The following is a 72,089-nucleotide window of genomic DNA, read 5'->3' as shown; positions in this document are numbered from 1 at the left end:
GCATAGATACATGACCTGAGCAGACAGTACCACACATAATGGGCTTAGATACGTTGGCTCTGTAGACAGTACCACACATAATGGGCCTATATACATGCCCTCAGCAGACAGTACCACACATAATGGGCTTAGATACATGACCTGAGCAGACAGTACCACACATGATGGGCATAGATACATGACCTGAGCAGACAGTACCACACATAATGGGCTTAGATACGTTGGCTCTGTAGACAGTACCACACATAATGGGCTTAGATACATGACCTCAGCAGACAGTACACGCATAATGGGCCTAGATACATGACCTCCGCAGACAGTACACACATAATGGGCCTAGATACATGACCTGAGCAGACAGTACACACATAATGGGCCTAGATGCATTGGCTCTGTAGTGTGGTGGGTCCTCGTCCAGTAACACCTTCTCATCAGTCAGTATTACACATTGTAGATGCATCACTTTTCCTCCTCTCTGGGGATGGGTCATTATTTCAGGTGCGTCGCCCCCTCAGGTACCGGTCAATGAAATCAATGATGTGGGTGAGATTATCTATCACCAATCGCATAATGAATCTGTGACCATTTCATCCTGGCGCTGGAGCTCATCCATCTTACCTGACACTGAGCAGCAGACGCCCTCATCTATCACAGACCCTGAGCTCCTGCCATGGGGTCCCTGGTACTGATGTGACTGCAGGGCCCATGCTGCCAGCCTCAGAGTAGCCTGCACACTGTCATACTTATTTCCGTGCCCATCATGAAACATTTGAACAGCGCCGTCCTCTAGGAAATGGCCAAACTTCGATTTGCACCACACTGCAACTTTGTCCAAAGTAAACAGGAAGTTACAAGCAAGCAGCCAATCAGCATCGGCGGCATGTGACTTCTTCTTCCTGTGGTGGGATGAGCAGACGAATTAGGTGGCACAGGTCATGGGCAATACATGGGCACATTTACCCATAAAGCAACACAAATCATCAGTACAACGGACCCAGAGGATTGAGGCCCGATATAACTAATTCCTCACTACATTATACTTGAGAATACACATAAATACCCTACACTCACATACACTCATATGTAATATAGCTGCTTCTTAGTCGCCCTGGCTGTGCATGTCGGGTCATTGTCGTGGAGGAAGACCCTTACTGAGGGAACAATCTCACAATACACAGCCCCATCCATCCGCTCTCTAACCCCCCCAAGGACCAAGTCCGTTTTTTAAAATCTGCCCTGTGTCCCTATTAGTGTTTATAATCTTCAAATAATTTAACATATCCAGGTAATTATGAGATTGTTACCTCGTCACACATTGTACTTTTAATTAGTGGAAAAATATTGGATGACATTTTTTGCATTTTACTTATGAAAAAAAATGGAAATGTATCAAAAGTTTTGAAAAGTTCTAAGGGGGACATTAATCATAGTCTGTTAGACTGTTTTGAGAGTCTTTTAGCGCTAAAATCTGGCGCATCTCGTTAATTTGGCGCACGGCAGAGTTCGGCACTTAGTGGTTTTGAGTCCCTGCGCCTTATCTGACATAGTGGGGCAGATTTACTTACCCGGTCCGTTCGCGATCCAGCGGCGCGTTCTCTGCGGTGGATTCGGGTCCGGCCGGGATTCACTAAGGTAGTTCCCCCGATGTCCACCAGGTGGCGCTGCTGTGCTGTTCCGCACTGGAATACACCGAGCCGGACCAAGTGAAGGTAAGCGCATCCCAAGCGACACTTTTTTTGTTATAAATGCGGCGGTTTTTCCGAATCCGTCGGGTTTTCGCTCGGCCACGGCCCCCGATTTCCATCGACTGCATGCCAGCGCCGATGCGCCAAAATTCAATCGTGTGCACCAAAATCCCGGGGCAATACAGGGAAAATTGGCGCAAATCGGAAATATCCGGGTAACAAGTCGGGAAAACGCGAATTGGGCCCTTAGTAAATGACCCCCAGTGAGTGCGTCCTATACAGATGTTTGCATGGGATCTATCACAAAATTGCGCCTAAAAAGGCGCAAAAAAAGGCGCATAATTGCACCTACTCTGAGCAGGTGCACTTCCAAAAATCTTTCCTTTTCATTACTAAAAACATACATTTTAGGTTCCAAAATGAAGAATTCCCTCTATGCAACATGGAAAATACTTCGGAGCAGTTTTAAAATGTAAAATTTCTCCAGTAACGACTTCATCATTGTCTATGGGATCATCTCTGGGAGTGATTATTGTCTATGGGATCATCTCTGGGAGTGATTATTGTCTATGGGATCATCTCTGGGAGTGATTATTGTCTATAGGATCATCTGGGAGTGATTATTGTCTATGGGATCATCTCTGGGAGTGATCATTGTCTATGGGATCATCTCTGGGAGTGATTATAGTCTATGGGATCATCTCTGGGAGTGATTATTGTCTTATTGTACAGATCTGAGAATATTATCAGTCTCCATTTCATGTAAATTACAATAAAAAGGGAAAAGACTCATTTCAGCAAGAATTATTATTTTTTTTTACATCTCTGTAACTTTTAGCCCCTGCAGTTACATCACAATGATAGTTTATGTGCAGAGATGAAGCCCTGATCGTTCTGTCACCTTCTCTCAGTCTCCTTTCATTATTGCTCACAAATGAGATCTAACAATTGCGCCAAATTTGGCGCTGATTTAGGCGCAAATGAATGGGACATGCGACAATTCCAAAGAGCATTTACTAAGCCAGAACTAGATCCATCATAGAGCAGGTCTCCTCTGCAACTGCTGCTTACTTACAGGAAGTGCCTGTGTCTGTAATGCTCACTGCCCCCTTCCCCTAAGACTGCACTATTAAAGGAAATCTACCACTATGAAATATCACCATATCCCACAGGGTGCTCCGGGGCTCTGTCTGCTTATAATTATGCATGCCTCCCCGGTGCTGTGTAATCCCGGACCCTCCAATCCTGCAGTTCCCGAGAGTCAGTGGCGTCACATGGCTCTATGGACCTCTCACGTATGCGCACTCATCTCCCCCATTACCAAGCACCGTGAGATGCCGAAAAGCACGATAGGGGTGATGAGCACATGCGCGAGAGATATGCTTGGTTTAAATAGTTAATTTCCTTTAACGGTTAAAAAAAAAAAAAAATAACAATAAAGACATAATTTACCTTTCCCACCCTGGAGATCCCACAGCTTCTAGTGGAGGACACATCCTAGAGAGTATGCAGGCAGAGAAATCTTTGTCTGTAATCCATTGTATGTGCATCTTTAAGACACACATATAATTGATTCTTAATCTCCCTCATGGACCTGTCACCCATAATCTGGCAGATGCATGCGTCCCCCAACCCAACCACCAGTCCTGGTCACGGTTCTCAGTAATAATAATAATAATAATTCCTTTATTTATATAGCACCTACAGATTACGCAGCGCTGCACAGAGTTTGCCAAATCGGTCCTCATAATCTCACAATCTAATCAACCTACCAGTACCATGTTTTGGAGTGTGGGAGGAAACCGGAGGACCCAGAGGAAACCCACACAAACATACCTATAAAGAGACTGTGGTAACATGGTCATGACTGCATAGATACCGGTCATATAAAACAATGTAGTTTTATGTATTATTTCCATCTAATACTATTGTACTATAAAGTCACTGCTGAGCCACCGATGTGTTTCCTCCTGCGGTAACAGTGTAACACTAACTGATATAACAACTATTCAGCCCAATATACCTTGACATCACAATATTATCCTCCCTTTGCATCAGACTGATGTAATCTCAATGAGAGGACAAGACAGTATCAGCTCTTCTACCTATCTGTGGCTTCATTCATATCAACAAGTCTAATTGTAGTCAAAGCTTTAATGTATCAGATGTTCTTCACATGATTGAGAAGATCAGCCTGGACCATAACAGATTCCCCCAAAGTCCTTCCTATTATTAGTAGGGCTCTCTGGAGTCTTTGGTGGTGGGCAAAATGTCCTGGAGGGTCTACACCTCAATCAATGTCTTACTGTATTACTTCTATTGACTCCTCCATATCCATCAAGAACCTTCAATATATTATGGAAACCACCCACATGTAACGATGTGAGGATATTCCCTTGATACTGGAGACATCTGAAGGTGTAGAGTGGAGATCCTTTATCCCTCGAAGCAAAATCCATAATACAAAATCCATCAATACACCAAGGATGTAAAATATCTAGATAGACAATTCCACCATTGATAGTCACCTCATCCTAAGCTAAAAGACCTCAGTCACTGTTGTATGAGGTTCATATTGGGTTACGGGCTGTGGTCTTGAAGGTGGACCTTGCCACAACTAGAGTATGTAAAGGGTGAATAGCATAGACACCAACCGTGCCAGCCACCAATTCCACACAGCAAACCAATGTCTGGAGTTCTGTGGAGAGTTGAAGTACATGGACTTAGCTATAGAAGGCTCACACATAGGACTTGGGACCTGATGCCCGGAGGTTCTCCTAGGACAGTGGTGGCGAACCTATGGCGCTGGTGCCAGAGATGGCACTCGGAGGCATCTCTGTGAGCACACGGGCTGTCTCCCAGGAACAGAGTTTGCCAGACATGGCATCTTCCAGGCAGTCCAAGTAGTGCCCTGCTATTTGGTCCTCTCCGAAGAGAGAAAAGGTGTGGACAGGGTCAGATTGGAGCTCCAAAATTCTGGTAGCAATAAGGTTGTTACTGCCTAAATTGGCGTGTTGGCACTTTGGGAAAAGCTCGTGTTTTTTGGGTCTCATTTTGGGCACTCGATCTCTAAAAGGTTCGCCATCCCTGTCCTAGGACATATGGGACAGTAGGTGGAGAATCCATCTACAGATTTTGATTGAGAAATTCAAGTACCATCTCTGATGGTCAAGGTTTAAGACTGGAGAACTTCTTGGAAATGCATTTTGAGGTGGGTCCAAGTTAGTTTGAGTTTCAGGCTGGAAGAAATAAACCATCGATGAAGTCTTGGCTGCCAGATGTATGACATCTAAAGATGTAACGCAATACATTGGCTATGCAATTATGCTAAAAGTCAACTGCACAAGGTCTTGACTACCTCGTTGAAGATGTCAAAGTTCTTGTAAGTACCAATCAACCTTCCTCATAGACAGAATTACAGAAAACACGATGAAGACCCCGTAGATGATCACGATGATCCTGATAAGGTTTTGTCATATAAAGTTCAAGAGTCTAATGTGTTCATTTCACTAATTGAGATGTTTCAAGACATTGACCAGAGGGTCATCTCACCTCCATGTTCCTTTTAGCCTTCTGTCCTATAGAACCTCATCCATAATTTCTCCTCCTAGAATAAGGCCTTGCAACACTGATACCTAATTATACTTAACGAGAGCGGCCATCAGACAGTTAACATCATATTCCACCCCATACTCCCGTAACAATGTCTAATGAGCGTCAATCATCACCTCAATGTTCTTGAAGATCACACGGCTTAAATGCCATGCACTAATGTAATACAATGACTGGTCGTAATATTCGAGAGGAGTCACATTGTCAAAATTCTAAACCCATTAGGGTAATTAGGCTGAAGCAGGAACCTGCTTAACTAATGAGCTGACCTCACATGAAGGGTCTAGCATCCAAGGAAATTAAGTTATTAGGCTGGGTGACATCTTAAGTGGCGAATATGTAAATGTTAAATTAAGGATCAAAATGAATATAAGCTTCTAAATCTTAACCTCCGCATGTCTAAACATCACCAGAAGTTGGTATCTTTGGTGGAGGCGTGGTATACCTGCCGTAGAGGAGAAAATGGGCGCTCAGAAGGTATAGAGCCCAAGCTACAAACCAATTATTCTTCTATCCCAAGATTTGTCCCCCATAAGACTGTGTCAAGATGGTCATACAGTTGTGTGGATGCATCTACCCAAACCAATGGTCTCCAACAACCATTGTCAAGCAACTAAGCCACGATATTGTACATTGGCACCACTGATGTTTGGTGCTCCTGACCAACCTAATCCCTGGGGAGACCTTATAGGTGTAAAAATCATAGTGCCCCATGGCATATGGCATGGTGATACAAGGCCCTACTAATCTGATAGGTCACCTGGACTACCCCTTTAAATCTTACGAGTTATTCTATATCACATATAGAAACATTACTAATGAAGATCATCTTGTCTTTCATTGTCAAATGTTATATGTCACAGCAATGGATTGTAAGAAGTTTAATTTTATCATCCAATGGGAACAGTGACTTCCACATTATGCGCCCTTGACGATCCTGCAGAAGACACCCCCCATTAATCGCCCAAGGAACTACACTGATAAGAGGTTATTCTGATTATTTAAAATTTTTTATCCATAAGATCTGAGTGGTGGTCTGACCACAGGGAACCTCCCAATTCCCAAGATACTTGAGTTGAACCCCAATTCCTAAGATAATTAACCCCTTCAATTACTTAAAACAAATGAAATACCCCTTTAATTTATAGGCTACAACTCTTACCCTATGTCAATACCAGGATCCATAAACATCACAGCAGTATCTACAGGTGCCACCATTCATGGGCACACGACTTTGATGTAGACATCTTTCCAGTCGCAGTTGAAAGAATCTAAAATATAAAATGAGACAATCTGCATTTCTTCATGCGTCTTGTGATTAGGACGGTTATTGGAGCGAGTCATGTCCTGCCGAGGTTCCTCCTCCTCCCGGGACTTTATAAAGGCTTTGTAGCTGGACAGAACCTTTCTTAAGAAGACATGTACTCAGAGGTGAACTGAAGACTGAACCCTCTTTGATGCAGGTAAGAAAAAGGGGATGCAAGACATAAAAAGAAGATCTTAAAAGGGTTGTCCACTTCCAAAAACCCATTTCCATGCAACCGATTAGTTCATTAGTCTCTAGTCTTAGTCTTAGTTTCTAGTCTGTTGAGGGACCTCATCTCTTGCAGAACCTCCACAAGGAGCTTCTCTTGCTTTGGAGGACTTGATCTGTAATTCTTATTTTTTCCAGTGGGGGCACTGCAGGGAAGCTGAAAACCAGGTTTGTCCACCTATTATAAACGACTGCTGGAGGTCCGAAGCCACGGACTCTTTGTGATGAGTCCATAGTCATGGGATAAGGGAATCGGATGGTCCAAAGCAGAGAACTACTTTAAGAAACTAGTCTGCGCTCAACATTTTTATGAATACAGTAAATAGAAATTAGTGAGGAGACTCTATTCATGTGAGCTTAACCTGATACATCTATGGTTTCTATGGTGTCTCAAATTATCCTTTAAAAGGGGTTTTCTTTCTTAAAATTTAGGTGGGTTTGATCTATTCTCCACAGGTGATAGCTGTAGCATCGGAAACAGAGGTCAGTGCTGATGTAAGTTACTGCTCCTGTGTTATGGAGTTTTGCTCGACTGGCAAGAAGCCAATCCAGTGCCAGTAATATCGGCAGACCTGGCTACTGAGGGGGGGGGGTGATGCCGTTGGCATAAAGGAGACTGTGGCTGTAAGGGGTTAATCTGTGGCAAGTATGAAATGTATGCAGGGTAAAAGTGAGTCTCAAAAGATGGCTGTGCAGCATGTTTGAAGATCTGAGCTCTGGCTGGAAGAAGCTATCATGATGATTCGGGTCAAATGGAGAAGACTGGGTATATTGTTAACTACTATCAATCAAAGACATCACTTGTGTGTTCAGTTGAGTTCTGTAAGTATCTCTTCATCTGGTGTATGTTGGTAAAAATTCATTATGATATGGCGGTAGTATTTACATGTAGAGGTATGCTATCACTATTCATTGAGGAACCAATTATTGTGAATAGAAGGCATTGGATGGGCCTGTAACTATGGCCAATTCCCACAGCTACAAAAAAAACAACCACTTTCTCTCCAGCATAAAATAATGTTCCCAGGTGCTCTGCTGAGACTGAATGCTGTGGGAGGGGAGAAGGGGCTGCATGGGTAAGGGATCAGATTTTTGTGTTATGTCTAGAGGTGAATTCACAATTCTGCACCCCGATTGCATTGTTTTCTTGCATTTCATGATGGTTCAGTATCTGCACTTCTAAATTACTGTTTTTATCCTTTAGGTAGGATTATGGGCTGCATTATGGGAGCGCAAATGTTATCGAAAGATAAGTTAAAGATAAGTAAAGCAAGGTTTCTTCAAAGTTCAGAACTATATACCATAGATGAAATAAACTTATAATTCTGCACTTTCACCTTTATGATGTTTGTAGTTTCTTATTTTGTTTTTATCAGTAATTTTTTTTCTTCTTTGGAGGAGACCTCTAGGCTCTTCTTCATTCTGTGGATCAGACTCGATGGTAAAGATGAGGAGGTTTATTAATCTCTGCTATGTCTGGGCTTATGTACAGGTAAGGAAGGTGCCTTCGCTTCCATCAGAGCACACCTTAGTTGTTGCTTCTACTTACAGTATTTAAGATTTGTATCTGAGGGAACATTTCTGGTGTCGGGTCTGTGCTCTTCAAAATGTTTCAGTTAAATTTTGGGTCTGAATTCATTTAAATGGATTATTTATTTTAGGATCCACAATATTAATACTGGAATCTGGTCTGGAACCTGAAGTTATTTTGGGATCTAGTCTGGGTGTGGGGTCTCAATCTGTTTAAAGATTGGTCTGAGGTCTTGGTTTATTTGTGGTCTCAAAAAACTTTTAGGGCTCATCCTGGGTCTGAATGCAATAAGGGGACTGATAAGGCGGCTCAATTTTTTTTAGGATTGTTAAATCTGAATTATTTTAGGCAACAGGTTTGGGTATGGGGGTGAAAATTTATTTAGTGTTTGGTCTGAGGTCTTTATTCAGGGGGTCTAAAAGAACTTTCGGGTCTCATCTAGGATCTGAATCCGTTAATTGGCCTGGTCTGTATTATTTAGACTCTAGGAGTATACATTAAACATTTAGGTCTCGTTTAGGTAATGCATTTTGGAGTTGGGTGTCTCAATTCATTTCGTGGTCTGAGATCTGGAATTATTTAGGGTTCTGGTCTGAATTATTTTAAGTGTGGAATGGGGTCTAATTAAAGTCTAGAAGGTCTGAAAGAACTTTTCAATCTCATCTATGGTCTAAATCCATTGAGGGGTCTGGACTGTATTAATTTAGTGTATAGGAGGAATCTGCATTAAGGATGGAGGTCTCAATCTATTTTGGGGTCTGATCAGGTCTCTCATTTTATTAAGGGGTCTGGTCTGAGATCTGAATTCATTTAGGGTTCTGGTCTGAATTATTTAAGGCCTGCAATGGGTTCTATTTTAATACTGGATTCTGAAGTTATTTTGGGCTCTAATCTGGGTTTAGGATTTGGTCTGAGGTCGTAATTTATTTGGATTCTGGACTCTGGTCTGAAAGAACTTCTAGGTCTCAACTAGGGTCTGAATCCATTTAAGTGTCTAGTCTGATTTTATTTTAGGGTCTAGAACAAAATCTGAATTAAAAAGGAAGGTTTATTTTAGAGTCTAATCTGGCATCTGAAGATCTGAATTCAATGAGGGTTCTGGTCTGGAATGGGGTCTTGGCTTGGAATCGGGTCTTCCTTAAGACTGGAGTCTGTTCTGTGGTCTGAATTTATTTTTTGTCTCATCTGGGATTTCAATTAATTTAATTTGCTTGGTTTGGGTTCTTGATTTATTGAGAGGTCCGGTCTGAGGTCTACAAAAAAATTCAGAGGTTTGTTTAGAAGTTTTCATTATTTTCAGTCTGGGTTGGTGACTCCATTCACATGGTTTATACCAGTGAGCCCCCAACCCAATTTCTACATTGACAATTTAAAACTGAGCTATGAAGCTCCGCGGCTTCTAGTTCCTGTCCTGACCTGAAGATTTGTAGGGGATGATCTGCTAATTTTGAGTTTCATCCTCATCGTAGAATTATATGTTCCATCCAGTCCCAGAGCGGACTCCTTCACCCGCCCCATCAAATTAATAAAAACCTGCAATAATGGGAGAATCGTCCTCCCCACCCAAAGACAATGGGATTAATTGATGCACAATCAGATCCTATTAGGAGGTTTATTGGCTTTGAATAAAACATCTTGGCTTCTATTTACTGAAGAAAGAAAACATTGTGCGATTATTATTATTTACGGAGGAGGTAGACGGTAGGGTACACGCGACCCCGGGGCAGGACGGAAGCCGCCATACATTGCCCTGGGGTTACACACCATCCAGGGGTTCACTACAGAAGCTACATTTACTACGGGCCCGATTCGCGTTTTCCCGACGTGTTACCCGAATATTTCCGATTTGCGCCGATTTTCCCTGTATTGCCCCGGGATTTTGGCGCACGCGATCAGATTGTGGCACATTGGCACTGGCATGCACGCGTCAAAAATCGGGGGGCGTGGCCGAACGAAAACCCGACGGATTCGGAAAAACCGCCGCATTAAAAAAAAAAAATCTGTCGCGGAGCTTGCACTTACCTTCACCCGGAATAGGATCGTGAACTCCAGTGCGTTCCAATGCTTTTCAGCGCAGCGCCACCTGGTGGACGGCGGAGGAACTGCCTTAATGAATCCCGGCCGGACCCGAATCCACTGCAGAGAACGCGCTGCTGGATCGCGAATGGACCGGGTAAGTAAATCTGCCTCATTTTGTCATTCTGACAGTTTTTATGGGGTCTTGTTTTCATCACCTTGAGTCTATGGTAAACAAGGGTCTGGTTTGTTTTTTTAGGTGACCGATTATGGGGACACCAGATTTATTTTGCTTTTTAATCACTTTTAAAGACTATTTAAAATAAATACATGCTCACTGATAAAACTTTTTCCATACAGGAGTTTCGAGAGGGCTTGTTTTGTGCAGGCGAGCTGTAGTTTTTAATAGCACTATTGGGGGCAGATGACTTTTATGATGGTAAGGGTCCCTAAAAAAGTTCTATAAAAATTTGTAATGATGAAAAATGTTTTATCCTGTGAACTAACCATAAACGAATGAAATATTTCAGGGACTGGATTTGGATCTGTATTTACTATGGAGTCTCGTTTGGGGTCTGATAGATGAATAATAGTTCCATTAGGAAAATTTGGCTAAAAATTCTATGGTATACTCCATAAATGACCTTCTATGATGTTCTATATGAGGAGACAGTAAATATTTTATGCAAATGTCATAGTCTGGATCTCTCTGACCCCTGTCCTTCAGCTAGAAATAGCAGCCAATAGTTTGGAGGTGATGGAGAAGTAGAACTGATTTCCCAGCAATATGTAGACAGATACATAAATAGATACATAGATAATTGATAGATACACAGTGGTGGGCTCATACTCTGGATCTATCAGGGAGCTGCCGGGCTATTCCTCACCAGGTCCTGCACTATAACCCATACTGACTACTTCATGCCTTGTACAATCCCTGATAAATCTGCCCCAGTGTGTATAGAGCTGTAATGTCCCAACACTGTTTTATACCCGATCTTTTGTGATGTGCTGCCTCTTCTTGGATTGTTTAGAGGTCCTGCTGCCCGGAGCTCAGGGGCTTTGCACCCCCTCTGCATGTGTGAGCTGGATGATACTGAGCCGCACTGGAATTCTTATACCAGATAGATAGGGCCACAATTATCTGGGCCTGAAATCTGGTGAACAAGCCCTGGAATAGGCACAATTCCTGGCGCACAGTCAGATATTGAGGCTATTTCCCCCATAATGCCACCACCATGCCATGTGGGTGTGGAGGGATGTGATGGGTGGCACAGACAGCAGTGGAGGTACTGCTCTGTGTATAGTGCACATTCAAGTGTAGGGCAGTGCACAGTACTATGCCAGGTCAGACCTGATGTAGAAATGCCCCACCGGGCAGAAGGGAGCCCCACATCACAGACCGGAGCCTCCGGAAGGATCTGATGGATGCTGGGGGGCATCCTCATACACTGGCACACTTATCACCAGTGTATGATAAATGTGCCCCATAGATTCAACAGATAGATGATAGATAGGAGATAGATAGGAGATAGATAGATAGATAGATAGATATGAGATAGATAGATAGATAGATATGAGATAGATAGATATGACATAGATAGATAGATAGATATGAGATAGATAGATAGGAGATAGATAGATAGATAGATAGATAGATAGATAGATAGATAGATAGATATGAGATAGATAGATAGATAGATAGATAGGAGATAGATAGATAGATAGATAGATAGATAGATAGATAGATAGGAGATATATAGATATGAGATAGATATGAGATAGATAGAGAGATAGATATGAGATAGATAGATAGATAGATAGTAGATAGATAGATAGATAGATAGATAGATAGATATGACATAGATAGATAGATAGGAGATAGATAGATAGATTTGAGATAGATAGATAGGAGATAGATAGATATGAGATAGATAGATAGATAGATAGATAGATAGATAGGAGATAGATAGATAGATTTGAGATAGATAGATATGAGATAGATATATAGATAGATAGATAGATAGATAGATATGAGATAGATAGATAGATAGATAGATAGATAGATAGATAGATATGAGATAGATAGATAGATAGATAGATATGAGATAGATAGATAGATAGGAGATAGATAGATAGATTTGAGATAGATAGATAGATAGATAGATAGATAGATAGATAGATAGATAGATAGATAGATAGATAGATAGATATGAGATAGATAGACAGATAGATACATAGGAGATAGATAGATATGAGATAGATAGATAGATATATAGATAGATAGGAGATAGATAGATAGATATGAGATAGATAGATAGATAGATAGATAGATAGATAGATAGATATGAGATTGAAGGAAATAGATGGATAGACATGAGATAGATACATGATTGATAGATAGATATCTCATATCTATCTATCTATCTATCTATCTATCTATCTATCTATCTAAATAAAGTAAAAAGCGGGCAGCACTCCATGGTTCAAAATTTCAAAACAAAAGGTGAACTTTATTGAACAAGTGCCACTTGTTCAATAAAGTTCACCTTTTGTTTTGAAATTTGAACCATGGAGTGCTGCCCGCTTTTTACTTTATTTATCTACAAGAGGATCAAGCCAGAACCTTTGGGGGCGCTGCACCCCTCCTTACTAGGAGTCCATAAGATTGTGCTGACTTGGATTTTACTTCTTCTATCTATCTATCTATCTATCTATCTATCTCCTATCTATCTATCTATCTATCTATCTACCTATCTATCTATCATCTATCTATCTCCTATCTATCTATCTATCTATCTATCTATCTATCTATCTATCTATCTATCTATCTATCTCCTATCTATCTATCTATCTCATATCTATCTATCTCATATCTATCTATCTATCTATCTCATATCTATCTATCTATCTATCTCCTATCTATCTATCTCATATCTATCCTCCTCCCCCACGGTGTGTAGCTTATCCTCCTGCCCCTGCAGTGTATAGCTTGTCCTTTTCCCTTGCGGTGTGTAGCTTGTCTCACCCCCCCGTGGTGTGTATCTTATCCTCCTCCTCCACGAAATGTCGCTTATCCTCCTCCCCCTGTGGTGTGTAGCTTCTTCTCATCCCTTGCGGTGTGTAGCTTCTTCTCCTCCCCTGCACCGTGTAGCTTATCCTCCTCCCCCGGTGTGTAGCTTATCCTCCTCCCCCGCGGTGTGTAGTTTATACCCCGCCTCCGCGGTGTGTAGTTTATCCTATTTTCCCCCCAGCGTGTAGTTTATCTCCCTCCCCCGCGGTGTAGCTTCTTCCCCGCCTCCGCGGTGTGTAGTTTATCCTCCTCCCCCGCAATGTGTAGTTTATCCCCCTCGTCCGTGATGTGTAACTTATCCCCCTCCCCCGCAGTGTGTAACTTATCCCCCTCCCCTGCAGTGTGTAGCTTATCCTCCTCCCCCGCAGTGTGTAACTTATCCCTCTCACCTGCAGTGTGTAGCTTATCCCCATCCCTCGCGGTGTGTAGCTTATCCTCCTCCCCCGCAGTGTGTAGCTTATCCCCATCCCTCGCGGTGTGTAGGTTATGCTCCTCCCCTGCAGTGTGTAGCTTCTTTTCCTCCCCCTGATGTGTAGTTTATCACCCTCCCCCCGCGGTGTGTAGCTTCTTCCCCGCCCCCGCGGTGTGTAGTTTATCCTCTTCTCCCCCCCCCCCCCCCCCCCCCGGTGTGTAGATTATCCCCCTCCCCCGCGGTGCTATGTGATATAATAAGACAGGACGCAGCCGCAGTCTCAGGACAGTGCAATAAAAGACTTTATTCTCTATGTACAATGATCTGTGGCCCTGTGTCTGGTCACATTCTCAGATAAGGTCCGGTGCAGGCACCGGGGGTGTCATACACTGAGCACAGGATAGGGGGCGCTGTCATTAGAACTGGTGCTTGCTCTGCTGTTGTCTGTTGGCCATGTGCATGAGTCTGAGGAGGAGGTCGCCGGCCGAGCCGTCCATCTGGGTCATGTTCTGCTCCGAGGAGCCGGGTCTCCTCTCACTGTCCTCATCCAGGCAGCTGGGGTCCACGATGCAACTGTCTGCAGGGGCGACACAGATAGCATAGAGGTTATGTCTCCACTCACATCCAGAGCTGCTTCCAAATTTACATTTATCTCCACGTTACGTCCACTGCTACGTCATCCGAAAAAACCCAGCTCTGCTATGTCATTTGATAAACACATCAATGCTACTTCATCTAACAAACCCAGCTCTGCTATGTCATCTGACATGCTCTGCTCTAATAATCATCTGACAAACCCAGCTCTGCTACGTCATCTGACAAACCCAGCTCTGCTATGTTAATTGACAAGCACATCAATACTAATTCATCTGACAAAACCAGCACTACTACATCATCTGACATGCTCAGCTCTAATAATCATCTGAGAAACCCAGCTCTGCTACGTCATCAGACAAACCCAGCTCTGCTATGTCATCTCACACATTCATTCATCATAGAACAAATCTTCTGGATGGGTCCAATCTGAAATTCTCGGCTCTGCTACATAGGACAAACATTTCTAATAATTACAAAGTCAACTTTTTTTTTACAAAGTCAGCTCTGCTGCTACCAACATACAAAGTGCCAGATGTATCAGTGTTCTGCATTGTTGCCCCAGAATTATCACAAGCTACAACCATCTGTGATAAGTGTATTTCCTGCCTCTTATTAATCACTTTACTTTAACACAGTTTAGGCGCAGTTTAGGCGCAATGTTAGATTCGGGCACTTACATGTGATCCTGCTACAAGCTCCTCTCTGCTTCTCCCACAGCCCAGAATGAGATAACACTCACAGCAGCACCCAGGTGTGTGACACCCAGCACCCAGTGACCTCCTCAGCAGCACCCAGGTGTGTGACACCCAGTGACCTCCTCAGCAGCACCCAGGTGTGTGACACCCTGCACCCAGTGACCTCCTCAGCAGGGGCTTCTCCTGGAGTGGATCCCCCAGTGCTGGTCTCCTGCTGCACCCCTGTAATTCTGCACAGTATCCTCCTCAGACACCAGTGTGGTCATCCTGCTACACGGGGGACACTTCTCTGTCCTGTCTGCAACTTCCCAAACACTTCTCTTCTATCTGCTGCACGGGACACTTCTCTGTCCTGTCTGCAGCTCCCACTCACTTCTCTTCTATCTGCTACATGGGACACTTCTCTGTCCTGTCTGCAGCTCCCAGTCACTTCTCTTCTATCTGCTACACGGGGACACTTCTCTGTACTATTTGCAAAATCCTACAAACTTCTCTTCTATCTGCTACATGGGACACTTCTCTGTCCTGTCTGCAGCTCCCAAACACTTCTCTTCTATCCTGCTACACGGGACACTTCTCTGTCCTGTCTGCAGCTCCCAAACACTTCTCTTCTATCCTGCTACATGGGGACACTTCTCTGTCCTGTCTGCAGCTCCCACTCACTTCTCTTCTATCCTGCTACATGGGGACACTTCTCTGTCCTGTCTGCAGCTCCCAAACACTTCTCTTCTATCTGCTGCACGGGACACTTCTCTGTCCTGTCTGCAGCTCCCAAACACTTCTCTTCTATCCTGCTACACGGGACACTTCTCTGTCCTGTCTGCAGCTCCCAAACACGTCTCTTCTATCCTGCTACATGGGGACACTTCTCTGTCCTGTCTGCAGCTCCCACTCACTTCTCTTCTATCCTGCTACATGGGGACACTTCTCTGTCCTGTCTGCAGCTCCCACTCACTTCTCTTCTATCCTGCTACATGGGGACACTTCTCTGTCCTGTCTGCAGCTCCCAAACACTTCTCTTCTATCTGCTACACGGGGACACTTCTCTGTACTATTTGCAAAATCCTACAAACTTCTCTTCTATCTGCTACATGGGACACTTCTCTGTCCTGACTGCAGCTCCCACACACTTCTCTTCTATACTGCTACACTGGAACACTTCTCTGTCCTGTCTGCAGCTCCTACACACTTCTCTTCTATCCTGCTACACGGGAACACTTCTCTGTCCTGTCTGCAGCTCCCACTCACTTCTCTTCTATCCTGCTACATGGGGACACTTCTCTGTCCTGTCTGCAGCTCCCAAACACTTCTCTTCTATCCTGCTACATGGGGACACTTCTCTGTCCTGTCTGCAGCTCCCACTCACTTCTCTTCTATCCTGCTACATGGGGACACTTCTCTGTCCTGTCTGCAGCTCCCAAACACTTCTCTTCTATCTGCTACATGGGGGCACTTCTCTGTCCTGTCTGCAGCTCCCAGTCACTTCTCTTCTATCTGCTACATGGGACACTTCTCTGTACTATTTGCAAAATCCTACAAACTTCTCTTCTATTTGCTACATGGGACACTTCTCTGTCCTGTCTGCAGCTCCCAAACACGTCTCTTCTATCCTGCTACACGCAAAATCCTACACAGTTCACCTCTATCCTGCTCTGAGCTGAGGCATTTGCAGACTGTTTGCAAAAAGAAGGTAACTACTGGCGTGAAGGTGGCGGATTGGGGAAAATAATCGCAAAAGCTAGCAATAAGCTGGCGGTGCGCAGAGGTCCTGATAAATATCCCCCTGTGTATCTATCTGTTACTATCTGTGTATCTACCTGTTACTATCTGTGTATCTACCTGTTACTATCTGTGTATCTATCTGTTACTATCTCTGTGTATCTATCTGTTACTATCTGTGTTTATATCTGTTACTATCTGTGTATCTACCTGTTACTATCTGTGTATCTATCTGTTACTATCTGTGTATATATCTGTTACTATCTGTGTATCTATCTGTTACTATCTCTGTGCATCTATCTGTTACTATCTCTGTGCATCTATCTGTTACTATCTGTGTATCTATCTGTTACTATCTGTGTATCTACCTGTTACTATCTGTGTATCTATCTGTGTATCTACCTGTTACTATCTGTGTATCTATCTGTTACTATCTGTGTATCTACCTGTTACTATCTGTGTATCTGTTACTATCTGTGTATCTACCTGTTACTTTCTGTGTATCTACCTGTTACTATCTGTGTATCTATCTGTTACTATCTGTGTATCTATCTGTTACTATCTGTGTATCTACCTGTTACTATATGTGTATGTATCTGTTACTTTCTGTGTATCTATCTGTTACTATCTGTGTATCTATCTGTTACTATCTCTGTGTGTCTATCTGTTACTATCTGTGTATCTACCTGTTACTATCTGTGTATCTATCTGTTACTATCTGTGTATCTATCTGTTACTATCTGTGTATCTACCTGTTACTATATGTGTATGTATCTGTTACTTTCTGTGTATCTATCTGTTACTATCTGTGTATCTATCTGTTACTATCTGTGTATCTATCTGTTACTATCTCTGTGTATCTATCTGTTACTATCTGTGTATCTACCTGTTACTATCTGTGTATCTATCTGTTACTATCTGTGTATGTATCTGTTACTATCTGTGTATCTACCTGTTACTATATGTGTATCTATCTGTTACTATCTGTGTATCTACCTGTTACTATCTGTGTATCTATCTGTTACTATATGTGTATGTATCTGTTACTTTCTGTGTATCTATCTGTTACTATCGGTGTATCTATCTGTTACTATTTCTGTGTATCTATCTGTTACTATCTCTGTGTATCTACCTGTTACTATCTGTGTATCTACCTGTTACTATCTGTGTATCTACCTGTTACTATCTGTGTATCTATCTGTTACTATCTCTGTGTATCTATCTGTTACTATCTCTGTGTATCTATCTGTTACTATCTCTGTGTATCTATCTGTTACTATCTGTGTATCTATCTGTTACTATCTCTGTGTATCTATCTGTTACTATCTGTGTATCTATCTGTTACTATCTCTGTGTATCTATCTGTTACTATCTCTGTGTATCTATCTGTTACTATCTGTGTATCTGTTACTATCTGTGTATCTATCTGTGTATCTATCTGTTACTATCTCTGTGTATCTATCTGTTACTATCTGTGTATCTATCTGTTACTATCTGTGTATCTACCTGTTACTATCTGTGTATCTGTTACTATCTGTGTATCTGTTACTATCTGTGTATCTATCTGTTATTATCTGTGTATCTGTTACTATCTGTGTATCTGTTACTATCTGTGTATCTGTTACTATCTGTGTATCTATCTGTTACTATCTCTGTGTATCTATCTGTTACTATCTCTGTGTATCTATCTGTTACTATCTGTGTATCTGTTACTATCTGTGTATCTGTTACTATCTGTGTATCTACCTGTTACTATCTGTGTATCTATCTGTTACTATCTGTGTATCTGTTACTATCTGTGTATCTGTTACTATCTGTGTATCTATCTGTTACTATCTCTGTGTATCTACCTGTTACTATCTGTGTATCTACCTGTTACTATCTGTGTATCTATCTGTTACTATCTGTGTATCTATCTGTTACTATCTGTGTATCTATCTGTTACTATCTCTGTGTATCTATCTGTTACTATCTGTGTATCTGTTACTATCTGTGTATCTATATGTTACTATCTGTGTATCTACCTGTTACTTTCTGTTACTATCTGTGTATCTATCTGCCTCCTGATAGATCCGGTGAGCATTGGGAGGGGGGGGGGGGGTTAACATATGTCTATCCGACATACTCAGCACTGCTACACCAGACAAACAGGTAATGAGCCCCCCAGGACTAATCTCTCTTACCACTACATTACATGGACATCCCAGTATAGGTAATGGGCAGCGGTCACATGACCACTTACCATCCCACTAGATGGCCAGTAATAGCCTGAGTAGCCCCCATCACCCATTTTATGGTCCCAATTTCCGATTAGAAGCAGCAGAGTTCAGGAAGTTGTAAATATCACACAGTCTATAATACACTGAGGAAATGTACTACAGAGACCTGGGGGAGGACACAGGAGGACTGCTAGATCTGATGGGAGTAGTAGTAGTTATATTGCAATAGGGGGTCAAGGAGATTGGGGTAGAATGTATGTTATTAGTAGTGATAGTAGTGTTACTAGTAGTGATAGTAGTGTTACTAGTAGTGATAATAGTGTTACTACTAATGATAGTAGTGTTACTTGTAGTGGTAGTAGTGTTACTAGTAGTGATAGTAGTGTTACTTGTAGTGGATAATAGTGTTACTAGTAGTAGTAATAGTAGTGTTAGTAGTGATAGTAGTGTTACTAGTAATGATAGTAGTGTTAATAGTAATGATAGTAGTGTTACTAGTAATGATTGTAGTGTTACTTGTAGTGATAGTAGTGTTACTTGTAGTGGTAGTAGTGTTACTTGTAGTGTTAGTAGTGTTAGTAGTAATGATTGTAGTGTTACTAGTAGTGGTAGTAGTGTTACTTGTAGTGGTAGTAGTGTTACTTGTAGTGTTAGTAGTGTTACTAGTAATGATTGTAGTGTTACTAGTAGTGGTAGTAGTGTTACTAGTAGTGATAGTAGTGTTACTAGTAATGATAGCAGTGTTACTTGTAGTGGTAGTAGTGATATTAGTGTTACTAGTAGTGGTAGTGGTGTTACTAGTAATGATAGTAGTGTTACTAGTAGTGGATAATAGTGTTACTAGTAGTAATAGTAGTGTTACTAGTGATAGTAGTGTTATTAGTAGTGGTAGTGGTGTTACTAGTAATGATAGCAGTGTTACTTGTAGTGATAGTAGTGTTAATAGTAATGATTGTAGTGTTACTTGTAGTGATAGTAGTGTTACTAGTGATAGCAGTGTTACTTGTAGTGGTAGTAGTGTTACTAGTAATGACAGTAGTGTAACTAGTGGTAGAAGTGTTACTTGTAGTGGTAGTAGTGTTACTAGTAATGATAGCAGTGTTACTTGTAGTGATAGTAGTGTTAATAGTAATGATTGTAGTGTTACTTGTAGTGATAGTAGTGTTACTAGTAATGATTGTAGTGTTACTTGTAGTAGTAGTAGTGTTACTTGTAGTGGTAGTAGTGTTACTAGTAATGATTGTAGTGTTACTAGTAGTGGTAGTAGTGTTACTAGTAGTGATAGTAGTGTTACTAGTAATGATAGCAGTGTTACTTGTAGTGATAGTAGTGTTAATAGTAATGATTGTAGTGTTACTTGTAGTGATAGTAGTGTTACTTGTAGTGGTAGTAGTGTTACTTGTAGTGTTAGTAGTGTTAGTAGTAATGATTGTAGTGTTACTAGTAGTGGTAGTAGTGTTACTTGTAGTGGTAGTAGTGTTAATTGTAGTGTTAGTAGTGTTACTAGTAATGATTGTAGTGTTACTTGTAGTGGTAGTAGTGTTACTTGTAGTGGTAGTAGTGTTACTTGTAGTGTTAGTAGTGTTACTAGTAATGATTGTAGTGTTACTTGTAGTGGTAGTAGTGTTACTTGTAGTGGTAGTAGTGTTACGTGTAGTGTTAGTAGTGTTACTAGTAATGATTGTAGTGTTACTAGTAGTGGTAGTAGTGTTACTTGTAGTGGTAGTAGTGTTACTTGTAGTGTTAGTAGTGTTACTAGTAATGATTGTAGTGTTACTAGTAGTGGTAGTAGTGTTACTAGTAGTGATAGTAGTGTTACTAGTAATGATAGCAGTGTTACTTGTAGTGGTAGTAGTGATATTAGTGTTACTAGTAGTGGTAGTGGTGTTACTAGTAATGATAGCAGTGTTACTTGTAGTGATAGTAGTGTTAATAGTAATGATTGTAGTGTTACTTGTAGTGATAGTAGTGTTACTTGTAGTGGTAGTAGTGTTAATTGTAGTGTTAGTAGTGTTACTAGTAATGATTGTAGTGTTACTTGTAGTGATAGTAGTGTTACTTGTAGTGGTAGTAGTGTTACTTGTAGTGTTAGTAGTGTTACTAGTAATGATTGTAGTGTTACTAGTAGTGGTAGTAGTGTTACTTGTAGTGGTAGTAGTGTTAATTGTAGTGTTAGTAGTGTTACTAGTAATGATTGTAGTGTTACTTGTAGTGGTAGTAGTGTTACTTGTAGTGGTAGTAGTGTTACTTGTAGTGTTAGTAGTGTTACTAGTAATGATTGTAGTGTTACTAGTAGTGGTAGTAGTGTTACTTGTAGTGGTAGTAGTGTTACTTGTAGTGTTAGTAGTGTTACTAGTAATGATTGTAGTGTTACTAGTAGTGGTAGTAGTGTTACTAGTAGTGATAGTAGTGTTACTAGTAATGATAGCAGTGTTACTTGTAGTGGTAGTAGTGATATTAGTGTTACTAGTAGTGGTAGTGGTGTTACTAGTAATGATAGCAGTGTTACTTGTAGTGATAGTAGTGTTAATAGTAATGATTGTAGTGTTACTTGTAGTGATAGTAGTGTTACTAGTAATGATAGTAGTGTTACTTGTAGTGGTAGTAGTGTTACTTGTAGTGGTAGTAGTGTTACTAGTAATGATAGTAGTGTTACTTGTAGTGGTAGTAGTGTTACTTGTAGTGGTAGTAGTGTTACTAGTAATGATAGCAGTGTTACTTGTAGTGATAGTAGTGTTAATAGTAATGATTGTAGTGTTACTTGTAGTGATAGTAGTGTTACTAGTAATGATAGCAGTGTTACTTGTAGTGGTAGTAGTGTTACTTGTAGTGGTAGTAGTGTTACTTCTAGTGGTAGTAGTGTTACTAGTAATGATTGTAGTGTTACTTGTAGTGGTAGTAGTGTTAGTAGTGGTATTAGTGTTACTAGTAGTGGATAATAGTGTTACTAGTAGTAGTAATAGTAGTGTTACTAGTGATAGTAGTGTTACTAGTAGTGGTAGTAGTGTTACTAGTAATGATAGCAGTGTTACTTGTAGTGGTAGTGGTGTTTCTAGTAGTGATAGTAGTGTTACTAGTAATGATAGTAGTGTTACTTGTAGTGGTAGTAGTGTTACTAGTAGTAATAGTAGTGGTAGTAGTAGTAATAGTAGCCTAGAACTTCAATTATAAATTATACAATTTTGACTTCCATACAAATTCAACTTAAGAACAAACCTCTGGACCCTATCTTGTACGTAACCCGGGGACTGCCTGTAGTAACATTTGTAACGATTGTGGTAGCATGTGTAATGAAAGTAGAAGTAGTAGCAGTACTAGTGGTAGTATCAGTAACTGTAATAGTAGTGGCAGTAGATGTTAGTGTAATAGTAGCAGTAACGGTAGTAGTCATAGAGGTAGCATAGGCTTTGGTCATAATAATGGCAGCAGTGATAGCAGTAGTAGTGGTTGTGGGAGTGTTAGCTAATGTCATAGTGTTAGTAGTGAAGGTGCTAGTAACGGTGTAATAGAATTAGTAATAATAGTGATAATACCAGTTGTGGTCATTGGAGTAATGGCATTAGAAGTAGTAGTTGCTTATAAAAATGTATTGTATTTATTATTACTATCAATAGTAGATCTAATACTAGAAGTGTGGAGAGAGTAATGTTATCGTTATTAGTATGTTTACTATTAATAGTAGCATCAACACTGGTCCACAGTGCAGTGTTTACTATGTGAAGTGTCCTGTGTACTATGTGCTGTGTGTACTATGTGCTGTGTGTACTATGTACAGTGTCCTGTGTACTATGTGCAGTGTGTACTATGTGCTGTGTGTACTATGTGCAGTGTCCTGTGTACTATGTGCAGTGTGTACTATGTACAGTGTCCTGTGTACTATGTGCAGTGTGTACTATGTGCAGTGTTTACTATGTGAAGTGTCCTGTGTACTATGTGCAGTGTGTACTATGTGCTGTGTGTACTATGTACAGTGTCCTGTGTACTATGTGCAGTGTGTACTATGTGCTGTGTGTACTATGTGCTGTGTGTACTATGTGCAGTGTGTACTATGTGATGTGTGTACTATGTGCAGTGAGTACTATGTGCAGTGTCCTGTGTACTATGTGCAGTGTGTACTATGTGCTGTGTGTACTATATGCGGTGTGTACTATGTGAAGTGCGTACTATATGCTGTGTTTACTATGTGCTGTGTCCTGTGTACTATGTGCAGTGTCCTGTGTACTATGTGCACTGTGTACTATGTGCGGTGTGTACTATGTGCAGTGTGTACTATGTGCTGTGTGTACTATGTGCTGTGTGTACTATGTGCAGTGAGTACTATGTGCAGTGTCCTGTATACTATGTGCAGTGTGTACTATGTGCAGTGTGTACTATGTGCAGTGTGTACTATGCGCTGTGTGTACTATGTGCAGTGTGTACTATGTGCAGTGTGTACTATGTGCTGTGTGTACTATGTGGAGTGTGTACTATATGCGGTGTGTACTATGTGGAGTGTGTACTATATGCTGTGTTTACTATGTGCTGTGTCTTGTGTACTATGTGCAGTGTCCTGTGTACTATGTGCACTGTGTACTATGTGCGGTGTGTACTATGTGCAGTGTGTACTATGTGCAGGGGTCTGTGTACTATGTGCGGGGTCATGTGTACTATGTGCAGTGTACTATGTGCAGAGTCCTGTGTACTATGTGCGGGGTCCTGTGTACTATGTGCAGTGTCCTGTGTACTATGTGCAGTGTGTACTATGTGCGGTGTGTACTATGTGCTGTGTGTACTATGTGCAGTGTGTACTATATGCGGCGTGTACTATGTGCAGTGTCCTGTGTACTATGTGCAGTGTGTACTATGTGCTGTGTGTAATATGTGCAGTGTGTACTATGTGCTGTGTGTAATATGTGCTGTGTGTACACTGTTCTGTGTGTACTATGTACTGTGTGTAATATGTGCTGTGTGTACTATGTGCAGTGTGTACACTGTTCTGTGTGTACTATGAGCTGTGTGTACTATGTGCTGTGTGTACTATGTGCAGTGTGTACTATGTGCTGTGTGTAATATGTGCTGTGTGTATTATGTGCAGTGTGTATACTGTTCTGTGTGTACTATGAGCTGTGTGTACTATGTGCAGTGTGTACACTGTTCTGTGTGTACTATGTGCTGTGTGTACTATGTGCTGTGTGTACTATATGCAGTGTGTACACTGTTCTGTGTGTACTATGAGCTGTGTGTACTATGTGCAGTGTGTACTATGTGCTGTGTGTACTATGTGCAGTGTGTACTATGTGCAGTGTCCTGTGTACTATGTGCAGTGTGTACTATGTGCAGTGTCCTGTGTACTATGTGCTGTGTGTACTATGTGCAGTGTGTACTATGTGCTGTGTGTACTATGTGCTGTGTGTACTATGTGCTGTGTGTACTATGTGCAGTGTGTACTATGTGCTGTGTGTACTATGTGCTGTGTGTACTATGTGCTGTGTGTACTATATGCAGTGTGTACTATGTGCAATGTCCTGTGTAGTGTCCACGGGGCACCAGATTCAGGATTTCCGACGCACGTTCTTCATGAATCTGGTGCCCCCTGCACTGCCGCGACCTGTGAAAGCAGTTTCCACTGCAAAGTCCAACAGAAAACTGACTCAAAGCCCTTAGTAAATGTGCCCAACATACTTATAATAAGCTGAAATACGTGTATCAAGGTATCCGTATCAGTACTGTAAGTAGATGTAGTATTTATAGCATTTTAGGGGTAGTATTTTTTATGAGAGTGTAAATATATTATAACACGTACAGTATATGTATACGGGAGGGGGATTTATCACCTTTTACACCTGAATACTGGGCACAGTTGTAAGCCAGACAGGACCTGTGCCAATAAACGGGTGCTGGGGGCGTATGATAGATCCACCCCAGAGTTATAATACTAACAGAATGATTAGTTTTAATAACCCCAGTAGCAGCAGTAGTAGTAGAAGTAGTAGCATTACCAGTGGTAGTAGTAGTATTACCAGTGGTAGTAGAAGTGATAGTAGCATTACCAGTGGTAGAAGTAGTAACAGCAGTAGTATTACCAGTGGTAGTAGTAGTATTACCAGTGGTAGTAGAAGTAGTAGCATTACAAGTGGTAGAAGTAGTAGCAGCAGTAGTATTACCAGTGGTAGTAGTAGTATTACCAGTGGTAGTAGAAGTAGTAGTATTACCAGTGGTAGTAGTACTAGAAGTATTACCAGTGGTAGTAGTAGTAGAAGTAGTAGTATTACCAGTGGTAGTGGTAGAAGTAGTAGTATTATCAGTGGTAGTAGTAGAAGTAGTAGTATTACCAGTGGTAGTAGAAGTAGTAGTAGTATTATCAGTAATAGTAGTAGTATTACTAGTGGTAGTAGTAGTATTACCAGTGGTAGTAGTTGTAGTAGTAGTATTATCAGTAATAGTAGTAGTAGTATTACTAGTGGTAGTAGTAGTATTACCAGTAGTAGTAGTATTACCAGTGGTAGTATACTGCATAAGTAGAGGCATTGCGCTTTCTAGTAGTAAATAAAATTTTATAAAAGGTCTAGTATATTAGGAGGAATATGAAAGTATAAGTAATAGTAGTAGCAATGCAGTGAGTATTTCAAAAATGGTATTGACTTGTCACCATTATAACTAGTCATAGTATATTGTTACTATCATATGGTCTGTATGATTTTAGTTGCAGTTTTAGCGGTATAATGAATTAGTAGTGGTCGATATGTACAGTAGTATTAGAAGTATTATGTTTGCAAATAGTAACTGGCATTACAAATGTCCTGGTAGTTGGAGTTATCAAATGTTTTATTGTAATATTGATCAATCAATTGTGCAGTGCTAGTTGTAGTTATATTATATTTTATGAGTAATACAGGGAATTGAGCAGCAGTGATAGTAATATTAGTATTAGGTTTAGTAATAGTAGTAATATTAGTATTAGGATTAGAAATAGTAGTAATATTAGTATAAGTAATAGTAGCAGTTGTAAAAGTAGTAGTAATGCTAAGAGGAGACAGATCATTAGTAGTAGAATCAATGTTACTATATAGAACTATTTTAGGAGTCTATAGGAAGTAATATTCATTAGTAACAGTGATTAGTATCTGCGAGGGGTATATCACTGTACTAGGAGTATGTGTAGACAGCATTAGTGGTTGTAGCCTGTTAAGAGGATTGATAGTGTTATTTTGAGTACTAGTAATAGTAGCAGTAGTAGTGTTGTTGTCATGTTTGTGTTAGATTTTGGATACATGATATGATTACTGTATGATATGATGAGGTAGGTGAGTATCAGTGAGTATCAGTATGGGCTGCAGGTATAATACTACCATATGAGCTCCATGACTGATCCCAATGTTCTTCTTTGTCTCCCCCTCAGATGGGCGACTTACCGTCACTGCAGCATATCCCCGGTGCAGCACATCGGCCTCCACTGCTGCAGGGTTTCCCGCCGGCCTCACAGGGGGAAGGTAAGTAGTTCTCCTCCACACAGCGCAGAGTTTCAGGGGTCCCGACATAACATCCTACATCTTCTCCACAGCAAATGTTTGGACCGAAGCAGTTCCCTCTATTCCCCGGGCCGCAGGGTATACACTGCAAGACACCAGGGCACAGGATCATACACCAGTCATGTCTGCTGTTATTTCCATCAGTTATTGGGAGTTATACCACTAGGAGGCGCCATAAAGTTATAGGGGCACCATTATCTGTGGCAGGTATAGTATGGCTATAGTACTGGGGTCACGGGTACTTATCAATGTGATATAATGGTATTAGTTATGTGTACAGTATAGCAGTATTACTTATCTATGTGATATGACGGTATTAGTTGTGTGTACAGTATAGCAGTATTACTCATCTACATGCTGTAATGGTATTAGTTATGTGTATAGTATAGCAGTATTACTTATCTATGTGATATAACGGTATTAGTTGTGTGTACAGTATAGCAGTATTACTTATCTATGTGATATAATGGTATTAGTTATGTGTACAGTATAGCAGTATTACTTATCTATGTGATATGACGGTATTAGTTATGTGTATAGTATAGCAGTATTACTTATCAATGTGATATAACGGTATTAGTTGTGTGTACAGTATAGCAGTATTACATATCTATGTGATATGACGGTATTAGTTATGTGTATAGTATAGCAGTATTTACTTATCTATGTGATATGATGATATAAGTTATGTGTACAGTATAGCAGTATTACTTATCTATGTGATATGACGGTATTAGTTATGTGTATAGTATAGCAGTATTACTTATCAATGTGATATAATGGTATTAGTTATGTGTACAGTATAGCAGTATTACTTGTCTATGTGATATAATGGTATTAGTTATGTGTACAGTACAGCAGTATTACTTATCTATGTGAGATAATGGTATTAGTTATGTGTACAGTATAGCAGTATTACTTATCTATGTGATATAATGGTATTAGTTGTGTATATAGTATAGCAGTATTACTTATCAATGTGATATAATGGTATTAGTTATGTGTACAGTATAGCAGTATTACTTATCTATGTGATATAATGGTATTAGTTATGTGTACAGTACAGCAGTATTACTTATCTATGTGATATAATGGTATTAGTTGTGTATATAGTATAGCAGTATTACTTATCAATGTGATATAATGGTATTAGTTATGTGTACAGTATAGCAGTATTACTTATCTATGTGATGTGACGGTATTAGTTGTGTGTACAGTATAGCAGTATTACTTATCTATGTGATATAACGGTATTAGTTGTGTGTACAGTATAGCAGTATTACTTATCTATGTGATATAATGGTATTAGTTATGTGTACAGTATAGCAGTATTACTTATCTATGTGATATGACGGTATTAGTTATGTGTATAGTATAGCAGTATTACTTATCAATGTGATATAACGGTATTAGTTGTGTGTACAGTATAGCAGTATTACATATCTATGTGATATAACGGTATTAGTTATGTGTATAGTATAGCAGTATTTACTTATCTATGTGATATGATGATATAAGTTATGTGTACAGTATAGCAGTATTACTTATCTATGTGATATGACGGTATTAGTTATGTGTATAATATAGCAGTATTACTTATCAATGTGATATAATGGTATTAGTTATGTGTACAGTATAGCAGTATTACTTATCTATGTGATATAATGGTATTAGTTATGTGTACAGTACAGCAGTATTACTTATCTATGTGATATAATGGTATTAGTTATGTGTACAGTATAGCAGTATTACTTATCTATGTGATATAATGGTATTAGTTATGTGTACAGTATAGCAGTATTACTTATCTATGTGATATAATGGTATTAGTTGTGTGTACAGTATAGCAGTATTACATATCTATGTGATATAACGGTATTAGTTATGTGTACAGTATAGCAGTATTACTTATCTATGTGATATAATGGTATTAGTTATGTGTACAGTATAGCAGTATTACTTATCAATGTGATATAACGGTATTAGTTGTGTGTACAGTATAGCAGTATTACATATCTATGTGATATAACGGTATTAGTTATGTGTATAGTATAGCAGTATTTACTTATCTATGTGATATGATGATATAAGTTATGTGTACAGTATAGCAGTATTACTTATCTATGTGATATGACGGTATTAGTTATGTGTATAATATAGCAGTATTACTTATCAATGTGATATAATGGTATTAGTTATGTGTACAGTATAGCAGTATTACTTATCTATGTGATATAATGGTATTAGTTATGTGTACAGTATAGCAGTATTACTTATCTATGTGATATAATGGTATTAGTTGTGTATATAGTATAGCAGTATTACTTATCAATGTGATATAATGGTATTAGTTATGTGTACAGTATAGCAGTATTACTTATCTATGTGATATAATGGTATTAGTTATGTGTACAGTACAGCAGTATTACTTATCTATGTGATATAATGGTATTAGTTATGTGTACAGTACAGCAGTATTACTTATCTATGTGATATAATGGTATTAGTTGTGTATATAGTATAGCAGTATTACTTATCAATGTGATATAATGGTATTAGTTATGTGTACAGTATAGCAGTATTACTTATCTATGTGATGTGACGGTATTAGTTGTGTGTACAGTATAGCAGTATTACTTATCTATGTGATATAACGGTATTAGTTGTGTGTACAGTATAGCAGTATTACTTATCTATGTGATATGACGGTATTAGTTGTGTGTACAGTATAGCAGTATTACATATCTATGTGATATAACGGTATTAGTTATGTGTATAGTATAGCAGTATTTACTTATCTATGTGATATGATGATATAAGTTATGTGTACAGTATAGCAGTATTACTTATCTATGTGATATAATGGTATTAGTTATGTGTACAGTATAGCAGTATTACTTATCTATGTGATATGACGGTATTAGTTGTGTGTACAGTATAGCAGTATTACTTATCTATGTGATATGACGGTATTAGTTATGTGTATAGTATAGCAGTATTACTTATCAATGTGATATAATGGTATTAGTTATGTGTACAGTATAGCAGTATTACTTATCTATGTGATATGACGGTATTAGTTATGTGTATAGTATAGCAGTATTACTTATCAATGTGATATAACGGTATTAGTTGTGTGTACAGTATAGCAGTATTACATATCTATGTGATATAACGGTATTAGTTATGTGTATAGTATAGCAGTATTACTTATCTATGTGATATAATGGTATTAGTTATGTGTACAGTATAGCAGTATTACTTATCTATGTGATATGACGGTATTAGTTATGTGTACAGTATAGCAGTATTACTTATCTATGTGATATGACGGTATTAGTTGTGTGTACAGTATAGCAGTATTACATATCTATGTGATATAACGGTATTAGTTATGTGTATAGTATAGCAGTATTTACTTATCTATGTGATATGATGATATAAGTTATGTGTACAGTATAGCAGTATTACTTATCTATGTGATATAATGGTATTAGTTATGTGTACAGTATAGCAGTATTACTTATCTATGTGATATGACGGTATTAGTTGTGTGTACAGTATAGCAGTATTACTTATCAATGTGATATAACGGTATTAGTTGTGTGTACAGTATAGCAGTATTACTTATCTATGTGATATGACGGTATTAGTTATGTGTATAGTATAGCAGTATTACTTATCAATGTGATATAACGGTATTAGTTGTGTGTACAGTATAGCAGTATTACTTATCTATGTGATATAACGGTATTAGTTATGTGTATAGTATAGCAGTATTACTTATCTATGTGATATGATGATATAAGTTATGTGTACAGTATAGCAGTATTACTTATCTATGTGATATAACGGTATTAGTTGTGTGTACAGTATAGCAGTATTACTTATCTATGTGATATGACAGTATTAGTTATGTGTCCAGTATAGCAGTATTACTTATCTATGTGATATGACAGTATTAGTTATGTGTACAGTATAGTAGTATTACTTATCTATGCGATATAACAGTATTAGTTATATGTACAGTATAGCAGTATTACTCATCTACATGCTGTAATGGTATTAGTTATGTGTACAGTATAGCAGTATTACTTATCTATGTGATATAACGGTATTAGTTATGTGTACAGTACAGCAGTATTACTTATCTATGTGATATGATGATATAAGTTATGTGTACAGTATAGCAGTATTACTTATCTATGTGATATAATGGTATTAGTTATGTGTACAGTATAGCAGTATTACTTATCAATGTAATATAACGGTATTAGTTGTGTGTACAGTATAGCAGTATTACTTATCTATGTGATATAATGGTATTAGTTATGTGTACAGTATAGCAGTATTACTTATCAATGTGATATAACGGTATTAGTTGTGTGTACAGTATAGCAGTATTACTTATCTATGTGATATGACGGTATAAGTTATGCGTAGAATATGGCAGTGTTATTTATGTTTCTATATTGAGGTATTATTAGTGTGCACAGTCCTGCAGTGCTATATATGTGCACTGTATAAAGGCACTGCCTACCTGCATGATATGGCAGCTATATATATGATGTCTATATGGTGCTGTACACTGTATGGCAGTATTGTATGTCTAGTGTAAATGTAGTAATAGTAGTGTGTACAGTACGGCAGTGTTATTCATGCTGTCTGTACAGTGGAATTCGTTGCATGTGTACAATATGACAGTATTAATTCTGTACGTCTTATAATGACACTAGTTATGTGCATACTATGTCACTGTTACTTGTGTGCACAGTATGGCAGTAGTATACTAGTTATCTGTGCAGTATGGTGATATTATTTATGAGCGTCACATTGCAGTTTGAACCATTCTTAGTAAATCTACCCCAATATGTCAGTATTATTTATATCCATTATACAATAGGATTGATGATGTGCAACTTATTGTAATGCCATTCACTGTGTTTAACTGCAAACCTATGGAAAACCGCACACAGCAAACACAGCTCTGCTACATCTATAACTGCAATGACAAGTCACAATTATGAGACCAGCAATGTAGCAGAGCTGTCCAGGGTCCTGAAACACTACTACCGCTATGGGGATGTAGCAGTGATCAATGGATTTACACACAATGAACCGTCCATGGTCCCTGGTGCTGAAGATCTCAGAGCAACTCAGCTAAAGTCTCCGTAAGTGCAGATGTAGCAGAGCTGACTCTGTCATCATCATTAAGTGTGTTGTGTGTAGCAGGTGGAGTTCTCTGAACAAATACATATTGTGATATTCTGGTATATTGTGATAATCGAACAAACTCAGCTCTGCTACATCCATAGCAATGTGACTTATTGGGATTTGCATAGGACTTCATCCAGGGAGTTACTTTAGGTCAGTAAAAGAAATCAGACAAAACATATGCACATGGAGACTATCTCCATCTATATACATTTATAGGACTACAGATATTGCTTAGGGCTGTGGATATTACATAGGACTGGCCTTAATTACATGGGACTACACATATTACATAGGACTGCCCATAATTACACGGAAGTGCAGATATATAATTACACAGGACTGCATATATTACATAGGACTGCAAAAAACTACATAGGACTGCAGATATTACATAGAACTGCCTATATTTACATAGGACTGCAGATATTACATAAAACTGCCTATATTTACATAGGACTGCAGATATTAAATAGAACTGCCTATATTTACATAGGACTTCGGGTATTACATAAAACTGCATATATTTACATAGGACTGCAGATATTACATAAAACTGCCTATATTTACATAGGACTGCAGATATTAAATAGAACTGCCTATATTTACATAGGACTTCGGGTATTACATAGAACTGCAGATATTACATAGAACTGCCTATATTTACATAGGACTGCAGATATTACATAGAACTAAAGCTATTAAATAGAACTGCCTATATTTACATAGGACTGCAGATATTACATAAAGCTGCCTATATTTACATAGGACTGCAGATAATAAACAGAACTGCCTATATTTACATAGGACTTCGGGTATTACATAGAACTGAAGATATTACATAGAACTGCCTATATTTACATAGGACTGCAGATATTACATAGAACTAAAGATATTAAATAGAACTGCCTATATTTACATAGGACTGCAGATATTAAATAGAACTGCCTATATTTACATAGAACTGCCTATATTTACATCGGACTGCGGATATTACATTGAACTGCCTATATTTACATAGGACTGCAGATATTACATAGAACTACAGATATTATACAGGACTGCACATAATTACATAGGACTGCACCCCGTGCACACACCATTCAGCTCTACTACATCTGTGCACCGTAACCAATACTGTACTCTACACTCAATCCCATAAGACATTACAATGTAGCAGAGCTGAGAGTGTGAGTTTACAACATGCTGTGAATTAGATCCATTCATACTTATATTTACATGGGACTGCAGGTAAGTCTATTACACTCGTCCAACTATTGAAGTCATAACCACATATAACAGGACTATACGTATCTCATGGGTGAAGAAGTAGCAATGCTGAGTTGGATATCACAAGGATGGAAACTTTAGATTTACATAGGACTGCAGGTAAGCATTCATAGTTATGGTAGTACAGCTCCATCTGTCCCATCTGTCAGACTAGCATGTAGGTGTATGTCCCAGTCCCCCCCCATTACCTGGCGCACTTGTGTGTCGGGGTAGGACCTCTTGCCCCCCCTGGGGCAGTTCTGGATGTAGCATGCTGAGGACAGGGCGAGGAGGCAGAGGAGGCAGGCGGGGGCGGCGGTGTCAGGCATCTCTGTGCTGGATCTCTGGCTGCTTCCTCTCCGCTGCCGCTTCCCCTATTTATACTCCTTCATTTATTCTTAATGTCGACGTAATTGTTTGTGTCCTATTGTTGTGCTGCCTGCGCCCAGCAAACAAGGAGGGACAAGCAATTATCAGAGGGATCATCCATCACTGCTCACCCCAAATACCTGCACCCCCGGCCGCACACAGCCCAGGGGGCCCAGGAGACAGCAACTCACAGATAGAGAAACTTATAGCGATTTATAATACATAGATATACTGATTATAGATAAACTTATAGGTAGATAGAGAGATAAACTGATCATTGTCAGATTTTCTACATTATTTAGCAATGCTAACGTGTATTTGTCATAAGAATTCTTTGAATTTAAAGGAAATAGATATGAGATACAACGACAAACAGATAGATAGATAGATATGAGATAGATAGATAGATAGATAGATATGAGATAGATAGATAGATAGATAGATAGATAGATAGATAGATAGATAGATAGATATGAGATAGATAGATAGATAGATAGATAGATATATATGAGATAGATAGATAGATAGATAGATAGATAGATATGAGATAGATAGATATGAGATAGATAGATAGATAGATAGATAGATAGATAGGAGATAGATAGATAGGGGATAGATAGATAGATAGATAGATAGATAGATAGATAGATATGAGATAGATATATAGATAGGAGATATATAGATAGATAGATAGATATGAGATAGATAGATAGATATGAGATAGATAGATAGAAGGATAGATATGAGATAGATAGATAGATAGATAGATAGATAGATAGATAGATATGAGATAGATAGATAGATAGATAGATAGATAGATATGAGATAGATAGACAGACAGATAGATAGATAGATAGATAGATAGATAGATAGATAGATAGGAGATAGATAGATAGATATGAGATAGATAGATAGATAGATAGATAGGAGATAGATAGATAGATAGATAGATATGAGATAGATAGATAGATATGAGATAGATAGATATGAGATAGATAGATAGATAGATATGAGATAGATAGATAGATATGAGATAGATAGATAGATAGATAGATAGATATGAGATAGATAGATATGAGATAGATAGATAGATAGATATGAGATAGATAGATAGATAGATATGAGATAGATAGATAGATAGATAGATATGAGATAGATAGATGGATAGATATGAGATAGATATGATAGATATGATATATAGATAGATAGATAGATAGATAGATAGATAGATAGATAGGAGATAGATAGATAGATAGATAGATAGATAGATATGAGATAGATAGATAGATAGATAGATAGATAGATAGATGGATAGATAGATAGGAGATAGATAGATAGGAGATAGATAGATAGATAGATAGATAGATAGATAGATAGATAGATAGATACAATGATAGATTCTTCACTCTTCTATAGATACAATGACAGATATAGATAGTTTCTAAATTCTTTGGATTTCTCCTTGCTAATAAAGCTTGTTTGAATTGATTTGATAGAAATGACATAATTACATAAGAGATCGGGTTCTGTCACATTGGTGTTGATGTTCGGCTTCTATTGCATTTTCCTCTGTTTTGTCTCCATGTCCTCAAAAAAAAGCTGAAAGTGTAACATTTCTTTTCAAACATTACACTTGGATTTTCAGCCTCATCAATAAAAAACAGAGCTTTCACCTGATTTTTTTGCGGGCTTATTTACTAAGGGTCTTGGATCGCACTTTCATTAGACTGTTTGCCGTTTTTGTGATTTGCAGCGCTGTGACAGGTATTTAACAGGGGTTTGCACTGGGATTGTGTCGCACGGGATCAGATTGTGGAGCAGCTGCGCTGCTTCTATGCGACAGAAATCAGGGGGGCGGGCCGTCGGAGGATCCAACTGATTCGGATTGAGCGCGGGATTCAACTTTCAAATTGTGTCGCAAGAAAATGGGGCTCATTTACTTACCCGGTCCAATCGTGATCCTGTGGCGCGTTGTCCGACGTTGATTCGGAGCTTCAAGGTCGTGCGCCCGATATCCACAAGGTGTCGCTGCTGCACCGAGGGCCGCCGGAGTTCACCATCCTCTTCCTGGTGCATGTAAGTGCGTGTCAAGCGACTGCGATGCGACACAATCCGATCGCGTGTGCCAAAAACCCAGGGCAATTCGGAGCAAACCGGAAATTTTCTGGAAACCCGGCGAAAATGAGCTATTCGGGCCCTTAGTAAATGAGCCCCAATGCACTTACATGCACCAGGAAGAAGAAGGTGAACTCCGGGGACTTGAGCGGGGAAATGACACATGCAGGGTATCGGGCGCACGATCTTAGTGAATCGCAGCACAATGGGGGACATTAATCATAGTCTGTTAGACTGTTTTGAGCGTCTTTTAGCGCTAAAATCTGGCGCATCTCATTAATTTGGCGCATTTATGTGCATGGCAAAGTCTGGCACTTAGTGGTTTTGAGTCCCTGCGCCTTATCTGACATAGTGAGTGCGTCCTATACAGATGTTTGCACGGGATCTATCACTAATTTGCGCCTAAAAAGGCGCAAAATAGGCGCAGAAAATGCACCTCCTCTGAGCAGGTGCACTTCCAAAAAAAAATCACTTTGCATTACTGAAAACATAATTTTAGGTTCCCAAATGAAGAATTCCCTCTATGCAACATAGAAAATACTTCGGAGCAGTTATAAAATGTAAAATTTCTCCAGTAACGACTTCGTCATTGTCTATGGGATCGTCTCTGGGAGTGATTATTGTCTTATTGTACAGATGTGAGAATATTATCAGTCTCCATTTCATGTAAATTACAATAAAAAAGGAAAAGACTCATTTCAGCAAGAATTTTTTTTTTTTACATCTCTGTCACTTTTAGTCCCTGCAGTTACATCACAATGATAGTTTATGTGCAGAGATGAAGCCCTGAACGTTCTGTCACATTTTCTCAGTCTCCTTTCATTATTGCTCACAAATGAGATCTAACAATTGCGCCAAATTTAGCGCTAATTTAGGCGCTAATGAATCGAACATGCGACAATTCCAAAGCGCATTTACTAAGGCAGAACTAGATCCATCATAGATCAGGAGCCAAAAAGAAGAGCAAACCCAATGTATTATCGTCGGACAATGCACTTTTGCGGAACTCGAGCAGGTAAGTAACGGGTAAGTAAATCTCCCCCATAGACTTCTATTGCCCTCCCTGTTCCACATCCATGAGAAAAATAGGAAATGTTTCATATTTTTTTCCACGGACAACGGATCAGCGGAAATACAAACCAATGTGAAAAAATCCATAGAAGTCAATGGCCCAGTGAGGCGTCCATGGAAATCACTGAACTACGGACGTGTAACACAACGCCAATGTGGCAGAGCCCATAGATGGAGGCATAAATAGATACATTCATAGAGAGACAGATAGATACTAGATGATAGATAAACACATGGATTGGTAACTATAAATGATTCCATAGATAGATATTTACGTAGATGATCTAGACAGATACTAGAGAGATACTTACATCAATATTATAATGTGTATAGATGAACAAATTCTATACAATAGATAGATACAAATAAGTCCATAGATGTAGAGAAGAAAAACAAACACTTGGATACATTAAAGAGATACATATATGTATATATAGATGTTATATAGATTAATAGATACAAAGATAATGGGGATCATGGGCCGAGCCTTCTTCATACATGGTGGGTGTTGGCTGCATTATACCTGCAGCACCGATTGCAAAAGTTTACAATTGGCGTGGGTGCCACCATTTTGGATGGGATTGTTACTCCCTGTGATGTCATCAAGGAGCGACATTCCCTTCCCATGGCAGACAGCAGTTTTAGATTAGACTGCAGCCCCTGTTATTCCACGAGGTCTGCTGTGGATATTTTTTTATTAATGAGGGGAGGCTGGTGGACATTTTATTAGTAAGGGACTGGTGCTGCACATTTCATTAGTGAGGAGAGGCTGCTGGACATTTCATTGGTGAGGGGAGGCTGCTGGACATTTCATTGGTGAGGGGAGGCTGCTGGACATTTAATTGGTAAAGAAAAGCTGATTCTAGACATTTTCTTGGTGAGGGGAAGCTGCTGCTGGACATGTCATTGGTGAGGGGAGGCTGCTGGACATTTCTTTAGTGAGGAGAGGCTTCTGAACATTTCATTGGTGAGGGAAAGTTGCTGCTAGACATTTTCTTGGTGAGGAGAAGTTGCTGCTGGACATTTCATTAGTGAGGAGAGGCTGCTGGACCTTTCATTGGTGAGGGGAAGGTGCTGCTTTACATTTCATTAGTGAGGGGAGGCTGCTGGTCATTTCATTAGTGAGGGGAGGCTGCTGGACATTTCATTAGTGAGGGGAGGCTGCTGGACATTTCATTAGTGAGGGGAGGCTGCAGGACATTTCATTAGTGAGGGGAGGCTGCTGGACATTTCATTAGTGAGGGGAGGCTGCTGGACATTTCATTAGTGAGGGGGACTGCTGGACATTTTATTATTTGGAGTAGCTGCTGTTGTACATTTTATTGATGCATCGAGTTTTCACAGTTTTTTTTTGTGGTAATATTAGACGCCTTGACTTATACTTGAGTATGTACAGTATGTTTACTTTTTTTCCTCAAGACCAAAGACAAGGGGACATTATTGGTGTATGGGGGCTATAGAAAAAGGGTTGTAGTGGGTTAAAGGGTTATAGTTTAGGGTGTTATAGTGTCCCCTTTTTCTGTAGCCCCTTCTTATAAAGACGCACATGGGAGGGGCCACAGAAGAAGGGGGCAGCCGCAGGAGAGGGGACATTTCAGACCGAAGGCTGCTGGAAATGGCACATAATATAGGTTGGGGTTAGATGTGGGGCATTTGCAGGGCGACCAATGTTTTTTCCCAGGGTCCCTTGTAAGGGGGTTACCCAACCTGATCCCTGGAAACCGGGAAAAAAAATTTTGGTGTGACCAAAATTGTTGGGGACTTCTGCCCTAGGGAGTGTTAAAAGTACTAAACAAATGTTAAAAAAAAAGCTCCAATCCCTATTTCAATCTAAACTCTAATCTCTCTAATCCCTTAAATTGATAAAAACATAAACAAATGAAATCATAACTATGGTAGGTATAGCTAGATAATAGATGATGGATATATAGATAAACCTTCTGGTGATAATAGTAAATGTTGTAATATACTTTATCGAGTCAAGCAGCTTCTTTGTGAACTTCTTCTGCTCTTTCTCCTGTAGTGAGCAGTAACTCTTTCCATAGAGGTGATGAGACTATCCAGGAATGGGACAGTGGATACAGGACAGAAAACTGATTGACATAAACTGCTCAGTTAATTTTTATTGGATTTGCACATTGTTTGGGATTATTTTCCTGTGTTCCCTGAAGTTTTCCGTGGACAGGTTTTCCTGCTTTGCACACAATTCACATTTGGACCTGCATCCGCTGACACACGTTGGCGAAGGATTTCAACAGTTTTGCGCCTAAAACGTTGCAAAAAGTTGCTGATTTAGTAAACAGCTCCTAGAGCCAACATTCGGATGACAGGTCCTCTTTAATGATACATTTACCCCCAAAGTTTAATATCACCATCTACTCTATTCATTCCCTGTACTGTGACATCACTGTGTATTATCCCTGTACTGTGACATCACTGTGTATTATCCCTGTACTGTGACATCACTGTGTGTATTATCTCTGTACTGTGACATCACTGTGTGTATTATCTCTGTACTGTGACATCACTGTGTGTATTATTCCCGTACTGTGACATCACTGTGTGTATTATCCCTGTACTGTGACATCACTGTGTCTATTATCTCTGTACTGTGACATCACTGTGTGTATTATTCCCGTACTGTGACATCACTGTGTGTATTATCCCTGTACTGTGACATCGCTGTGTGTATTACCCCTGTACTGTGACATCACTGTGTGTATTATCATGTTCTGTGACATCACTGTGTATTATCCCTGTACTGTGACATCACTGTGTGTAATATCTCTGTACTGTGACATCACTGTGTGTAATATCTCTGTACTGTGACATCACTGTGTGTATTACCCCTGTACTGTGACATCACTGTGTGTATTATCACTGTACTGTTACATCACTGTGTGTATTATCTCTGTACTGTGACATTACTGTGTGTATTATCCCTGTACTGTGACATCACTGTGTCTATTATCCCTGTACTGTGACATCACTGTGTGTATTATCCTGTACTGTGACATTACTGTGTGTATTATCCCTGTACTGTGACATCACTGTGTCTATTATCCCTGTACTGTGACATCACTGTGTGTATTATCCTGTACTGTGACATCACTGTGTGTATTATCCTGTACTGTGACATCACTGTGTGTATTATCCCTGTACTGTGACATCACTGTGTCTATTATCCCTGTACTGTGACATCACTGTGTGTATTATTCCCGTACTGTGACATCACTGTGTGTATTATCCCTGTACTGTGACATCACTGTGTGTATTATCTCTGTACTGTGACATCACTGTGTGTATTATTCCCGTACTGTGACATCACTGTGTGTATTATCCCTGTACTGTGACATCGCTGTGTGTATTACCCCTGTACTGTGACATCACTGTGTGTATTATCATGTTCTGTGACATCACTGTGTATTATCCCTGTACTGTGACATCACTGTGTGTAATATCTCTGTACTGTGACATCACTGTGTGTAATATCTCTGTACTGTGACATCACTGTGTGTATTACCCCTGTACTGTGACATCACTGTGTGTATTATCACTGTACTGTTACATCACTGTGTGTATTATCTCTGTACTGTGACATTACTGTGTGTATTATCCCTGTACTGTGACATCACTGTGTCTATTATCCCTGTACTGTGACATCACTGTGTGTATTATCCTGTACTGTGACATTACTGTGTGTATTATCCCTGTACTGTGACATCACTGTGTCTATTATCCCTGTACTGTGACATCACTGTGTGTATTATCCTGTACTGTGACATCACTGTGTGTATTATCCTGTACTGTGACATCACTGTGTGTATTATCTCTGTACTGTGACATTACTGTGTGTATTATCCCTGTACTGTGACATCACTGTGTGTATTATCCCTGTACTGTGACATCACTGTGTGTATTATCCCTGCACTGTGACATCACTGTGTGCATTATCCTGTACTGTGACATCGCTGTGTGTATTATCCCTGTACTGTGACATCAATGTGTGCATTATCCCTGTACTGTGACATCACAGTGTGTATTATCTCTGTACTGTGACATCACTGTGTGCATTATCCTGTACTGTGACATCGCTGTGTGTATTATCCCTGTACTGTGACATCACTGTGTGTATTATCTCTGTACTGTGACATCACTGTGTGTATTACCCCTGTACTGTGACATCACTGTGTGTATTGTCCCTGTACTGTGACATCATTGTGTGCATTATCCTGTACTGTGACATCGCTGTGTGTATTATCCCTGTACTGTGACATCACTGTGTGTATTATCCCTGCACTGTGACATCACTGTGTGTATTATCTCTGTACTGTGACATCACTGTGTGTATTACCCCTGTACTGTGACATCACTGTGTGTATTATCTTTGTACTGTGACATCACTGTGTGTATTATCCCTGTACTGTGACATCACTGTGTCTATTATCCCTGTACTGTGTCATCACTGTGTGTATTATCCTGTACTGTGACATCACTGTGTCTATTATCCCTGTACTGTGACATCACTGTGTGTATTATCCCTGTACTGTGACATCACTGTGTGTATTATCCCTGTACTGTGACATCACTGTGTGTATTATCTCTGTACTGTGACATCACTGTGTATTATCTCTGTACTGTGACATCACTGTGTCTATTATCCCTGTACTGTGACATCACTGTGTGTATTATCCCTGTACTGTGACATCACTGTGTGTATTATCTCTGTACTGTGATATCGCTGTGTGTATTATCTCTGTACTGTGATATCGCTGTGTGTATTATCTCTGTACTGTGACATCCCTGTGTGTATTATCCCTGTACTGTGACATCACTGTGTGTATTATCCCTGTACTGTGACATCACTGTGTGTATTATCCCTGTACTGTGACATCACTGTGTGTATTATCCCTGTACTGTGATATCGCTGTGTGTATTATCTCTGTACTGTGACATCACTGTGTGTATTATCCCTGTACTGTGACATCACTGTGTGTATTATCCCTGTACTGTGATATCGCTGTGTGTATTATCTCTGTACTGTGACATCACTGTGTGTATTATCCCTGTACTGTGACATCACTGTGTGTATTATCCCTGTACTGTGACATCACTGTGTGTATTATCCCTGTACCGTGACATCACTGTGTGTATTATCCCTGTACCGTGACATCACTGTGTGTATTATCCTGTACTGTGACATCACTGTGTGTATTATGCCTGTACCGTGACATCACTGTGTGTATTATCTCTGTACTGTGACATCACTGTGTGTATTATCTCTGTACTGTGACATCACTGTGTGTATTATCCCTGTACTGTAACATCACTGTGTGTATTATCCCTGTACTGTGACATCACTGTGTGCATTATCCCTGTACTGTGACATCACTGTGTGCATTATCCCTGTACTGTGACATCACTGTCTGTATTATCCCTGTACTGTGACATCAATGTGTGCATTATCCCTGTACTGTGACATCACTGTGTGCATTATCCCTGTGTGTATTATCCCTGTACTGTGACATCACTGTGTGTATTATCCCAGTACTGTGACATCACTGTCTGTATTATCCCTGTACTGTGACATCACTGTGTGTATTATCCCTGTACTGTGACATCACTGTGTGTATTATCCCTGCACTGTGACATCACTGTGTGTATTATCTCTGTACTGTGACATCACTGTGTGTATTATCTCTGTACTGTGACATCACTGTGTGTATTATCCCTGTACTGTGACATCACTGTGTGTATTATCCCTGTACTGTGACATCACTCTGTGTATTATCTCTGTACTGTGATATCACTGTGTGTATTATCCTTGTACTGTGACATCACTGTGTGTATTATCTCTGTACTGTGACATCACTGTGTGTATTATCCCTGTACTGTGACATCACTGTGTGTATTATCTCTGTACTGTGACATCACTGTGTGTATTATCCCTGTACTGTGACATCGCTGTGTGTATTATCTCTGTACTGTGACATCGCTGTGTGTATTATCTCTGTACTGTGACATCACTGTGTGTACTATATCTGTACTGTGACATCACTGTGTCTATTATCCCTGTACTGTGACATCACTGTGTGTATTATCCTGTACTGTGACATCACTGTGTGTATTATCCCTGTACTGTTACATCACTGTGTGTATTACCCCTGTACTGTGACATCACTGTGTGTATTATCCCTGTACTGTGACATCACTGTGTGTATTATCCCTGTACTGTGACATCACTGTGTGTATTATCTCTGTACTGTGACATCACTGTGTGTATTATCCCTGTACTGTGACATCACTGCGTGTATTATCCCTGTACTGTGACATCGCTGTGTGTATTATCTCTGTACTGTGACATCACTGTGTGTATTATCCCTGTACTGTGACATCACTGCGTGTATTATCCCTGTACTGTGACATCACTGTGTGTATTGTCCCTCTGTTGTGTATGTAAAATATTTCATATCCCTTGAACCTTTTTTTAATTTTAAACATTGAAGCCACAAGTTTGTGAAGTTTAACCCCTTCCCATTTATGCCATTCTTCATGTTTTCATTTTTTGCTTCTCCTCTAAAAAAAAAAACTACTTTTTATTTTTCCATGCCCCATGAGAGCAGTGTGAGGGCTTGTTTTCTGCGTAACAAATTCAAATATTCAATATTTGCTAACGGGAAGCCGGAAAAAATTCCAAACGTGGTAAAATTGACAAAGAAACAAATTATCTCCATTTTCTTGTGGACTATAATAACATAATAAGTTTTTCATACTTTCATACAGTGTACAGACCAGGTGATCATATGTTACTTGTACTGTATGTTAATCCAATGGACATTGTGTCATTCCTCTATTCCCCTACAGAGGGCACCGCAGAGCACTAGAACATTAGTTCTCAAGTTTCCCTTTGGATTACATTTAGGGAAGTGGAACAACATGTGACTACGGATTGTCAAAAATCCAAAGGTAAGACCGGTTTAAATGATCCGGATAGACGGCGATAGATTCTGCCTCGCAACAAAGTTACACAAAGGTACAACTTTGTTTGACAATGTTATGAAAATATGTGTCCTTTAAGAGTCTAAATGATAAAACAAAAGGCGTCCAAACAAAGTCGCAGGTTGGTGCAATTTCCTGTTTCCTGTTATCGAGTTATGGTTTGGGGCTCTAATTAAAAAATAATTATTAAATGTATTTAATGTATCTCTTTTATGTATCTGCACAATCTGTAAAGTATCAATGGAATATTACAGCAACTTTTTTCTCAAAAATGTTAATTTTGAAAGATCAAGCCTCGCAGCAAAGTTACAGTAAGGTACAACGAGTGAACGAAGCTGCAAAGACAAGACGTAAAAATTCCAAATCTGGTGAAATTGACAAATAAACAAATTTGCTCCATTTTCTTGTGGGAACTACTTTAAGAACACTATAATAACTTTTTCATATTTCGGTGTATGGACCTGTGGAAGGTGTCATTTTTGGGGAACCAAGTGACATTTTCATTGCCACCATTATGGGGACTTTACAACCTATTGATCACTGTTTTGCACAGCATTTTGGCACTATTTCCCATCACTGAGTAATTAAAACGGGAATATTAATATATTTCAGGAAGATCTGGAACTCAGCAATACCCATTTATGATAGTTTTTTTGGTTTATTTTTTATCAGTTCTAGGTGATTTTAGGTTTTTTTTTAACTTGCTTTGAACTAGTGTTTTACCATTTTTCAGCCCCGTTATGGTACTTTAACCTAGGGGTCTGATCACTCCTCCCATTTAGTCCAATAAAATTGTACATGCAGTCCCTGACTTGATAATATCTGACTTACAGAGGATACCTAGTTACAAACAGACCTCTGTGTCCACCGGGGATGCTCTCTGGAGACGGATAATTTACTGAACTTTGACCCCCGGCTTTAATGGTCAACATAAGTTTTTTGTATGGTTTCTGCATTGAAGTTCTATTGTTAACTTACAGAATATACCAATTCTGACTAAGTTATGGTGCGTCCTAGCAGGTATCTGCAGAGAGGGACAGATGTCCACCTTGGTCCCAGTCTGTCCTAGGACCCTGGGATAAGAAGATATGCACAACTCCTAATGGGAGCATAACAGCAGAGCAGTGTTTAATGTCCTAACATTCTAGAGCAGTGATGGCAAACCTTTTAGAGGCCGAGTGCCCAAACTACGACAAAGACCCACTTATTTATCGCAAAGTGCCAACACAGAAATCTAATTTGTGATTTATACTCCCTTCTCTGTCACAGTTTTCATTGATACAAGCACCCTGCGGACACCAATAAAGCAGAAAATAGTCCCAGGTAGAACTGTCACTTTAAAATACCTCTGTGCACAGCAAGTCCTGGGCTGTCTGGGACTGCAGGAAGATACCTGGAGTCCTCACTGGTGATGGCCGAGTGCCCACAGAAAGGGCTCCGAGTGCCACCTCTGGCACCAGTGCCATAGGTTAGCCATCACTGTTCTAGAGGAACGGTTGGATCTGATGGCATCAGTACCACCGCTCTGTGATCTTTCTTTGAGTAGTTCGGTCTTCTCCAAGGTTTGGGAGTGTGTAACAAGAGCCCTGGGGGTACCCAGGGAGTGTCCACCAAGGAGGTTACATTCTCAGCCGGAGTGATGTGCCACGCCAGAGGTCCTCACTGATGGTGCCCACCTGCACCCATGGATCCAGGGGGTGCCTGTAATTATATCTGTACCCCTAGTGTGTCCGGAACATCACAATACATATAGGGAGTGCAGAGGTGGAGGTATTACCAGTGTTCTGGTGCATAAGTAAGAGCAGTAGAATTAATATCCTCTGGTAGGTGAAGAACCTTATTATTTATGTTCCTTTAGGGACCAGGAGCTGTAAGATTTGCCTTCATTTGAATACCACGATTTTATTCTACTTGTCTTTGCAGCAGCCGCCTGGCACTAATAGCTACACTTTAGTCTTGACTCCAGTTCATATGATTTTTTTCATCTTCCTACCTGGATACTCAGCCGACACGTGAGACATTACATCCGCAGCGCTGACAATTAATAATTCTAATAATAATAATAATAATCTACAAACACGGGGCAAGGCTTAATCCTATTAGTATGTATTGACCCCACTTCAGCGTAAGAGTCAATTAGAGATGTGATAACGACATGGTGACGGGCGCAGGGACGTGGGACCTTGCCACCGGTAAACAAGGGGCGAGCACTCTATAACGTATCAGTAAGGCGTGACCCCGCGTGAACCGCTCTGCGCAGGCATATGTTAGCGCTAAGTGTCTGATCTGGATGTAGCCAGGTCTCTGTCTCCTCTTCTGATGAGCGAGTGAGTCGGCATATGTTTTCCGCGTTGTTTTATTCAGTGTAACGTGTCAGGATGGATCCCAGAGGAGGAAGATGCGGAGGACCTCATCCACATAGGGGGTGACCCCGGCTACGTGAAATTAAGATGCAACTGAGCATCAGTGTAGTAGTGACGACATACGCTACTCCCACGGGTTGTAAATCAGTCGCATCTCTACTCCCCCTATCATTCATAAACTCACTGCTGGGAGAAGTGGAGAGATCTCCATGGACTGACTGATGAATGATCCCAGGGACGCAGCTAATGGCTCCAGGGCCCTAGAGGAAACCTCTGTGATTAGCAAAGTGATGGATGGATTATAATACATACAGAATAGGGCAGCGTTCACACCTCCAGATTGAACAGTGTCAGGCTTGTGGGTAAAATTGAGACCAAAAAATTTGAACAAAAATCATCCTACTTTCCATGGATGGGATGCTGTGACATTGCACATGATGTCTGATTAGCCGGCGGTATGTTATAGAACAGGTGGAGCCGAACAGATTGATATATTACACCAGTAACTTATCATTTACAAGTATAATAGCACATTCTGAGCTTACTAGTCCAGTAGGCGGTCCTAGTATGACCGACATACTGATAATCAAAAGAAGGACCGCCCACTTTTGAATAATCAGGGATTTGGAAAAATTAAATATGACATTTAGAATTCATAAAGGAGGATTTTCATATTAAGAACTATTTTTGAGTTTAAGCGTATATCAGCTCTGTCCAAAAATGTCCATATGTTACTTATACTGTATGTTAATTCAATGGACTTTGTGTACTTTCGGGGGGCACCGAAGAGTATTAGAACATTAATTCTCAATTTTCCCTTTAGATCATTTGTGGAAGTGGAATAGCCTGTGACTAGAGTTCCCACTCAAAAAAACGAAGTGTAAGACTGGATCGCAAATTACAATGAGGGCGTATTCACATGATGCGTTGCGTCGCGTTTTTTGATGCTTTTTTTGACGCATTCCAAAAGCTTCAGCGTTGATCGCATGGTAAGGTAACATTGCGTTCCCATTGCATTTGCTAAAACGCAATGTAACATCAGCATGCGATCACAACTCAAGCCTTTAGAATGCATCAAAAACGCATCAAAAAACGTGGCGCAGCGCATCGTGTGAACGCGCCCTCAGTTACATCTTTGGTTGATGACGTTAAGCAGATAAAGACAAGATGTGAGGCGGTGTCTTTTAAGAGACAGGTGTACCCTATCAACAGTTCCAGCAAAAATTTCCAGCATAAATTGTAAAAATAAAACAAAATCGCAGGTTGACGTGATTACATGTTTCAAAAGATGATCGGGTTATGCTTTGGGGCTCTAATTAAAACATATGAATTTGTTTCTTTTTTATGTAGCTGCAAAATCAATGTATCAATGGAATATTGTAGCAGCTTATTTCTCAAAAATTTCAAATTTGAAATAGAGATAGATCAAGCCTCACAACAAAGTTACAGTAAGTTACAACATCAGTGTATGAAGCTGCAAAGACAAGATCAAGACAAGACATAAGGTGTGTGGTCTCCTTTTAGAGACAGGGGGCGACATAGCAACATTTCCAGCACAGTCTCTTAAAAGGAAAAATATGTCAAAGTCGCAGTGTGGCGCAATATCCTGTTTTATACTGATAGGATGCAACTTTGTGGGATGTAATCCAATTTCTTTATTTTAATGTGAATAAAGATTATTTTCTTTAATATCAAAAACAGCAAGTCCTCCTTTCTTAAAATTTTTTTAAATGACACCATTTAAAATTTTTTTAAATTCATCGTCGATTGGGAGGGGCATGCTGGATGCCACGCCTACTTATACAGGACACAACATTAACTTGCTGAACTTAAATCATAATTGTACTGCAGCCCCCAGACCACCCCCTGTCTGAACACAGACCCTAGACTCGACCTTACACACACTAGACTTTGCTTCATTTCCCCAGATCGCAAACCTTACCCCAGACCAAACTTTATTATATACAAACTTCAGACTAGGCCGAGATTCTTCACAGCTTAAAACTTTCTCCAGAGAAACCTCCACTGTACAGATCCAGACTCATGATTTGTATAGACCCCCTGGCCAAACTCCAAACAGCAACGTTATCAGGCGGTGGTAGAGGTCCTATCTGCTAAGGTCCAAGGTATCTGGTTGGATGCAATCTGGTAAAGGATGTGGACAGCCCAGATTTAGGAATTTGGGTCTGGAGAAGATAGTAGGTTCTTTGGCAGCAATTGGACCAAGCTTTTCAGGCCCGGCTTGAAGGAGGGTGATGCCCTCAGATGAGACAGCAGCAGCAGGTCCTGCTGCACGTCATGTGTCCTGTAACAAGAAATCTGCAATAAGAAATCTCTCTGTCTATTCCTTCTGGAACTTTCCAGCCACAGGGAGTGTAATATCAACTTCCTGTAATTGTCATCATAGGTAGAACCTCAACTATGAGAGACACAATGAGAAAACAAATCCAGAAAATGTTTTAAAAATAATTTATTAGCAAATTATGGTACAACATAAGTATTTGTTCAATAACAAAAGTTCATCCCAATACTTTGTTATATCCTTTGTTGGCAATGACAATGGTAAAACGTTTTCTGTAAGTCTTCACAAGGTAGGTACACACTGTTGCTGGCATGTAGGCCCATCCTCCATGCAGATCTCCTCTAGAGCAGTGATGTTTTTGGGCTGTCTCAGGACTTTCAACTCCCTTCAGAGGTTTTCTATGGGGGCTGAGATCTGGAGACTGGTGAGTAATGACATGGGGAGTCCTGTAGTCATCATGGGGCACATGATTAGTGTAACGCTCATCAATCCCCCTGCCAATAAGTAGAGAAATCTATAGACAATTAAAGGCAATGAGGAATTGAGCTCCCAATACAATAGCATGGAGGCTGACAGTAATGGTTGTAGCAGGCTGAGTTTGTCACTCAAGCGTATTAATCTGCATGTTGATTAGATATGTATGCGTTATGGGGGCTTAAAGGGGTTGTCCACTTTACCTCATACTTTTTGTAATGTGTGTAAGTGTGGGAGGAAGAATATTAGGTAATTTACCAATACAGGCAGTCCCCGGGTTACGTACAAGATAGGGTCTGGAGGTTTGTTCTTAAGTTGAATTTGTATGCAAGTCGAAACTGTATACTTTATAATTGTAGATCCAGACAAAAAAGTTTTTGGGCCCAGTGACAATTGGAGTTTAAATATTTTTTGCTCCAATGGGACCAAGGATTATCAATAAAGCTTCGTTACAGACACCTTACAGCTGATTATTGCAGTCTGGGACTATAGTAAAGCATTCAGAAAGCTTCCCCAGAAGTCAGAGGGGTCTGTCTGTAACTATGGGTTGTCTGTAAGTCGGGTGTCCTTAAGTAGGGGACCGCCTGTACACATCTAGTAATACTTCTGCTCCGCTTTCTTGATATGTAAAGTGAGGCCTCCTGTCTTTTACCTCATCAGCCAGAGATTCGTGACCATAAAATGGCCGCAGATGGAGGGTCATGTGATCTTATCTGTCCATGAACAATCACCCTGCAAGGACCTTGATCTTATATTCATGAATACTATCATAAGATCATGGTGAGTGTGTATCGAATGACAAACTCAGCTCTGCTACATCTGTGAATAGGTAAGAGTCAATATATTACATATAATAGATTAATAGGGTAAAAGCACATGATCTGTGCTATGTGTGATAGTGCTTGCTAAAAACAAGGATCTCTTCATCCTGCCTTGTAGTATGCATGTAAGTAATAACTACATAGTATTATACCGCCCTATAGTGCTCCTCTCCAGCACTCATAACTAAGACACAATTGTCCAAGTGACAATTACTAGTAATGGTATAGCGGTATTACTTCACACAGTTTTTAGCTTATTGTACTATGATTATATGGTTATGGTCACTTTATTTGATTTGATATACATAGATATATATTGTATACTGGAGGAATTTATCAGGGCTTGTGCGCCAGTTTTCCCACATACATGTGAAAGAGAGTAGGTCCAGTGTTCCTGCCTCACACCTATACTATAGGTCCCAATTTTACACCAGGCCGGACCTGGTATAGAACTGCCTCGTGGCACAATCCCCATTGGGGGAGATTTATCATCAATTTTCTGAGGTAAAACTGGTCTAGTTTCCCATGGAAACCAATCAGAGCTGAGCTTTAATTTTATAAACAGCAGTGGGAAAATGAAATCTGAGCTCTGATTGGTTGCCATGGGCAACTAGAACAGTTCTTCTCTAAGAGACCGATGATAAATCTAGTGTGTTTATCAGTAGGCCGGAGCCTCCAGATAGATTAGGCAGGTGCCGGGAGGAAGGTCATACTCTGGTGCACCATGCGTCAGTGTATGATATGAACACTCTGGGGAACGTGGTCCTATAGATAGACATTTGCACACCTGGCAGTGAAGGCATCACTAGATATTAGTAGATGAGAGGGTAGGTTCATATACTTACCCCTGGGGGGGGGGGGAGGGGTTTTAATATGTACTCTATACTTACAAGTTGCAGATATTAGGGCTATGGCCTGTTACGTTCAGGCCCTTATTAGTTAGTTCTGCAGAAGTTGATGTAAGATCTGTATGAACGTTACAGGGAGCCATTATACTACACGGTATATCATATCCTCCCAGGTGTGGGGCAGGTCTGAGGCTTGTACTCGCTCATTCTTGTATCCCGCTCAAGGTCTCCTTGTATGGTTTTGTCTTTTCTCTATTCAGCTTCTCTAGAATGAAGAACATAGAAGGTTCAAGGTTAGAAAGACGCCACACAAAGCCCCGAAACGCGTGTATCCTGTCCTATTGTCATCTGCATCAGCCTCTTAAAGGAAATCTACCATCAAAATCCATCCTGATAAACCAGTAGACAATAAACTCGTAGATCCAGGCACCGGGACTGTGGTATCTTCTTATAGGTGTTGTCCATGGCCTCCTTCCTTCTAAAATCAACTTTTATAATTATGCTAATGAGACCACAAGTACTTGCCACAGAGCCCCTCCGTGCTGTAGCTTCACAGGCTGTTGCACTGTGTAGGAGCACTTACCCACTGTGTGAAATTACAGCAGGCAGAGGGAGAGAGAAGTGCAGAGGGAGCAGAGGGATACAGTGTAACTGTCTGTGAAGCTACAACATCAAGGGGCTTTGGGAACACCCACCAGAGCCCTTCTGGCTCATTGGTATAATATCAAAAGTTGATTTTAGAAAGAAGGAGGCCATGCATAACAAATATAAGTCACAGTCCCGGTGCCTGGATCTATGAGTAAGTGTCCCTGGTTTATCATGATGGATTTTGATGGTTTTTTAAGGATCCAGTATGGAGACAACACCCTTATCCTGACTGACTCCTCCGGAATGAGTATTTTCTGAGTATTTATACCACATACTTCAATGTAATATGTTTGTATGGACATGCTGTATATCCTGTCCTCAGCGCTCAGATCCCCCATGATTACTTCTCTGTTTCACAAGTTCAGGTTACGCCGTCCTTAAGCGCAATAGAAACATAAGTGGCCGAGATTCTTGTTTGTTCACCGTCAGAAAAAATTGTTGTTTGGAGACACAGAGGTCTCAGATTCTTAAAAAAAACCTTTGAATTATTATTGCATATATAAAACATTCTCACAGTCTACATATGATAACACTGTATATACTATAAAGTAGCCAAAAGTGACAGAGCAGGGCCGGCGCTAACACTGGGCATACCCGGGTAAGTGACGGGGCCCAGAGCTGCTGGGGGGCCAACATAAGGCTGTACATAAGGAATACAAAGGGGTGAAGGGAGCTGTTTCTAATGAATCCATAGGGGTTGAGGGGGCTTTATATAAAATATCCATGGGGGGCTGTATATAAAATAATCATGGGGGGGCTGTTTGGAATGATAATAATAATTCTTTATTATATAGCGCACACAGATTACATAGCGCTGCACAAAGCATGACAAATCGGTCCCTGTCCCCATGGGGCTCACAATGTAAACAACCAACCAGTATGTTTAAAATAGGGAATATTTTAGGGAACAGGAGACTGTTTTAGTTTCTGAATTCTTATTGCCGCCATGTGAGGTCACTGCAAAGGGGCCACTGAGGCTCTGTCGCCCAGGGGCCTACTGATACCTGGAGCTGAGCCTGATATTACTCATGTTAGGATATATTCACATAGAACACACAATAACCTTGACATTTTGAAAATTGTTTGTTGTTCTCTAATTTTGATCTCCGGTGTATACCCCTCACAACACAACTGACCACGTTTGCTCTATTGCTTTATTGTAGCCCCTACAAGTCTGGAATCACTTCCTACATCTGGTACCAGAATCAACTTCTCGGGGAATGGAGGATGTGTCCCTTCTTCCTGCTTTCAATCTATGGTTTCAGGACCGTTGGAGGACCTTCAAAGGTCCTGCAATGGCTCTTGTGTACATTTGTTGAGAGCAGGATTTCATGGGTGAAATTTCTTCTCAGCATAAAGTTTAGTTGGTGGTTTGGGTGGATATGGGCCCCCTAGAAGGCTTGGGCCCCGGGCTACCACCTATATTATAATCCACTACTGATCCTATTATGTATGGGATTACATTCCATACACGGCCTAATAGCTGATCAAGATGGGGTCATGGTTTAGAAATGGGGGATCGGATCAGCCCTTATACAAGTTTGGTTCTGATCTGCTTTCCTCTCTGTGCCCCCACCTTAAACAGCTCCACCTTTGTCCATGGTTGGTACTTCACTTCAGCCTCTTTCAAGTGAACAGGACTACACTGAAACACCGGACACTGCCCACAGAAAAGAGTGACGCTGCACCCAGAAAAATAAGAACAAGTATCCCTTAAAGTTTAGTTTCATCCAAAGTGAAAAAAGGGACCGGACCAGATACAAATTGATTAAGTCAAGGAGACTTTTACCTACAATGACTATATTGTAATCATCAGATAAAAGCGAGGCGCCCCGCTCCGCTCCTGTCACTGGATATAATGACCATTCTGCCAGATCTTAGGGTGCAGAGTCCTGCGGCTCCTTTCCAGTCAAATAGTCCAACATGAAGATTATCCGGAACATTCTTCACAAATAATTACACGTCTTATCGATGAGTCAGGGATGATAATTGCAGCTTAAGCCTTGGTGAGAAATGTCTACAGCCGAATATGAGCCATCAAAGGGGTAACATCACTGATATACAGCGGTTATATACAGTATAATATATACTTTCATCTATATGCCGCTACTTTATCCATTTACGGAGTCTATATTATACACAGGGCCGGCTCCAGGTTTCAGTAGGCCCCTGGGCGACAGAGCCTCAGTGGGCCCCTTTGCAATAATCTCAGGGGCCGGAAATTAAAAATTCAGAAACTAAAACAGTCTCCTGTTTTTCCAATATTATAAGAGAACAAGACTCCCTACATAGGGTCATCAATACAAACATTGGGCCTGGGACCCACCTCATGGGTTATTTTATATTAAGTTCCCACATGGGGACTGAGATTGGGCTATGTGGGCCCCTTCAGCAGCTCTGGGCCCCCGGCACTTGCCCAGGTATACCAGTATAACAGTGTTTTAAGCTTATTTCATATATTGTATATATTCTAAATCACAGAAATTAAATGTAAATCAGATGATGGTAAAAGACACGGATCAAAATTAGGAAACACCTGGTGCTAATTTCCTTGACTATCTGACTAACCCAACATAACTGGCGCCTAGCTTTCCAGTTTTTACTGATTTTACAAACATGTTGTGCCATTCCAAAGTGACTGAAACACCCCGGCAGCAGGTTGCCTACATGAAAGCCAAAGGGGTGACCCTATTAGCAAATAACGAGAGAAGTTGGTCATTCCAAGTCCGTAATCTCTAGAATATTGCATCTTTACAACATCACAAACTCATTTAAGTTCCTCAAGAAGGCTGGTCACCCACGAAAGACAAATGCAGGAGAGGACAGGATAATGCTGAGAGTCTCCATGGGTAATTGTTTAATCACAGTAGCTATAATTGCACGCTAGTTCAGCACTGAACAGGGTAATGATTTGTATCATCATACAGTGTATCAACCTTTAAGAGCATTTGGACTGAAAGCCGACTCTGCACCTCTCATTAGCAAAAAGAATCAAAAGGCTAGACTCTGCTGAGGAGCATGTTGTGTGGACAGAGGAGAAGGGGTCTATTGTTTATTTTAGTGATGAAAGCAAATTTAATTTATTTGGATCTGATGGGAAACATTGGGGCTAATTTACTAAGGGTCCGCGGACTACTCTATCGTCAGAATATCTGACAATTTCCGATGTGTGCCACATTAAGAAGGGTTTTTTGGCACAAGCGATTGGATTTTGGCGCACCGGCGCCGGCTTTCATGTGACAGAAATGGGGGGGGGGTACCGACGGATTCGGACTAAGCGCAGGATTTAACATTCAAATTTGTGTCGCAAGCCAAGCACTTACTTGCACAGGGAAGAAGCAGGTGAACTCCGGCTGACCTGTGTGGGGAAGCGACACATGCAGGATATCGGTCGCACAATCTTAGTGAATCGCAGCACAGTGCAGGATCGTCGGGGAACGCACCTCGGGGATCGCGACTCAGACAGGTAAGTAAATGTGCCCCATTATGTCCGTTGACAAACTGGGAAAGATTGAACCCAAAGTGTGTAAAGGAGTCAGTGAATGGTGGTAGAGGAAGTGTCATGGTGTGGGGAATGTTTTCTACAGCAGGAGTTGTACCTCTCATACAGCTACACTGCAGAGTGAATGCAAGTGTGTATCCACAACATGTGGTTCTTTAGCTCAATCAGCCACCAGTTGTCAGGCAGGACAACGGCCCCTGTCACAGAGCAAAACAGGTAAAGCAGTTCCTTTAAACAGAGCACATTGAAATAATGAAATGTTTGAAAACATTGGAACAATGAAATGTCACAGAGTCCTGATCTAAACCTAATAGAAAACCTCAGAAAAATCCTTGGTGACAAAGTTATGACTAAGAAACCTACAACAGTCCCTGAACTGGGGAACAGACTGGAAGAAGAGCCGAGCAGATCCCAGCAGAGACGTGTGAGAGACCAGTGATGTCCTGTGGCTGCAGATGTGCTGAAATTATTTAAAGCAAAAGCCTGTGAACTCCCTACTGATTGGTGACTGAAACATAATATACATTGCTGTTCTTTAATTATCATCATCACGTTTTTTTTTGCAAAATAAAGGTTTTATTTGTTGAAATACTTTAGTAATTGTGTAAAATACAAAATGTTGATGTTGTTCAAATGTTGATCAGATAAGATTATTTCAGAAAAATTTGTGCAATCATACATTGTTCTTTAATTATGATCTCCAGTGTATATTACTTGGGAGCACAATGTGGGAAAAGCTGTTATCCAGTGGATACTATACTGTAAGTAACTGTGTTACATTTAGGGGCACAGTGTGGAGAAGATTTGCAGGGAGTTTTTTTGTTGATATACTTTGGTAATTGTGTAAAATACAAAATGTTGATTCAAATGTTGATCAATGGAGATAACATTATTTCAGAAAAATTTGTGTAATCATACATTGTTCTTTAATTATGATCTCCAGTGTATATTACTTGGGAGCACAGTGTGGGACAAAGCTGTTATCCAGTGGATACTATACTGTAAGTAACTGTGTTACATTTAGGGGCACAGTGTGGAGAAGTTTTGCAGGGAGATAAACAGCTGGAGACAACTTCTGCCCCCATAAGTTGGGTCCTGGAGAGGGCACCATGTAGTTCTGTAGATGATGGAGCATTGTTTCTGTGAGTTGCTAGATGTACTTCTTCCAGTGACTGATCAGTCAAAGACTGACCTTTGAGTATGAAAGAACAGCTCTTAGAATGTGTAGTGTCATTCCGAGTTTCTATATAGCCACACCCACTATTCCATGGCATCTCCGAAACATTTTTTTTTTCTGAGATTCGTGGTCAATGTGATAATTATTGTCTACATAAGATTTTGAAATATATAATATGTAGAGACACAGTAAGAGGATAATGTCATATGTGCGCATTACATCAAAGCGATTTGAGGACAGGTCCCTATGTGTGTTGCAGATGGTGCGCACAGTTACTTTATATACCACGGATAATCAGCGAAATGTAGGAGCGGCACAGAAACACATCCACTCATTAGAAAGACGTCGTCTGAGGAGATAACTTATAAATATATTAATAAGAGCAGATTAACAATAGATTATGTCGATTACCGACCTAATAATGAGCCACCATAGATGCTCCCAGAAACAATAACAATAGGGTTTTTATTGAAAATAAAAATCAGTTAATAATAGAAAATCTCCCGTCCCACTCAATGTTATTCCAATTAAAAACTTATGGTTTTGGATATTCTCAGACTGTTGAGCCAAAACTGCTGCTGTTGAACCTCAATCATTCTCATACATTTTAATATAATCTCATAGTTTAGGTCATTGATGTGTGATAGGTCAATCAGGGCAGGAAAAAAAGCTAAGCTGCCTCTCAGGGGTGTCAGATATTATGTTGAATATTTGTAAAGCTTGTATGGGACACAACCCTTGGGATCTCAGTAAAGCAGGGGTGGGGCAATGTCTCTTTGAGCCAAAGTAAAGCAGGGGTGGAGCTTTCTCTCTCTTTGCACCTAAGTAAAGATGTGTGATACAAATCTCTGCTGGAGTAAAATAAAGGCAAGGGAGACAATCTGTCTTAGAGCCCAATAACAGCAGGGACGGGACTATCTCTCTTAGAGCCCAATAACAGCAGGGGTGGGACTATCTCTCTTAGAGCCCAATAACAGCAGGGGTGGGACTATCTCTCTTAGAGCCCAATGACAGCAGGGTTGGGACTATCTCTCTTAGAGCCCAATAACAGCAGGTGTGGGACTATCTCTCTTAGAGCCCAATAACAGCAGGGTTGGGACTATCTCTCTTAGAGTCCAATAACAGCAGGGGTGGGACTATCTCTCTTAGAGTCCAATAACAGCAGAAGTGGGACTATCTCTCTTAGAGCCCAATAACAGCAGGGTTGGGACTATCTCTCTTAGAGCCCAATAACAGCAGGGATGGGACTATCTCTCTTAGAGTCCAATTACAACAGGGGTGGGACTATCTCTCTTATAGCCCAATAACAGCAGGGGTGGGACTATCTCTCTTAGAGCCCAAAACAGTAGGGGTGGGACTATCTCTCTCAGAGCCCAATAACAGCAGGGGTGGGACTATCTCTCTTAGAGGCCAATAAAAGCAGGGGTGGGACTATCTCTCTTAGAGCCCAATAACAGCAGGGGTGGGACTATCTCACTTAGAGCCCAATAACAGCAGGGGTGGGACTATCTTACTTGGATGTCAATTAAAGCAGGGGAGGGACAATCTCTGTTGTGCTTAATTAAAGCAGAGAGGAGACAATCTCTTTAGAGCTCAAGTAAAGCAGGGGAGGGACAAACAAGCAAAACACTGCCTACGTTAGAGGGAGTTACCCCCATTGCTACCGTGGAGTAAGAATACAACAAGCTGTTTCATTTTTTCTCCCGGCATAAATCCCCGCTGTCCCTGCTGATAGACATCTCTTCAGCTCTACTCCTCCCCAGTGGGTGATATCCGCTCTGTACACTCTCATTTTGGACAACTGGGCCCAACCCAAGTCTTCATTTGTTGATGGTTGAGAGAGGGAGAGCGGTCAGGTACCGGGTGAAGACGACTAGGATTAGGCATGTACCCTATGTCATTAAATTGTTATTGTCTAGGTAGCACATGGTGCACTCAAGACTCCACTCTATTTTTCCCAGCACTCTGGATGTATGCTGATGATGCAGAGCCCCAGGGGATACCATGACCCATGTTTGAAGGGACTGTCCCAGTGTTTGGCCATTCTTGTTAAAGGTCATTACGCTTATATCTGATCTCAGATCAGAGGTGCAGCTGGACAATTCCCCCTCCACTCTGTGGCTCTCAGTTCTCCCACTCCACTTGTACAAAGCAAAACACTCTCTAATTGGCTTTATGATTATGTCTGCTGGCACTGTCATATCCAGACTGTGGAGGTCTCTGGGAACTTTCTATGACTGCCTGGTCCCAGGAGCTGTTGCATCTTCAGTGGATGGAGGAGATGTTGCTGTCACCAGACAAATGACCAGAGAGGTACCATGACACCTGGGAAACCTGAATCACTTTCCAGTGTACACCAGACTTTGAAGCCACATGGCTGTGCACTCACAAAATTGACCAAGTGGATGTCCACCCAGTTACCCTCCCTTCCACGACCAGGATACTCATTGGGCTTCTTGCCCACCTTGTGAGCTTGAGTCTCATCCACCTCCTAATCCTGTATCCTCTTTACTGTTCTTCTCATACTCAGTAGGTTAATTTTGCTGAGATGTTTAGACCATTGTAATTTATCAATGGCTTGTGTCCTGGTATCTTGCTTTGTCAACCACTGCTCAACCAGATAATATGGCACATTTACTTATCCGTCCGGAGGAGTTCACCAAAAATGCATTGTCCAACGAGAATGCCCTATGCCGCTATTCACTAAGATCATGCGCCCGATATCCTGCATGTGTCGCTTCCCCGCTCAGGCCCAAGAGGCTCACAATTTTTTTTAGTGGTGCATGTAAGTGCTTGGGCTTGCGACACAATTTGAAATTTAAATCCTGGGCTCAGTCCGAATCAGTCGAATCATCCGACGGCCCGTCCCCGATTTGTGTCGCATGAAAGCAACGCAGCTGTGCCAAAAACCGATCACGTGCCACAAAATCCCAGTGCAGACACCTGTTAAATACCTGTCCAAGACGTGCAATCCCCGAAAACGGTGAAAGTGAGCGTGACCCTTAGTAAATGAGCCCCATTGTGTCTTAATGACACCGACTCTGCCAAGATATGAACTCATTACTGCCCTTCATACCTATGTTAATTCTGTTTTATATTTCCTGATACATTTTTGATGATAAAAAAACACAGCCCACATAATATCCCCATACAGAACCCACAAAACTATAATTAACACTATCAGACAATGTCCATATAGCACCGCTATACACCGTCCAGATATTACAGCCGCTCAATGTACTAGGGATCTATCAGGGATTCTTCTGTATCCTGCCCACAAAACTACAAGACCTTGTATCATATACATGATATACATACTACTGCCCATACACTGACTTCCATACAACAGCGTCTGAATAACAGATGGATACAATGACATATGATACTGCCATACAGCGCCCAAACATCAGGATAACATGTATAATACTGCCAAAATACATAGATTATAGTCTTTTTCGTGATAATTCTATACAATGTAACACAGATATAATGCACAATGTAATAATACCGCCATATAATACATAATTGCATGGGGTTTCCAGCTTATTGAAAATGCTAATAAATCAATATACATTGTCATGTCATCAATATCAGATCAGTGCAAACCTTAGAGCATCCACCGAGCAGCTGATTCTAACTTCCTCTTGCCACAACCAACACACAGGACACAACCAGAGGAAGCGCTCCATCACTTCTGCTCTCTAGATCTCTTTTGTATTCTTTCCTGCACCGGTGGGAGTGACCTACCTGCTGTGACTCACTGCTCCCCCTCCCTCTCCATAGACTTCTATGTAACCGGACACCACAGTCGGCTTCTGTCTTGCTGCTTGTAAGATGGAATTCAGCAGAGATTTCAGAGGGAAAGGACGATTAGGAGGGAAGACAGGAGAATGATAAGAGACAAAAGTAAATGGCTCTTATCAGGGGATGGTCAATCTCTATTGAGACCAATTAAATACAATCTCCTTATGTTTGTTGTATATTTTTTGTGTTTTTTCCCTTCGGACAACATATGTTTATTTACCTGATAATGTATAAGCTGTAGCACCTATAGCAGCAACATGTACTTTGTGATGACCCTGCAGTTACCACTTGAGATTCACTGATGTATATACTGCTAACTTTCATATTGTTTGGACAATTATTTGTTTGGACTCAATGGGGCAGATTTACTTACCCGGTCCAGTCACGATCCCGCGGCTCCTTGTCCGACAAGTATTCGGGTCTGCCGGGATTCACTAAGGTCGTGCACCCGATATCCAGTAGGTGTCGCTGCTGTGCCGAGGTCCGCCGGAGTTCACCATCTTCTTCCCGGTGCATGTGAGTGCTTGATCTTGCGACACAAATCGTTTTTTAAATTCCGCAGTTTTTCCGAATCCGTCCACCGGCCACGCCCCCCGATTTCTGTCTTGTGAAAGCTTGTGCTGATGCGCCACCATCCGATCGTGTGCGCCAAAACCCCGGGGCAATTCAGCGCAAAACAGCGCAAATCGGAAATATTCGGGAAAACCCGACGGAATCGGGGCCGCAGGACCCTTACTAAATGGTTGAAGGACAATCTCTGTTGGAGCCCATGTAAAGCAGTGGGACAATTTCTCTCACGGCTTATGTAAAGCAGAGGAGTATCATGGATGCAAGATTCTTCCCATCACATCCGATGACATAGAGTTACAAATAGAAAGGTGGTCATAGTCATTGATGGAGAATCTTCTCTTGTCCTGTTCCTATTTTGATCTCCTGGATATAAAATAACAACATGGTGTTACAGTTCCTCTTGATAATAGGGTCTAGCACTGTCAGAATTGCTTGGATATTGTCATCTACGTAGATGATAAGTTGTAGGTTGAGTTTAGATCAAGGGGACTTACATTTTTTGGCAACGTTCTTCTCTGCCTACACGGAAACAACAGTCTATGGGGCACATTTACTAAGAACAGTGCACTGTGTACTATGTGCAGTTACCTGTGTAATGTGCAGGGGGCGCCAGATTCATGGCGCACGTTCTTCATGAATGTGGTTCCCCCTGCACTGCTCTGACAGGGTGCACCTTAACACCTACACCTATGACCTACAAGAAGCCTAAAACTATGATACAGGATTAAGCCAAATCAGTATATCTATTTCAGAAGGAATAGACCCCCAACTCTAGACAGCGCTGTTTCGATCTGGTTGGGTCTCCTTAGTACAGCGTAGAGAACTAGTTTGGCTGTGTGACTTGTGGACCTGTAGAGATCTAGTCATGTGACCACAGGTCCTTCTCCCTTAACCCCTTAACGCTCCGCGCCGTAGCTCTACGGCGCAGAGGTACAAGGGATGTATGAAGAGGGCTCACGGGCTGAGTCCTCTTCATACAGAGGTGGGGGTTTTTGCATTTTGCAGAAAACCCCCACCGCTACTAACCGCGGTCGGTGCTTGCACCGGCTCCGACTGGGCGCCATGGTAGCCTCGGGTCTTCGTTTGACACGAGGCTACATGGCTTCTGCAGATTCGTTACAATGAGCCAGTGGCTCATTGTAACGAATGTGCTGCAAAAATGCCATATATTGCAATACAGAAGTATTATACAGAAGTATTGCAGTATATGGTAGCAGCGATCTGACCATCTAGGGTTAATGTACCCTAGATGGTCTAAGAAATAGTGGGAAAAAAAAAAAAGTTTAAAAAATAAAAAGAAATGATAAAATATTAAAAGTTCAAATCACCTCCCTTTCCCTAGAACGGATATAAAACATAATAAACAGTAAAAATCACAAACATATTAGGTATCGCCGCGTCCCAAAATGCCTGATCTATCAAAATATAAAAACGGTTACGGCCGGCGGTGACCTCCGAGGCGGGAAATGGCGCCCAAATGTCCGAAATGCGACTTTTACACCTTTTTACATCACATAAAAAATGAAATAAAAAATGATCAAAATGTCGCACAGACCTCAAAATGGTAGCAATGAAAACGTCGCCTCATTTCGCAAAAAATGACCCCTCACACATCTCCGTGCGCCAAAGTATGAAAAAGTTATTAGCGTCAGAAGATGGCAAAATTTTTTTTTCTTTTTTGTACACATTCGTTTAATTTTTGAAAATGTATTAAAACACAATAAAACCTATATAAATTTGGTATCACCGCGATCGCACCGAACCAAAGAATAAAGGAGGCGTGTTATTTGGAGCGAAGAGTGAAAGTCGTAAAAACTGAGCTCACAAGAACGTGACGCACGTGCGTTTTTTTTTTCAATTTTTCCACATTTGGAATTTTTTTTCAGCTTTGCAGTACACAGCATGCTAAAATAAATAACATTACGGGAAAGTAAAGTTTGTTACGCACAAAATAAGCCCTCACACAGGTCTGTACACGTAAAAATGAAAAAGTTATGGATTTTTTAAGTTGGAGAGCGAGAAATGAGCCGAAAAACCCTCCGTCCTTAAGGGGTTAACAGCACAATTGAGTCCTGAGAAAAGATACAAGTTAATGTAACTACAGGACACTATATTCTACTGTCCTCAGGACCTGTAAATATCATGTGACCAGGGGTCCTTTGACATCAACACTTCTACTGCACATTTATAACACAAGGACATTAAAACTACTTATAAAATACAATAATTAGCCAAAACAAAGAATGGGTTATAATAATGTCAAAACATTCACTTGGGTAGTAGAGGAGGGTTTCCCAGTTTGCTCAATGTATTCCTACATTTCCAGAAGGAATAACTCAGGAACCGCAGAGCAGTTATGTTTAATACTGAACAGTGACGTGAGGACCTGTACAGATCATGTCATGTGACCACAGGTCCTTTTTCACAACAGCATATTGCACAGATGACAGAAGCTAAATAAAATACGAAATATCGGACATTTTTTTGAAGAATATGGGAAGACTATGGAATATATGATGAGTCGTAGAGTTTGCGGCTTCCCATTGTGTCTTCATATCACAAAGCAGCCGAGATGGGTCTCAAATCAGAAAGGCAAACTTTTCCTGAAGCGAAATGTCAGAAGCAAATTGGCGCGTGTGCCTGGCGGAGCATGCCTGCTCTATTTACCGCTGAACGTTAGCATTAACGCAGCATTAAATCAGAATAATCTGCATCTAAATCCACTTTGTGTCTGGAATGCTAACAGCTAAATGTAACATTAAATTACAATTACACTTTTTTTTTTTTTTACTTAAAGTCAAAGAAGGTTAATAATCTGATTTTTCGAGTTGCCGTGGATTGGTAGACACATCGGGGAGAATCACTTAATGGAATCAGGGGACGGTGAGGAAAATGTGACATCAAATTTGTGGGAAGTGAATAGGGAAAGGCAGAGTAACATATGGCCAAATGAATGAGAATGGACTGACCTTTCTCCGGCTGCCGCCTTCATTTCAATGCAGTTACATTTCCCATTTACCGATTGACTGGTAAGTCCCATCCTGGGCACTTATCTACTGGTCACTGCACTGGACCATCCAGCAGGTTTAGGAATTTAGGGTAGTGTCTCAGGGATCAAAATAGAACCCTAAGCTGGGAGCGGAGCGGGTATCGGTTTTGTGTATCTGAGAATATGCATTTTCTACTCCTATTTTTGCAACCATAACCTGTATGCCACCATCCAACCTGAGGGAACTGGAGAGGATCTGCAAGGAAGAGGCAGAGGATCCCCAAATCCAGGGGTGAGAATTTGGAACATCTTTCCAAGAAGACTCCTGGCAGCACCAGCTCCAAAACCTCTGCTACTCAACACTGAACAAAGGGGGTGAATACTCATCACTGGGGGCCAAATACTTATCACCAGGGGCTGAATACTTATCACCGGGGGCTGAATACTTATCACCAGGGGCTGAATACTTATCACCGGGGGCTGAATACTTATCACCGGGGGCTGAATACTTATCACCGGGGGCTGAATACTTATCACCGGGGGCTGAATACTTATCACCGGGGGCTGAATACTTATCACCGGGGGCTGAATACTTATCACCGGGGGCTGAATACTTATCACCGGGGGCTGAATACTTATCACCGGGGGCTGAATACTTATCACCGGGGGCTGAATACTTATCACCGGGCGCTGAATACTTATCACCAGGGGCTGAATACTTATCACCAGAGACTGAATACTTATCACCAGGGGCTGAATACTTATCACCGGGGGCTGAATACTTATCACCGGGGGCTGAATACTTATCACCGGGGGCTGAATACTTATCACCGGGCGCTGAATACTTATCACCAGGGGCTGAATACTTATCACCAGAGGCTGAATACTTATCACCGGGGGCTGAATACTTATCACCGGGGGCTGAATACTTATCACCGGGCGCTGAATACTTATCACCAGGGGCTGAATACTTATCACCAGAGGCTGAATACTTATCACCGGGGGCTGAATACTTATCACTGGGGGCCAAATACTTATCACCAGGGGCTGAATACTTATCACCAGGGGCTGAATACTTATCACCGGGGGCTGAATACTTATCACCAGGGGCTGCATACTTATCACCAGGGGCTGAATACTTATCACCGGGGGCTGAATACTTATCACCGGGGGCTGAATACTTTTAACCAGGGTCTGAATACTTATCACCAGGGGACTGAATACTTATCACCGGGGGCTGAATACTTATCACCGGGGGCTGAATACTTATCACCAGGGGACTGAATACTTATCACCAGGGGCTGAATACTTATCACCAGGGGCTAAATACTTATCACCAGGGGCTGAATACTTATCACCAGGGGCTGAATACTTATCACCAGGGGCTGAATACTTATCACTGGGGGCCGAATACTTATCACCAGGGGCTGAATACTTATCACCAGGGGCTGAATACTTATCACCGGGGGCTGAATACTTATCACCAGGGGCTGAATACTTATCACCAGGGGCTGAATACTTATCACCGGGGGCTGAATACTTATCACCGGGGGCTGAATACTTATCACCAGGGGCTGAATACTTATCACCAGGGGACTGAATACTTATCACCGGGGGCTGAATACTTATCACCGGGGGCTGAATACTTATCACCGGGGGCTGAATACTTATCACCAGGAGCTGAATACTTATCACCGGGGGCTGAATACTTATCACCAGGGGACTGAATACTTATCACCAGGGGCTAAATACTTATCACCAGGGGACTGAATACTTATCACCAGGGGCTGAATACTTATCACCAGGGGCTAAATACTTATCACCAGGGGACTGAATACTTATCACCAGGGGCTGAATACTTATCACCAGGGGACTGAATACTTATCACCGGGGGCTGAATACTTATCACCGGGGGCTGAATACTTATCACCGGGGGCTGAATACTTATCACCGGGGGCTGAATACTTATCACCAGGGGCTGAATACTTATCACCAGGGGACTGAATACTTATCACCAGGGGGCTGAATACTTATCACCAGGGGACTGAATACTTATCACCGGGGGCTGAATACTTATCACCGGGGGCTGAATACTTATCACCGGGGGCTGAATACTTATCACCAGGAGCTGAATACTTATCACCGGGGGCTGAATACTTATCACCAGGGGCTGAATACCTATCACCAGGAACTAAATACTTATCACCGGGGGCTGAATACTTATCACCGGGGGCTGAATACTTATCACCAGGAGCTGAATACTTATCACCGGGGGCTGAATACTTATCACCAGGGGCTGAATACCTATCACCAGGAGCTGAATACTTATCACCGGGGGCTGAATACTTATCACCGGGGGCTGAATACTTATCACCAGGGGCTGAATACTTATCACCAGGGTCTGAATACTTATCACCAGGGGGCTGAATACTTATCACCGGGGGCTGAATACTTATCACCGGGGGCTGAATACTTATCACCGGGGGCTGAATACTTATCACCGGGGGCTGAATACTTATCACCAGGAGCTGAATACTTATCACCGGGGGCTGAATACTTATCACCAGGGGCTGAATACTTATCACCAGGGGCTGAATACTTATCACCGGGGGCTGAATACTTATCACCGGGGGCTGAATACTTATCACCAGGGGCTGAATACTTATCACCAGGGGACTGAATACTTATCACCGGGGGCTGAATACTTATCACCGGGGGCTGAATACTTATCACCGGGGGCTGAATACTTATCACCAGGAGCTGAATACTTATCACCGGGGGCTGAATACTTATCACCAGGGGACTGAATACTTATCACCAGGGGCTAAATACTTATCACCAGGGGACTGAATACTTATCACCAGGGGCTGAATACTTATCACCAGGGGCTAAATACTTATCACCAGGGGACTGAATACTTATCACCAGGGGCTGAATACTTATCACCAGGGGACTGAATACTTATCACCGGGGGCTGAATACTTATCACCGGGGGCTGAATACTTATCACCGGGGGCTGAATACTTATCACCGGGGGCTGAATACTTATCACCAGGGGCTGAATACTTATCACCAGGGGACTGAATACTTATCACCAGGGGGCTGAATACTTATCACCAGGGGACTGAATACTTATCACCGGGGGCTGAATACTTATCACCGGGGGCTGAATACTTATCACCGGGGGCTGAATACTTATCACCAGGAGCTGAATACTTATCACCGGGGGCTGAATACTTATCACCAGGGGCTGAATACCTATCACCAGGAACTAAATACTTATCACCGGGGGCTGAATACTTATCACCGGGGGCTGAATACTTATCACCAGGAGCTGAATACTTATCACCGGGGGCTGAATACTTATCACCAGGGGCTGAATACCTATCACCAGGAGCTGAATACTTATCACCGGGGGCTGAATACTTATCACCGGGGGCTGAATACTTATCACCAGGGGCTGAATACTTATCACCAGGGTCTGAATACTTATCACCAGGGGGCTGAATACTTATCACCGGGGGCTGAATACTCATCACCGGGAGCAGAATACTTATCACCAGGGGCTGCATACTTATCACCAGGGGCTGAATACTTATCACCAGGAGCTGAATACTTATCACCGGGGGCTGAATACTTATCACCAGGGGCTGAATACTTATCACCGGGGGCTGAATACTTATCACCAGGGGCTGAATACTTATCACCAGGGGCTGAATACTTATCACCGGGGGCTGAATACTTATCACCAGGGGCTGAATACTTATCACCGGGGGCTGAATACTTATCACCAGGGGCTGAATACTTATCACCAGGGGCTGAATACTTATCACCAGGGGCTGAATACTTATCACCGGGAGCTGAATACTTATCACCGGGGGCTGAATACTTATCACCAGGGGCTGAATACTTATCACCAGGGGCTGAATACTTATCACCAGGGGCTGCATACTTATCACCAGGGGCTGAATACTTATCACCAGGAGCTGAATACTTATCACTGGGGGCTGAATACTTATCACCAGGGGCTGAATACTTATCACCAGGGGCTGAATACTTATCACCAGGGGCTGAATACTTATCACCGGGGGCTGATTACTTATCACCGGGGGCTGAATACTTATCACCAGGGGCTGAATACTTATCACCAGGGGCTGAATACTTATCACCGGGGGCTGAATACTTATCACCGGGGGCTGAATACTTATCACCGGGGGCTGAATACTTATCACCAGGAGCTGAATACTTATCACCGGGGGCTGAATACTTATCACCGGGGGCTGAATACTTATCACCAGGGGCTGAATACTTATCACCAGGAGCTGAATACTTATCACCGGGGGCTGAATACTTATCACCAGGGGCTGAATACTTATTACCGGGGGCTGAATACTTATCACCAGGGGCTGAGTACTTATCACCAGGGTCTGAATACTTATCACCAGGAGCTGAATACTTATCACCAGGAGCTGAATACTTATCACCGGGGGCTGAATACTTATCACCGGGGGCTGAATACTTATCACCGGGGGCTGAATACTTATCACCAGGGGCTGAATACTTATCACCAGGGGCTGAATACTTATCACCGGGGGCTGAATACTTATCACCAGGGGCTGAATACTTATCACCAGGAGCTGAATACTTATCACCAGGAGCTGAATACTTATCACCGGGGGCTGAATACTTATCACCAGGGGCTGAATACTTATCACCAGGGGCTGAATACTTATCACCAGGGGCTGAATACTTATCACCAGGGGCTGAATACTTATCACCGGGGGCTGAATACTTATCACCAGGGGCTGAATACTTATCACCAGGGGCTGAATACTTATCACCACGGGCTGCATACTTATCACCACGGGCTGCATACTTATCACCAGGGGGCTGAATACTTATCACCGGGGGCTGAATACTTATCAACAGGGGCTGAATACTAATCACCAGGGGCTGAATACTTATCACCGGGGGCTGCATACTTATCACCGGGGGCTGAATACTTATCACCGGGGGCTGAATACTCATCACCAGGAGCTGAATACTTATCACCGGGGGCTGAATACTTATCACCGGGGGCTGAATACTTATCACCAGGAGCTGAATACTTATCACCAGGGGCTGAATACTTATCACCGGGGGCTGAATACTTATCACCGGGGGCTGAATACTTATCACCGGGGGCTGAATACTTATCACCAGGGGCTGAATACTTATCACCAGGAGCTGAATACTTATCACCAGGGGCTGAATACTGATCACCAGGGGCTGAATACTTATCACCAGGGGCTGAATACTCATCACCAGGGGCTGAATACTTATCACCAGGGGCTGAATACTTATCACCAGGGGCTGAATACTTATCACCAGGGGCTGAATACTTATCACCGGGGGCTGAATACTTATCACCGGGGGCTGAATACTCATCACCAGGGGCTGAATACTTATCACCAGGGGCTGAATACTTATCACCAGGGGCTGAATACTTATCACCAGGGGCTGAATACTCATCACCAGGGGCTGAATACTTATCACCAGGGGCTGAATACTTATCACCAGGGGCTGAATACTTATCACCAGGGGCTGAATACTGATCACCAGGGGCTGAATACTTAAAACTTATCACCAGTTTATCTGGGCCACCTCTAGAGCCAAACTTAGCCTCCAAACGCTGCAGCGACCAAAAAACGAAGCTGGGATGGCACTCCCCGACTTCTATAATTACTACCTAGCGGGACAGCTCAGATACTTAAACAGCTGGATGGGAGGACAGACCCTGCCTAACTCAGAACACCACCTGCAACACCACTTGAGTCTCAAATCCCTATGGCCGGTTCTTGAACCACCCCGGGACTTAAACATGTCTTTACTACCCCTGCATAGGATAGCTAGACAGGTCTGGGAGGCAGCCAAGCAAATAGCAGGCTTCTCAGACATAATAGCTGAGACTCCACTATGGCATAACCCTACACTCTCCCAACTGCTCACACTGGAAGGTCAGATACTCTGGGAACAGAAAGGCATAGCAATATTAGGAGATATTTACACAACAAATATCCTTTGCTCCTACCAAGAATTACAAACTAAACACGAGTTAGACAGAAGCTTCTTCTACAAGTATCTGCAGCTCAGACACGCATTGGAGGCTCAGTTCCCGACACCCCGTCCACCCATATCCTCCTACCCATTAATCGGAATCTTTAGAACACAGGGACCTAGAGGGTTGGTTTCAGCACTCTACACCCACCTAATTCGGGAAAAGACTCTTAAATCTCCAGTTACTGCCATAAATAAATGGAAATCACGTATTCCCTCGCTAGAGGATGAATCTATCTCAGACATTCTCTCATCACACCTCAAAGTCTCCCCCTCAATAAACAATAGACTTATCAAACTATACTTCACACATCAAGCATACCTGACGCCGGTGCGATTGAGGCATATGGGCCGAATACCAACCACGGCGTGCCCCAGGTGTGGAGACCTCAATGCAGACTTCTGGCACATGAGTTGGAGCTGTGCTCCAATCCAAAAATTTTGGAAGGAAGTAACAGATTTCCTAACAACCATCTTGCCAGTACCACTATCACATTCCCCTGAGATATGCTTATTGGGCCTAATTCCTGATGTAGATTGGACTCATTACCAAATAATATTCTTACAAGAAACATTGTTTATGGCCCGGAAATGCATAGCACTGAGGTGGTACTCCCCTAATACCCCTACCCTGAGTATGTGGAAACTACAGGTGAACCAAATCCTTCCGTATGAGAAAATAATTTACAAACACAGGCAAAAACCAGACAAGTTTAACCACATCTGGGGGGACTGGTGTGACACGCCTAGAACCAACTACTCGCCGCCTAGACTCAGACTGGCCATGAGAGATTTGTAAAATGTAGCCAAGATTTAGAGCCCAACCGCATGGTGTGTGGGGAGGGAGACCAAGGCACAGACACTGTAATCATGTGTAACTTCAAACGTACCTAACCAATTTGAAAGGATCGGAACCAAGACGCACCCAAACACAAATATGATATCTTCACTCGGATATAAAGAACACCCAGATAACGCAGAATAAGGCAACTCAACTGGTTAATGGTATATACCTGTTGTTTATTATGATTTATTGTTATCTTGAACCTCAGACAACAAAATGTATGTAACATCATATAACACTGTAAGCATAATTTGATTGGAAATCTGATGTTTTGACTTGATTTTATTGTGTTGTACAATAAAGAAGTTTAAAAAAAAAAAAAAAACTTATCACCAGGAGCTGAATACTTATCACCGGGGGCTGAATACTTATCACCAGGAGCTGAATACTTATCACCAGGAGCTGAATACTTATCACCAGGAGCTGAATACTTATCACCGGGGGCTGAATACTTATCACCAGGGGACTGAATACTTATCACCGGGGGCTGAATACTTATCACCAGGGGACTGAATACTTATCACCAGGGGGCTGAATACTTATCACCGGGGGCTGAATACTTATCACCAGGGGACTGAATACTTATCACCAGGGGGCTGAATACTTATCACCAGGGGGCTGAATACTTATCACCGGGGGCTGAATACTTATCACCAGGGGACTGAATACTTATCACCAGGGGGCTGAATACTTATCACCGGGGGCTGAATACTTATCACCGGGGGCTGAATACTCATCACCGGGGGCTGAATACTTATCACCAGGGGCTGAATACTTATCACCGGGGGCTGAATACTTATCACCGGGGGCTGAATACTTATCACCAGGGGCTGAATACTTATCACCAGAGGCTGAATACTAATCACCAGGGGCTGAATACTTATCACAGGGGGCTGAATACTTATCACAGGGGGCTGAATACTTATCCCCGGGGGCTGAATACTTATTACCGGGGGCTGAATACTTATCACCGGGGGCTGAATACTTATCACCGGGGGCTGAATACTTATCACCGGGGGCTGAATACTTATCACCGGGGCCGAATACTCATCACCGGGGGCTGAATACTCATCACCGGGGACTGAATACTTATCACCAGGAGCTGAATACTTATCACCAGGAGCTGAATACTTATCACAGGGGGCTGAATACTTATCACCGGGGGCTGAATACTTATCACCGGGGATTGAATACTTATCACCAGGGGCTGAATACTTATCACCGGGGCCGAATACTCATCACCGGGGGCTGAATACTTATCACCAGGGGCTGAATACTTATCATCCAGGGGCTGAATACTTATCACCAGGGGCTGAATACTTATCACCAGGAGCTGAATACTTATCCCCGGGGTCTGAATACTTATCACCGGGGGCTGAATACTTATCACCAGGAGCTGAATACTTATCACCGGGGTCTGAATACTTATCACCGGGGGCTGAATACTTATCACCGAGGGCTGAATACCTATCACCGGGGGCTGAATACTCATCACCGGGGGCTGAATACTCATCACCGGGGGCTGAATACTTATCAATCAGTCTGTCAGGTTTCGTACAGTGACAGAATGTCCATTCCCAAAACCAGTGGTGACCGCATTGTGGCACCTCTCAGCTTCCAGGGTTGCACTTGTAACTAGCACCTTAGATGTGTCCCAAACCACCCCACATACCAAATACTACATTTATACAATAACTAATACAGACCCCGGAGCAGACTACAAATGGAGACCCCTACAGAGCGGACATAAAATAATGAAGACCCCTAGAGCAGAACTATAATACCAGAGACCCCCTTCGGGTAGACCTATAATAGAGGAGATTCCCAGAGTAGACCTATAATCAGTAGTGGATTATAATATAGACAGTCTGGGCATTAGACCGGGGTTCAAGATTTCTAGAGGGTCCATGCCCACCCAAACCACCCACCAAATATTATATGGAGAAGAACCTTCACCCATGAAATCCATGTACATATGTTCCCACTCTTAAAACACATGTACACAAGAGCCAT

At 41.4% G+C, this 72,089-nt stretch overlaps 2 protein-coding genes across 2 annotated transcripts in view; both read right to left on the bottom strand.

The window, feature by feature from the left end:
* Window positions 1-784, bottom strand: part of LOC140113373 (mesotocin-neurophysin MT) — a 6,521-nt gene extending 5,737 nt beyond the window's left edge. The window contains exon 1 of the mRNA XM_072132641.1: window positions 619-784. Coding sequence (XP_071988742.1) covers window positions 619-769 — 151 coding nt within the window. The 5' untranslated portion in view covers window positions 770-784. The remainder of the gene's footprint in view (window positions 1-618) is intronic.
* Window positions 785-14,147: 13,363 nt separating this feature from the next.
* On the bottom strand, window positions 14,148-33,457 carry AVP (arginine vasopressin). The gene is made up of 3 exons (XM_072132640.1): window positions 33,294-33,457; window positions 26,485-26,686; window positions 14,148-14,440 (listed from the first exon to the last, which is right to left on the bottom strand). The coding sequence occupies exons 1-3, from the start codon at window positions 33,411-33,413 to the stop codon at window positions 14,280-14,282; spliced, it is 483 nt and encodes a 160-aa protein (XP_071988741.1). The 5' UTR covers window positions 33,414-33,457; the 3' UTR covers window positions 14,148-14,279.
* Window positions 33,458-72,089: the final 38,632 nt, after the last annotated feature.

This window comes from Engystomops pustulosus, chromosome 1, assembly GCF_040894005.1.
Source record: "Engystomops pustulosus chromosome 1, aEngPut4.maternal, whole genome shotgun sequence".
Lineage (NCBI taxonomy): Eukaryota > Metazoa > Chordata > Amphibia > Anura > Leptodactylidae > Engystomops > Engystomops pustulosus.
Note: the sequence above shows the minus strand (reverse complement) of the source record. Positions and strands in the feature narration are given on the sequence as shown.

Bases quoted from the DNA above. Each gene is read 5' to 3' on its own strand.
- AVP (XM_072132640.1), bottom strand. From the start codon at position 33,413: ATGCCTGACACCGCCGCCCCCGCCTGCCTCCTCTGCCTCCTCGCCCTG. The intron at 26,687-33,293 runs GTAATGGGGGGG...GGTGTCTTGCAG, and splicing joins CCGACACACAAGTGCGCCAG to TGTATACCCTGCGGCCCGGG. The intron at 14,441-26,484 runs GTAAGTCGCCCA...TCGCCCCTGCAG, and splicing joins GGGGATATGCTGCAGTGACG to ACAGTTGCATCGTGGACCCC.